Here is a 72,089-nt window from a genome sequence, read left to right as displayed (position 1 = left end):
GCTTGGTAGGCCAAAAAGGGCGTATGCGTTTTTTCCTGAATATATTCATGAAAAAACGCATACGCCCTTTTTGGCCAAGTGCATCATTGTGGACGTTCTGCCTCTTTTCCTATGCTTTACATGCAATTCCAGTCTACCTCCTGAAATTGGTTTCCTGCAATTCTGCCCCATTTTCAAGTCCTCTTGGCAGCCTTACTTCAATATATTTTTGGACGATAGCTGTCATTTATAACTCTGCAGGTTTGTGAATGATAGTGCCCCTGAGCTCCGTTCTTCAACTCGTTTTCTTGTGAGCTGGCCGCAACACCGCAGGATTGCTTCAGGCCCTAGTATGGTTCCGGCACGGCACGCTGAGGCTTTGTTTAATTCCTTTTCCTGGTGGGAAATGAGAGTTAAATTTGCCCGTCCAGACACCTCCAGCTAGTCTCTCATTGGTTCTCCCTATTCCTGTTCATCTTAAGCAGGAATTGCAAACTGGGCCAAAGGAGGTTAAAGGCACTGACTCTCCAATTGGGGAGAGTGTTAGTAAAGCGTCTGGAATGTTGCACCCGAGTACCAGGGGATGAAAACTGAGACACATTTGAACACGTTTCCCGATCACACGGTGGATCATACTCTGGGTTCCACATGCATGTTTTAGCTGAAGGAAGAATCCCTTAAACCTGAAGAGTTTAGACCCATGGAATGGGTACCATGCAATATGACTTCAAAGGGTCTGCATTTGCTCACCGAACCTCACCAATCCTATCACTGCTGCGCTTATGCCGCTGTACACACGCTTGATTCTCTTTCGGAGACATATAAATCCATAGGTTTTAAGATTCTTACTAGTCAGGTATATTCTTACGCATTTAATATGGGGTGTTGTGTCCTCTTCGTTGAGCAAGGAGTAGCTCTTGTCTATTACATACTTGGCTTATGGAACGGTATCTGTGCTAATTTCAATCTCTGGTTTTATGCAGCACCCCAACTCACCTTTCCCCTTAAGCAAGCATAAGTTGGTTTTCTACATTTGAGACCCTGTTCTGTTTTGTAATTCAGTTCCTGTGTAGCCAAGTTTACATTCCGTGTAGTAGTGATATCTTACGATGTTTCTTTTTCTGTGTGACTTATTTCACTTAGAATCATCGTACCTGAATCCACTCATTATTCTGCTATGGGCCTGATGACATAGATTTCATTGCTGAGTGATATTGCATTGTACGTAAGTACCACAACTTCTTTATCCATTTTTCACTTTCTGCGGTATTGAACTTGTACCGTAAACGAGGTTCTTGAAAACAGAGCCGTCCCAAACTTTGGGGTGGCTGTGTCTTTTTGATTTTAATTTCCCTAAGCTATAGGACCATAAGTGGAAGTGCCCTAGGCTCTGTTGCTTTGTTTTTTAGATGTTTCAGGAAACACCATACACTTCTCCAGAGTGGCTGTTGGCAATTTACATCCTGCCTATCAGCATAACAATGCTCCCTGTTCTCCATGGCCTGTCCTGCCTTTCTGGATTTTACACTTTTTTCAGATGGTCCTTTTGACCGGGGGGCAGTGAGACTTCATTATAGTGCAGATTTCTTTGCAAGCTTGCTTGGTAGGCCAAAAAGGGCGTATGCGTTTTTTCCTGAATATATTCATGAAAAAACGCATACGCCCTTTTTGGCCAAGTGCATCATTGTGGACGTTCTGCCTCTTTTCCTATGCTTTACATGCAATTCCAGTCTACCTCCTGAAATTGGTTTCCTGCAATTCTGCCCCATTTTCAAGTCCTCTTGGCAGCCTTACTTCAATATATTTTTGGACGATAGCTGTCATTTATAACTCTGCAGGTTTGTGAATGATAGTGCCCCTGAGCTCCGTTCTTCAACTCGTTTTCTTGTGAGCTGGCCGCAACACCGCAGGATTGCTTCAGGCCCTAGTATGGCTCCGGCACGGCACGCTGAGCCTTTGGTTAATTCCTTTTCCTGGTGGGAAATGAGAGTTAAATTTGCCTGTTCAGACACCTGCAGCTAGTCTCTCTTTGGTTCTCCCTATTTCTGTTCATTCTCCGCATAAATTGCAAACTGGGCCAAACAGGAGTTTAAAGGAACAGACTCTCCAAGTGGGGAGAGTGTTAGTAATGCGTCTGGAATGTTGTACCCGAGTACCAGGGGACAAAAGCTGAGACACATATGAACACATTTCCCGATCACACGGTGGATCATACTCTGGGTTCCACATGCATGTTTTAGCTGAAGAAAGAATCCCTTAAACCTGCGGAGTTGAGACCCATGGAATGGGTACCATGCAATATGACTTCAAAGGGTCTGCATTTGCTCACTGAACCTCACCAATCCTATCACTGCTGCGTTTATGCTGCTGTACACACGCTTGATTCTCTTTCGGAGACATATAAATCCATAGGTTTTAAGATTGTTACTACTCAGGTATATTCCTAGGCGTTTAATATGGGGTGTTGAGTCCACTTCGTTGAGCAAGGAGTAGCTCTTGTCTATTACATATTTGGCTTATGGAACGGTATCTGTGCTAATTTCAATCTCTGGTTTTATGCAGCACCCCAACTCACCTTCCCCCTTAAGCAAGCATAAGTTGGTTTTCTACATTTGAGACCCTGTTCTGATTTGTAATTCAGTTCCTTTGTAGCCAAGTTTACATTCCGTGTATTAGTGATATCTTATGATGTTTCTTTTTCTGAGTGACTTATTTCACTTAGAATCATCATACCTGAATCCACTCATTATGCTGCTATGGGCCTGATGACATAGATTTCATTGCTGAGTGATATTGCATTGTATGTAAGTACCACAACTTCTTTATCCATTTTTCGCTTTCTGTGATATTGAACTTGTACAGTAAACGAGGTTCTTGTAAACAGAGCCATCCCAAAATTTGGGGTGGCTGTGTCTTTTTGATTTTAATTTCCCTAAGCTATAGGACTATAAGTGGAAGTGCCCTAGGCTCTGTTGCTTTGTTTCTTAGATGTTTCAGGAAACACCATACACTTCTCCAGAGTGGCTGTTGGCACTTTACATCCCTCCCATCAGCATAACAAGGCTCCCAGTTCTCCATGGCCTGTCCTGCCTTTCTGGATTTTACACTTTTTTCAAATGACCCTTTTGACCGAGGAGCAGTGAGACTTCACTGTAGTGCAGATTTCCTTTGCAAGCTTGCTTGGTTGGCCAAAAAGTGTGTATGCGTTTTTTCCTGAATATATTCAGGAAGAAACACATACGCCCTTTTTGGCCAAGTGCATCATTGTGGACGTTCTGCCTCTTTTCCTATGCTTTACATGTAATTACAGTCTACCTCCAGAAATCGGTTTCCTGCAATTCTGCTCCACTTTAAAGTCCTCTTGGCAGCCTTACTTCAATATATTTTTGGACGATACCTGTCATTTATAACTCTGCAGGTTTGTGAATGACAGTGCCCCTGAGCTCCATTCTTCAACTCGCTTGCTTGTGAGCTGGCCGCAACACTGCAGGATTGCTTCAGGCCCTAGTGTGGTTACAGCACGGCACGCTGAGCCTTTGGTTAATTCCTCTTATTGGTGGGAAATGAGAGTTAAATTTGCCCGTCCAGGGCTTCCCTGGTGGCGCAGTGGTTTAGAGTCCGCCTGCCGATGCAGGGGACAGGGGTTCATGCCCCGGTCCGGGAGGATCCCACATGCCGCGGAGCGGCTGGGCCCGTGAGCCGTGGCCGCTGAGCCTGCGCGTCCGGAGCCTTTGCTCCGCAATGGGAGCGGCCACAACAGTGAGAGGCCCGCGTACCTCCAAAAAAAAAAAAAAAAAATTTGCCAGTCCTGACACCTCCAGCTAGTCTCTCATTGGTTCTCCCTATTCCTGTTCATTCTCCGCATAAATTGCAAACTGGGCCAAACAGGAGTTTAAAGGCACTGACTCTCCAAGTGGGGAGAGTGTTAGTAAAGCGTCTGGAATGTTGCACCCGAGTACCAGGGGACAAAAACTGAGACATATTTGCACACGTTTCCCGATGCAATTCCAGTCTACCTCCTGAAATCTGTTTCCTTCAATTCTGTCCCGCTTTCAAGTCCTCTTGGCAGCCTTACTTCAATATATTTTTGGACGATAGCTGTCATTTATAACTCTGCAGATTTGTGAATTACAGTGCCCCAGAGCTCCTTTCTTCAAATCACTTTCTGGTGAGCTGGCCGCAACACCGCAGGAATGCTTCAGGCCCTAGTGTGGTTCCGGCATGGCACACGGAACCTTTGGTTAATTACTCTTCCTGGTGGCAAATGAGAGTTAAATTTGCCCGTCCAGACACCTCCAGCTAGTCTCTCATGGGTTCTCTTTATTCCTGTTCATATTCCGCAGAAATTGCAAACTATGCCAAACAGGAGGTTAAAGGCACTGACTCTCCAAGTGGGGAGAGTGTTAGTAAAGCGTCTGGAATGTTGCACCCGAGTACCAGGGGACAAAAACTGAGACATATTTGAACACGTTTCCCGATCACACGGTTGGTCATACTCTGGGTTCCACATGCATGTTTTAGCTGAAGGAAGAATCCCTCAAACCTGGAGAGTTGAGACCCATGGAATGGGTACCATGCAATATGACTTCAAAGGGTCTGCATTTGCTCACCGAACCTCACCAGTCCCATCACTGCTGCGCTTATGCCGCTGTACACACGCTTGATTCTCTTTCGGAGACATATAAATCCATAGGTTTTAAGATTCTTACTAGTCAGGTATATTCTTAGGCGTTTAATATGGCCTGTTGAGTCCACTTCGTTGAGCAAGGAGTATCTCTTGTCTGTTACATATTTGGCTTATGGAACGGTATCTGTGCCAATTTCAATCTCTGGTTTCATGCAGCACCCAAACTCACCATTCCCCTTAAGCAAGCATAAGTTGGTTTTCTACATTTGAGACCCTGTTCAGTTTTGTAATTCAGTTCCTGTGTAGCCAAGTTTACATTCCGTGTAGTAGTGATATCTTATGATGTTTCTTTTTCTTTGTGACTTATTTCACTTAGAATCATCGTACCTGAATCCACTCATTATGCTGCTACGGGCCTGATGACATAGATTTCATTGCTGAGTGATATTGCATTGTACGTAAGTACCACAACTTCTTTATTCATTTTTCGCATTCTGCAATATTGAACTTGTACCGTAAACGAGGTTCTTGTAAACAGAGCCATCCCAAACTTTGGGGTGGCTGTGTCTTTTTGATTTTAATTTCCCTAAGCTATATGACCATAAGTGGAAGTGCCCTAGGCTCTGTTGCTTTGTTCTTTAGATATTTCAGGAAACACCATACACTTCTCCAGAGTGGCTGTTGGCAATTTACATCCCGCCCATCAGCATAACAATGCTCCCAGTTCTCCATGGCCTGTCCTGCCTTTCTGGATTTTACACTTTTTTCATATGGCCCTTTTGACCGGGGGGAAGTGAGACTTCATTGTAGTGCAGATTTCCTTTGCAAGCTTGCTTGGTTGACCAAAAAGGGCGTATGCGTTTTTTCCTGAATATATTCAGGAAAAAACGCATACGCCCTTGTTGGTCAAGTGCGTCATTGTGGACGTTCTGCCTCTTTTCCTATGCTTTACATGCAATTCCAGTCTACCTCCTGAAATCGGTTTCCTGCAATTCTGCCCCGCTTTCAAGTCCTCTTGGCAGCCTTACTTCAATATATTTTTGGATGATAGCTGTCATTTATAACTCTGCAGGTTTGTGAATGACAGTGCCCCTGAGCTCCTTTCTTCAACTCGCTTTCTTGTGAGCTTGCCGCAACACCGCAGGATTGCTTCAGGCCCTAGTGTGGTTCCGGCATGGCACGCTGAGCCTTTGGTTAATTCCTGTTCCTGGTGGGAAATGAGAGTTAAATTTGCCCGTCCAGACACCTCCAGCTAGTCTCTCATGGGTTCTCCCTATTCCTGTTCATTTTCCGCAGAAATTGCAAACTGGGCCAAACAGGAGGTTAAAGGCACTGACTCTCCAAGTGGGGAGAGTGTTAGTAAAGCGTCTGGAATGTTGCACCCGAGTACCAGGGGACAAAAACTGAGACATATTTGCACACGTTTCCCGATCACACGGTGGATCATACTCTGGGTTCCACATGCATGTTTTAGCTGAAGGAAGAATCCCTTAAATCTGAAGAGTTGAGACCCATGGAATGGGTAATATGCAATATGACTTCAAAGGGTCTGCATTTGCTCACCGAACCTCACCAGTTCTATCACTGCTGCGTTTATGCCGCTGTACACACGATTGATTCTCTTTCAGAGACATATAAATCGAAAGGTTTTAAGATTCTTACTAGTCAGGTATATTCTTAGGCGTTTAATATGGGGTTTTGAGTCCACTTCGTTGAGCAAGGAGTAGCTCTTGTCTATTACATATTTGGCTTATGGTACGGTATCTGTGCTACTTTCAGTCTCTGGTTTTATGCAGCACCCAAACTCACCTTTCCCCTTAAGCAAGCATAAGTTGGTTTTCTGCATTTGAGACCCTGTTCTGTTTTGTAATTCAGTTCCTGTGTAGCCAAGTTTACATTCCGTGTAGTAGTGATATCTTATGATGTTTCTTTTTCTGTGTGACTTATTTCACTTAGAATCATCGTACCTGAATCCACTCATTATGCTGCTACAGGTCTGATGATATAGATTTCATTGCTGAGTGATATTGCATTGTACGTAAGTACCACAACTTCTTTATCCATTTTTCGCTTTCTGTGATATTGAACTTGTACCGTAAATGAGGTTCTTGTAAACAGAGCCATCCCAAACTTTGGGGTGGCTGTGTCTTTTTTATTTTAATTTCCCTAACCTATAGGACCATAAGTGGAAGTGCCCTAGGCTCTGTTGCTTTGTTTTTTGGATGTTTCAGGAAACACCATACCCTTCTCCAGAGTGGCTGTTGGCAATTTACATCCCGCCCATCAGCATAACAAGGCTCTCAGTTCTCCATGACCTGTCCTACCTTTCTGGATTTTACACTTTTTTCAGATGTCCCTTTTGACCGGGGGGAAGTGAGACTTCATTGTAGTGCAGATTTCCTTTGCAAGCTTGCTTGCTTGGCCAAAAAGGGCGTATGCGTTTTTTCCTGAATATATTCAGGAAAAAACGCATACGCCCTTTTTGGCCAAGTGCATCATTGTGGACGTTCTGCCTCTTTTCCTATGCTGTACGTGCAATTCCAGTCTACCTCCTGAAATCGGTTTCCTGCAATTCTGCCCCGCTTTCAAGTCCTCTTGGCAGCCTTACTTCAATATATTTTTGGACGATAGCTGTCATTTATAACTCTGCATGTTTGTGAATGACAGTGCCCCTGAGCTCCTTTCTTCAACTCGCTTTCTTGTGAGCTGGCCGCAACACCGCAGGATTGCTTCAGGCCCTAGTGTGGTTCCGGCATGGCACGCTGAGCCTTTGGTTAATTCCTCTTCCTGGTGGGAAATGAGAGTTAAATTTGCCCGTCCAGACACCTCCAGCTAGTCTCTCATGGGTTCTCCCTATTCCTGTTCATTTTCCGCAGAAATTGCAAACTGGGCCAAACAGGAGGTTAAAGGCACTGACTCTCCAAGTGGGGAGAGTGTTAGTAAAGCATCTGGAATGTTGCACCCGAGTACCAGGGGACGAAAACTGAGACACATTTGAACACATTTCCCGATCACACGGTGGATCATACTCTGGGTTCCACATGCATGTCTTAGCTGAAGGAAGAATCCCTTAAACTTGGAGAGTTGAGACCCATGGAATGTGTACCATGCAATATTACTTCAAAGGGTCTGCATTTGCTCACCGATCCTCACCAATCCTATCACTGCTGCGTTTATGCCGCTGTACACACGCTTGATTCTCTTTCGGAGACATATAAATCCATAGGTTTTAAGATTCTTACTAGTCAGGTATATTATTAAGCGTTTAATATGTGGTGTTGAGTCTACTTCGTTGAGCAAGCAGTAGCCCTTGTTATTATATATTTGGCTTCTGGAACGGTATCTGTGCTAATTTCAATCTCTGGTTTTATGCAGCACCCCAACTCACCTTTCCCCTTAAGCAAGCATAAGTTGGTGTTCTACATTTGAGACCCTGTTCTGTTTTGTAATTCAGTTCCTGTGTAGCCAAGTTTACATTCCGTGTAGTAGTGATATCTTATGATATTTCTTTTTCTGTGTGACTTATTTCACTTAGAATCATCGTACCTAAATCCACTCATTATGCTGCTTTGGGCCTGATGACATAGATTTCTTTGCTGAGTGATATTGCTTTGTACGTAAGTACCACAACTTCTTTATCCATTTTTCGCTTTCTACGATATTGAACTTGTACCGTAAACGAGGTTCTTGTAAACAGAGCCGTCCCAAAATTTGGGGTGGCTGTGTCTTTTTGATTTTAATTTCCCTAAGCTATAGGACCATAAGTGGAAGTGCCCTAGGCTCTGTTGCTTTGTTTTTTGGATGTTTCAGGAAACACCATACACTTCTCCAGAGTGGCTTTTGGCAAGTTACATCCCGCCCATCAGCATAACAAGGCTCCTAGTTCTCCATGGCCTGTCTGCCTTTCTGGATTTTACACTTTATTCAGATGCCCCTTTTGACCGGGGGACAGTGAGACTTCATTGTAGTGCAGATTTCCTTTGCAAGCTTGCTTGGTTGGCCAAAAAGGGCGTATGCGTTTTTTCCTGAATATATTCAGGAAAAAATGCATACGCCCTTTTTGGCCAAGTGCATCATTGTGGACGTTCTGCCTCTTTTCCTATGCTTTACATGCAATTCCAGTCTACCTCCTTAAATCGGTTTCCTGCTATTCTGCCCCGCTTTCAAGTCCCTTGGCAGCCTTACTTCAATATATTTTTGGATGATAGCTGTCATTTATAACTCTGCATGTTTGTGAATTACAGTGCCCCTGAGGTCCTTTCTTCAACTCGCTTTCTTGTGAGCTGGCCGCAACACCGCAGGATTGCTTCAGGCCCTAGTGTCGTTCTGGCATGGCACGCAGAGCCTTTGGTTAATTCCTCTTTCTGGTGGGAAATGAGAGTTAAATTTACCCGTCCAGACACCTCCTGCTAGTCTCTCATTGGTTCTCCCTATTCCTGTTCATTTTCCGCAGAAATTGCAAACTGGGCCAAACAGGAGGTTAAAGGCACTGACTCTCCAAGTGGGGAGAGTGTTAGTAAAGCGTCTGGAATGTTGCACCCGAGTACCAGGGGACGAAAACTGAGACACATTTGAACACGTTTCCCGATCACACGGTGGATCATACTCTGTGTTCCACATGCATGTTTCAGCTGAAAGAAGAATCCCTTAAACCTGGAGAGTTGAGACCCATGGAATGGGTACCATGCAATATGACTTCAAAGGGTCTGCATTTGCTCACCGAACCTCACCAATCCTATCACTGCTGCATTTATGCCGCTGTACACACGCTTGATTCTCTTTCGGAGACATATAAATCCATAGGTTTTAAGATTCTTACTAGTCAGGTATATTCTTAGGCGTTTAATATGGGGTGTTGAATCCACTTCGTTGAGCAAGGAGTAGCTCTTGTCTATTACATATTTGGCTTATGGAACGGTATCTGTGCTAATTTCAAACTCTGGTTTTATGCAGCACCCCAACTCACCTTTCCCCTTAAGCAAGCATAAGTTGGTTTTCTAAACTTGAGACCCTGTTCTGTTTTGTAATTCAGTTCATGTGTAGCCAAGTTTACATTCCGTGTATTAGTGAAATCTTATGATGTTTCTTGTTCTTTGTGACTTATTTCACTTAGAATCATCGTACCTGAATCCACTCATTATGCTGCTACGGGCCTGATGACATAGATTTCATTGCTGAGTGATATTGCATTGTACGTAAGTACCACAACTTCTTTATCCATTTTTCGCTTTCTGTGATATTGAACTTGTACCGTAAACGAGGTTCTTGTAAACAGAGCCGTCCCAAACTTTGGGGTGGCTGTGTCTTTTTTATTTTAATTTCCCTAAGCTATAGGACCATAAGTGGAAGTGCCCTAGGCTCTGTTGCTTTGTTTTTTAGATGTTTCAGGAAACACCATACACTTCTCCAGAGTGGCTTTTGGCAATTTACATCCCGCCCATCAGCATAACAAGGCTCCCAGTTCTCCATGGCCTGTCCTGCCTTTCTGGATTTTACACTTTATTCAGATGGCCCTTTTGACCGGGGGGCAGTGAGACTTCATTGTAGTGCAGATTTCCTTTGCAAACTTGCTTGGTTGGCCAAAAAGGGCGTATGCGTTTTTTCCTGAATATATTCAGGAATAAACGCATACGCCCTTTTTGGCCAAGTGCATCATTGTGGACGTTCTGCCTCTTTTCCTATGCTTTACATGCAATTCCAGTCTACCTCCTGAAATCGGTTTCCTGCAATTCTGCCCTGCTTTCAAGTCCTCTTGGCAGCCTTACTTCAATATATTTTTGGACGATAGCTGTCATTTATAACTCTGCATGTTTGTGAATGACAGTGCCCCTGAGCTCCTTTCTTCAACTCGCTTTCTTGTGAGCTGGCCGCAACACCGCAGGATTGCTTCAGGCCCTAGTGTGGTTCCGGCATGGCACGCTGAGCCTTTGGTTAATTCCTCTTCCTGGTGGGAAATGAGAGTTAAATTTGCCCGTCCAGACACCTCCAGCTAGTCTCTCATTGGTTCTTCCTATTCCTGTTCATTTTCCGCAGAAATTGCAAACTGGGCCAAACAGGAGGTTAAAGGCACTGACTCTCCAAGTGGGGAGAGTGTTAGTAAAGCGTCTGTAATGTTGCATCCGAGTACCAGCGGATGAAAAGTGAGACACATTTGAACACGTTTCCCGATAACACGGTGGATCATACTCTGGGTTCCACATGCCTGTTTTATGTGAAGGAAGAATCCCTTAAACCTGGAGAGTTGAGACCCTATGAATGGGTTCCATGCAATATGACTTCAAAGGGTCTGCATTTGCTCACCAAACCTCACCAATCCTATCACTGCTGCGTTTATGCCGCTGTACACATGCTTGATTCTCTTTCGGAGACATATAAATCCATAGGTTTTAAGATTTTTACTAGTCAGGTATATTCTTAGGAGTTTAATATGGGGTGTTGAGTCCACTTCGTTGAGCAAGGAGTAGCTCTTGTCTATTACATATTTGGCTTATGGAACGGTATCTGTGCTACTTTCAATCTCTGGGTTTATGCAGCACCCCAACTCACCTTTCCCCTTAAGCAAGCATAAGTTGGTGTTCTACATTTGAGACCCTGTTCTGTTTTGTAATTCAGTTCCTGTGTAGCCAAGTTTACATTCCGTGTATTAGTGATATCCTATGATGTTTCTTTTTCTGTGTGACTTATTTCACTTAGAATCATCGTACCTGAATCCACTCATTATGCTGCTACGGGCCTGATGACATAGATTTCATTGCTGTGTGATATTGCGTTGTACGTAAGTACCACAACTTCTTTATCCATTTTTCGTTTTCTGCGATATTGAACTTGTACCGTAAATGAGGTTCTTGTAAACAGAGCCGTCCCAAAATTTGGGGTGGCTGTGTCTTTTTGATTTTAATTTCCCTAAGCTATAGGACCATAAGTGGAAGTGCCCTAGGCTCTGTTACTTTGATTTTTGGATGTTTCAGGAAACACCACACACTTCTGCAGAGTGGCTATTGGCAATTTACATCCCACCCATCAGCATAACAAGGCTCCCAGTTTTCCATGGCCTGTCCTGCCTTTCTGTATTTTACACTTTTTTCAGTTGGCCCTTTTGACCGGGGGGGAGTGAGACTTCATTGTAGTGCAGATTTCCTTTGCAAGCTTGCTTGGTTGGCCAAAAATGGCGTATGCGTTTTTTCCTGAATATATTCAGGAGAAAACCCATACGCACTTTTTGGCCAAGTGCATCTTTGTGGACGTTCTACCTCTTTTCCTATGCTTCACATGCAATTCCTGTCTACCTCCTGAAATCAGTTTCCGGCAATTCTGCCCCGTTTTCAAGTCCTCTTGGCAGCCTTACTTCAATATATTTTTGGACGATAGCTGTCATTTATAACTCTGCAGGTTTGTGAATGACAGTGCCCCTGAGCTCCTTTCTTCAACTCGCTTTCTTGTGAGCTGGCCGCAGCACTGCAGGATTGCTTCAGGCCCAAGTGTGGTTCCGGCACGGCACGCTGAGCCTTTGGTTAATTCCTCTTCCTGGTGGGAATTGAGAGTTAAATTTGCCAGTCCAGACACCTCCAGATAGTCTCTCATGGGTTCTCCCTATTCCTGTTCATTTTCCGCAGAAATTGCAAACTGGGCCAAACAGGAGGTTAAAGGCACTGACTCTCCAAGTGGGGAGAGTGTTAGTAAAGCGTCTGGAATGTTGCACCCGAGTACCAGGGGACGAAAACTGAGACACATTTGAACACGTTTCCCGATCACACGGTGGATCATACTCTGGGTTCCACATGCATGATTTAGCTGAAGGAAGAATCCCTTTAACCTGGAGAGTTGAGTCCCATGGAATGGGTACCCTGCAATATGACTTCAAAGGGTCTGCATTTGCTCACCGAACCTCACCAATCCTATCACTGCTGCGTTTATGCCACTGAACCCACGCTTGATTCTCTTTCGGAGAAATATAAATCCATAGGTTTTAAGATTCTTACTAGTCAGGTATATTCTTAGGCGTTTAATATGGGGTTTTGAGTCAACTTCGTTGAGCAAGGAGTAGCTCTTGTTTATTACATATTTGGCTTATGGAACGGTATCTGTGCTAATTTCAATCTCTGGTTTTATGCAGCACCCCAACTCACCTTTCCCCTTAAGCAAGCATAAGTTGGTTTTCTACATTTGAGACCCTGTTCTGTTTTGTAATTCAGTTCCTGTGTAGCCAAGTTTACATTCCGTGTACTAGTGATATCTTATGCTGTTTCTTTTTCTGTGTGACTTATTTCACTTAGAATCATCGTACCTGAATCCATTCATTATGCTGCTATGGGTCTGATGACATAGATTTCGTTGCTGAGTCATATTGCATTGTACGTAAGTACCACAACGTCTTTATCCACTTTTTGCTTTCTGTGATATTGAACTTGTACCGTAACCGAGGTTCTTGTAAACAGAGCCGTCACAAACTTTGGGGTGGCTGTGTCTTTTTGATTTTAATTTCCCTAAGCTATAGGACCATAAGTGGAAGTGCCTTAGGCTCTGTTGCTTTGTTTTTTAGATGTTTCAGGAAACACCATACACTTCTCCAGAGTGGCTGTTGGCAATTTACATCCCACCCATCAGCATAACAAGGCTCCCAGTTCTCCATGGCCTGTCCTGCCTTTCTGGATTTTACACTTTTTTCAGATTGCCCTTTTGACCGGGGGGCAGTGAGATTTCATTGTAGTGCAGATTTCTATTGCAAGTTTGTTTCGTTGGCCAAAAACGGCGTATGCGTTGTCTCCTGAATATATTCAGGAAAAAACGCATACGCCCTTTTTGGCCAAGTGCATCATTGTGGACATTCTGCCTCTTTTCCTATGCTTTATATGCAATTCCAGTCTTCCTCCTGAAATCGGTTTCCTGCAATTCTGCCCCGCTTTCAAGTCCTCTTGGCAGCCTTACTTCAATATATTTTTGGACTATAGCTGTCATGTATAACTCTGCAGGTTTGTGAATTACAGTGCCCCTGAGCTCCTTTCTTCAACTCGCTTTCTTGTGAGCTGGCCGCAAACCGCAGGGTTGCTTCAGGCCCTACTGTGGTTCCGGCACGGCACGCTGAGCATTTGTTTAAATCCTCTTCCAGGTGGGAAATGAGAGTTAAATTTGCCCGTCCAGACACCTCCAGCTAGTCTCTCATTGGTTCTCCCTATTCCTGTTCATTTTCCGCAGAAATTGCAAACTGGGCCAAACAGGAGTTTAAAGGCACTGACTCTCCAAGTGGGGAGAGTGTTAGTAAAGCGTCTGGAATGTTGCAACCAAGTACCAGGGGATGAAAACTGAGACACATTTGAACACGTTTCCCGGTCACACGGTGGATCACACTCTGGGTTCCACATGCATGTTTTAGCTGAAGAAAGATTCCCTTAAACCTGCAGAGTTGAGACCCATGGAATGGGTACCATGCAATATGACTTCAAAGGGTCTGCATTTGCTCACCGAACCTCACCAATCCTATCACTGCTGCATTTATGCCGATGTACACACACTTGATTCTCTTTCGGAGACATATAAATCCATAGGTTTTAAGATTCTTACTAGTCAGGTATATTCTTAGGCGTTTAATATGGGGTTTTGAGTCAACTTCGTTGAGCAAGGAGTAGCTCTTGTTTATTACATATTTGGCTTATGGAACGGTATCTGTGCTAATTTCAATCTCTGGTTTTATGCAGCACCCCAACTCACCTTTCCCCTTAAGCAAGCATAAGTTGGTTTTCTACATTTGAGACCCTGTTCTGTTTTGTAATTCAGTTCCTGTGTAGCCAAGTTTACATTCCGTGTATTAGTGATATCTTATGATGTTTCTTTTTCTGTGTGACTTATTTCACTTAGAATCATCGTACCTGAATCCACTCATTATGCTGCTACGGGCCTGATGACATAGATTTCATTGCTGAGTGATATTGCATTGTACGTAAGTACCACAACTTCTTTATCCATTTTTCTCTTTCTGTGATATTGAACTTGTACCGTAAACGAGGTTCTTGTAAACAGAGCCGTCCCAAACTTTGGGGTGGCTGTGTCTTTTTTATTTTAATTTGCCTAAGCTATAGGACCATAAGTGGAAGTGCCCTAGGCTCTGTTGCTTTGTTTTTTAGATGTTTCAGGAAACACCATACACTTCTCCAGAGTGGCTGTTGGCAATTTTCATCACGCCCATCAGCATGACAAGTTTCCCAGTTCTCCGAGGCCTGTCCTGCCTTTCTGGATTTTACACTTTTTTCAGATGGCCCTTTTGACCGGGGGGCAGTGACACTTCATTGTAGTGCAGATTTCCTTTGCAAGCTTGCTTGGTTGGCCAAAAAGGGCGTATGTGTTTTTTCTTGAATATATTCAAGAAAAAACGCATACGCCCTTTTTGGCCAAGTGCATCATTGTGGACGTTCTGACTCTTTTCCTATGCTTTACATGCAATTCCTGTCTACCTCCTGGAATCGGTTTCCTGCAATTCTGCCCCACTTTCAAGTCCTCTTGGCAGCCTTACTTCAATATATTTTTGGATGATAGCTGTCATTTATAACTCTGCAGGTATGTGAATTACAGTGCCCCTGAGCTCCTTTCTTCAACTCGCTTTCTTGTGAGCTGGTCGCAACACTGCAGGATTGCTTCAGGCCCTAGTGTGGTTCCAGCATGGCACGCTGATCCTTTGGTTAATTCCTCTTCCTGGTGGGAAATGAGAGTTAAATTTGCCCGTCCAGACACCTCCAGCTAGTCTCTCATTGGTTCTCCCTATTCCTGTTCATTTTCTGCAGAAATTGCAAACTGGGCCAAACAGGAGGTTAAGGCACTGACTCTCCAAGTGGGGAGAGTGTTAGTAAAGCGTCTGGAATGTTGCACCCGAGTACCAGGGGACGAAAACTGAGACACATTTGAACACGTTTCCAAATCACACGGTGGATCATACTCTGGGTTCCACATGCATGTTTTAGCTGAAGGAAGAATCCATTAAACCTGGAGAGTTGAGACCCATGGAATGTGTACCATGCAATATGACTTCAAAGGGTTTGCATTTGCTCACCGAACCTCACCAATCCTATCACTGCTGCGTTTTTGCTGCTGTACACACGCTTGATTCTCTTTCAGAGACATATAAATCCGTAGGTTTTAAGATTCTTACTAGTCAGGTATATTCTTAGGCGTTTAATATGGGGTGTTGAGTCCACTTCGTTGAGCAAGGAGTAGCTCTTGTCTATTACATATTTGGCTTACGGAACGGTATCTGTGCTAATTTCAATCTCTGGTTTTATGCAGCACCCCAACTCACCTTTCCCCTTAAGCAAGCATAAGTTGGATTTCTACATTTGAGACCCTATTCTGTTTTGTAATTCAGTTCCTGTGTAGCCAAGTTTACATTCCGTGTACTAGTGATATCTTATGCTGTTTCTTTTTCTGTGTGACTTATTTCACTTAGAATCATCGTACCTGAATCCATTCATTATGCTGCTATGGGTCTGATGACATAGATTTCGTTGCTGAGTGATATTGCATTGTACGTAAGTACCACAACGTCTTTATCCACTTTTCGCTTTCTGTGATATTGAACTTGTACCGTAACCGATGTTCTTGTAAACAGAGCCTTCACAAACTTTCGGGTGGCTGTGTCTTTTTTATTTTAATTTCCCTAAGCTATAGGACCATAAGTGGAAGTGCCCTAGGCTCTGTTGCTTTGTTTTTTAGATGTTTCAGGAAACACCATACACTTCTCCAGAGTGGCTGTTGGCAATTTACATCCCACCCATCAGCATAACAAGGCTCCCAGTTCTCCATGGCCTGTCCTGCCTTTCTGGATTTTACACTTTTTTCAGATTGCCCTTTTGACCAGGGGGCAGTGAGATTTCATTATAGTGCAGATTTCTATTGCAAGCTTCTTTCCTTAGGCAAAAAGGGCGTATGCGTTGTCTCCTGAATATATTCAGGAAAAAACGCATACGCCCTTTTTGGCCAAGTGCATCATTGTGGACATTCTGCCTCTTTTCCTATGCTTTATATGCAATTCCAGTCTTCCTCCTGAAATCGGTTTCCTGCAATTCTGCCCCGCTTTCAAGTCCTCTTGGCAGCCTTACTTCAATATATTTTTGGACTATAGCTGTCATGTATAACTCTGCATGTTTGTGAATTACAGTGCCCCTGAGCTCCTTTCTTCAACTCGCTTTCTTGTGAGCTGGCCGCAAACCGCAGGGTTGCTTCAGGCCCTAGTGTGGTTCCAGCACGGCACGCTGAGCATTTGTTTAAATCCTCTTCCAGGTGGGAAATGAGAGTTAAATTGGCCCGTCCAGACACCTCCAGCTAGTCTCTCATTGGTTCTCCCTATTCCTGTTCATTTTCCGCAGAAATTGCAAACTGGGCCAAACAGGAGGTTAAAGGCACTGACTCTCCAAGTGGGGAGAGTGTTAGTAAAGCATCTGGAATGTTGCACCCGAGTACCAGGGGATGAAAACTGAGACACATTTGAACACGTTTCCCGATCAAATGGTGGATCACACTCTGGGTTCCACATGCATGTTTTAGCTGAAGAAAGAATCCCTTAAACCTGCAGAGTTGAGACCCATGGAATGGGTACCATGCAATATGACTTCAAAGGGTCTGCATTTGCTCACCGAACCTCACCAATCCTATCACTGCTGCATTTATGCCGATGTACACACACTTGATTCTCTTTCGGAGACATATAAATCCATAGGTTTTAAGATTCTTACTAGTCAGGTATATTCTTAGGCGTTTAATATGGGGTTTTGAGTCAACTTCGTTGAGCAAGGAGTAGCTCTTGTTTATTACATATTTGGCTTATGGAACGGTATCTGTGCTAATTTCAATCTCTGGTTTTATGCAACACCCCAACTCACCTTTCCCCTTAAGCAAGCATAAGTTGGTTTTCTACATTTGAGACCCTGTTCTGTTTTGTAATTCAGTTCCTGTGTAGCCAAGTTTACATTCCGTGTATTAGTGATATCTTATGATGTTTCTTTTTCTGTGTGATTATTTCACTTAGAATCATCGTACCTGAATCCACTCATTATGCTGCTACGGGCCTGATGACATAGATTTCATTGCTGAGTGATATTGCATTGTACGTAAGTACCACAACTTCTTTATCCATTTTTCTCTTTCTGTGATATTGAACTTGTACCGTAAACGAGGTTCTTGTAAAAAGAGCCGTCCCAAACTTTGGGGTGGCTGTGTTTTTTTAATTTTAATTTCCCTAAGCTATAGGACCATAAGTGGAAGTGCCCTAGACTCTGTTGCTTTGTTTTTTAGATGTTTCAGGAAACACCATACACTTCTCCAGAGTGGCTGTTGACAATTTTCATCACGTCCATCAGCATGACAAGGTTCCCAGTTCTCCGAGGCCTGTCCTGCCTTTCTGGATTTTACACTTTTTTCAGATGGCCCTTTTGACCGGGAGGCAGTGAGACTTCATTGTAGTGCAGATTTCCTTTGCAAGCTTGCTTGGTTGGCCAAAAAGGGCGTATGTGTTTTTTCCTGAATATATTCAAGAAAAAACGCATACGCACTTTTTGGCCAAGGGCATCATTGTGGACGTTCTGCCTCTTTTCCTATGCTTTACATGCAATTCCTGTCTACCTCCTGGAATCGGTTTCCTGCAATTCTGCCCCGCTTTCAAGTCCTCTTGGCAGCCTTACTTCAATATATTTTTGGACGATAGCTGTCATTTATAACTCTGCAGGTATGTGTATTACAGTGCCCCTGAGCTCCTTTCTTCAACTCGCTTTCTTGTGAGCTGGTCGCAACACTGCAGGATTGCTTCAGGCCCTAGTGTGGTTCCAGCATGGCACGCTGATCCTTTGGTTAATTCCTCTTCCTGGTGGGAAATGAGAGTTAAATTTGCCCGTCCAGACACCTCCAGCTAGTCTCTCATTGGTTCTCCCTATTCCTGTTCATTTTCTGCAGAAATTGCAAACTGGGCCAAACAGGAGGTTAAGGGCACTGACTCTCCAAGTGGGGAGAGTGTTAGTAAAGCGTCTGGAATTTTGCACCCGAGTACCAGGGGACAAAAACTGAGACACATTTGCACACGTTTCCCGATCACATGGTGGATCATACTCTGGGTTCCACATGCATGTTTTAGCTGAAGGAAGAATCCCTTAAACCTGGAGAGTTGAGACCCATTTAATGGGTAATATGCAATATGACTTCAAAGTGTCTGCATTTGCTCACCGAACCTCACCAATCCTATCACTGCTGCGTTTATGCCACTGTACACACACTTGATTCTCTTTCGGAGACATATAAATCCATAGGTTTTAAGATTCCTACTAGTCAGGTATATTCTTAGGCGTTTAATATGGGGTGTTGAGTCCACTTCATTGAGCAAGGAGTAGTTCTTGTCTATTACATATTTGGCTTATGGAACGGTATCTGTGCTAATTTCAATCTCTCATTTTATGCAGCACACCAACTCACCTTTCCCCTTAAGCAAGCATAAGATGGTTTTCTACATTTGAGACCCTGTTCTGTTTTGTAATTCAGTTCCTGTTTAGCCAAGTTTACATTCCGTGTAGTAGTGATATCTTATAATGTTTCTTTTTCTGTGTGACTTATTTCACTTAGAACATCGTACCTGAATCCACTCATTATGCTGCGACGGGCCTGATGACATAGATTTCATTGCTGAGTGATATTGCATTGTACGTAAGTACCACAACTTCTTTATCCATTTTTCCCTTTCTGCGATATTGAACTTGTACCGTAAACGAGGTTCTTGGAAACAGAGCCGTCCCAAACTTTGGGGTGGCTGTGTCTTTTTGATTTTAATTTCCCTAAGCTATAGGACCATAAGTGGAAGTGCCCTAGGCTCTGTTGCTTTGTTTTTTGGATGATTCAGGAAACACCATACACTTCTCCAGAGTGGCTGTTGGCAATTTACATCCCGCCCATCAGCAAAACAAGGCTCCCAGTTCTCCATGGCCTGTCCTGCCTTTCTGGATTTCACACTTTTTTCAGATGGCCCTTTTGAGCGGGGGTCAGTGAGACTTCATTGTAGTGCAGATTTCCTTTGCAACTTGCTTGGTTGGCCAAAAAGGGCATATGCGTTTTCTCCTGAATATATTCGGAGAAAACGCATACGCCCTTTTTGGCCAAGTGCATCATTGTGAACCTTCTGCCTCTTTTCCTATGCTTTACATGCAATTCCAGTCTACCTCCTGAAATCTGTTTCCTTCAATTCTGTCCCGCTTTCAAGTCCTCTTGGCAGCCTTACTTCAATATATTTTTGGACGATACCTGTCATTTATAACTCTGCAGATTTGTGAATTACAGTGCCCCAGAGCTCCTTTCTTCAAATCACTTTCTGGTGAGCTGGCCGCAACACCGCAGGAATGCTTCAGGCCCTAGTGTGGTTCCGGCATGGCACACGGAACCTTTGGTTAATTACTCTTCCTGGTGGCAAATGAGAGTTAAATTTGCCCGTCCAGACACCTCCAGCTAGTCTCTCATGGGTTCTCTTTATTCCTGTTCATATTCCGCAGAAATTGCAAACTGTGCCAAACAGGAGGTTAAAGGCACTGACTCTCCAAGTGGGGAGAGTGTTAGTAAAGCGTCTGGAATGTTGCACCCGAGTACCAGGGGACAAAAACTGAGACATATTTGAACACGTTTCCCGATCACACAGTTGGTCATACTCTGGGTTCCACATGCATGTTTTAGCTGAAGGAAGAATCCCTCAAACCTGGAGAGTTGAGACCCATGGAATGGGTACCATGCAATATGACTTCAAAGGGTCTGCATTTGCTCACCGAACCTCACCAGTCCCATCACTGCTGCGCTTATGCCGCTGTACACACGCTTGATTCTCTTTCGGAGACATATAAATCCATAGGTTTTAAGATTCTTACTAGTCAGGTATATTCTTAGGCGTTTAATATGGCCTGTTGAGTCCACTTCGTTGAGCAAGGAGTATCTCTTGTCTGTTACATATTTGGCTTATGGAACGGTATCTGTGCCAATTTCAATCTCTGGTTTCATGCAGCACCCAAACTCACCATTCCCCTTAAGCAAGCATAAGTTGGTTTTCTACATTTGAGACCCTGTTCAGTTTTGTAATTCAGTTCCTGTGTAGCCAAGTTTACATTCCGTGTAGTAGTGATATCTTATGATGTTTCTTTTTCTTTGTGACTTATTTCACTTAGAATCATCGTACCTGAATCCACTCATTATGCTGCTACGGGCCTGATGACATAGATTTCATTGCTGAGTGATATTGCATTGTACGTAAGTACCACAACTTCTTTATTCATTTTTCGCATTCTGCAATATTGAACTTGTACCGTAAACGAGGTTCTTGTAAACAGAGCCATCCCAAACTTTGGGGTGGCTGTGTCTTTTTGATTTTAATTTCCCTAAGCTATATGACCATAAGTGGAAGTGCCCTAGGCTCTGTTGCTTTGTTCTTTAGATATTTCAGGAAACACCATACACTTCTCCAGAGTGGCTGTTGGCAATTTACATCCCGCCCATCAGCATAACAATGCTCCCAGTTCTCCATGGCCTGTCCTGCCTTTCTGGATTTTACACTTTTTTCATATGGCCCTTTTGACCGGGGGGAAGTGAGACTTCATTGTAGTGCAGATTTCCTTTGCAAGCTTGCTTGGTTGACCAAAAAGGGCGTATGAGTTTTTTCCTGAATATATTCAGGAAAAAACGCATACGCCCTTGTTGGTCAAGTGCGTCATTGTGGACGTTCTGCCTCTTTTCCTATGCTTTACATGCAATTCCAGTCTACCTCCTGAAATCGGTTTCCTGCAATTCTGCCCCGCTTTCAAGTCCTCTTGGCAGCCTTACTTCAATATATTTTTGGATGATAGCTGTCATTTATAACTCTGCAGGTTTGTGAATGACAGTGCCCCTGAGCTCCTTTCTTCAACTCGCTTTCTTGTGAGCTTGCCGCAACACCGCAGGATTGCTTCAGGCCCTAGTGTGGTTCCGGCATGGCACGCTGAGCCTTTGGTTAATTCCTGTTCCTGGTGGGAAATGAGAGTTAAATTTGCCCGTCCAGACACCTCCAGCTAGTCTCTCATGTGTTCTCCCTATTCCTGTTCATTTTCCGCAGAAATTGCAAACTGGGCCAAACAGGAGGTTAAAGGCACTGACTCTCCAAGTGGGGAGAGTGTTAGTAAAGCGTCTGGAATGTTGCACCCGAGTACCAGGGGACAAAAACTGAGACATATTTGCACACGTTTCCCGATCACACGGTGGATCATACTCTGGGTTCCACATGCATGTTTTAGCTGAAGGAAGAATCCCTTAAATCTGAAGAGTTGAGACCCATGGAATGGGTAATATGCAATATGACTTCAAAGGGTCTGCATTTGCTCACCGAACCTCACCAGTTCTATCACTGCTGCGTTTATGCCGCTGTACACACGATTGATTCTCTTTCAGAGACATATAAATCGAAAGGTTTTAAGATTCTTACTAGTCAGGTATATTCTTAGGCGTTTAATATGGGGTTTTGAGTCCACTTCGTTGAGCAAGGAGTAGCTCTTGTCTATTACATATTTGGCTTATGGTACGGTATGTGTGCTACTTTCAATCTCTGGTTTTATGCAGCACCCAAACTCACCTTTCCCCTTAAGCAAGCATAAGTTGGTTTTCTGCATTTGAGACCCTGTTCTGTTTTGTAATTCAGTTCCTGTGTAGCCAAGTTTACATTCCGTGTAGTAGTGATATCTTATGATGTTTCTTTTTCTGTGTGACTTATTTCACTTAGAATCATCGTACCTGAATCCACTCATTATGCTGCTACAGGTCTGATGATATAGATTTCATTGCTGAGTGATATTGCATTGTACGTAAGTACCACAACTTCTTTATCCATTTTTCGCTTTCTGTGATATTGAACTTGTACCGTAAATGAGGTTCTTGTAAACAGAGCCATCCCAAACTTTGGGGTGGCTGTGTCTTTTTTATTTTAATTTCCCTAACCTATAGGACCATAAGTGGAAGTGCCCTAGGCTCTGTTGCTTTGTTTTTTGGATGTTTCAGGAAACACCATACCCTTCTCCAGAGTGGCTGTTGGCAATTTACATCCCGCCCATCAGCATAACAAGGCTCTCAGTTCTCCATGATCTGTCCTACCTTTCTGGATTTTACACTTTTTTCAGATGTCCCTTTTGACCGGGGGGAAGTGAGACTTCATTGTAGTGCAGATTTCCTTTGCAAGCTTGCTTGCTTGGCCAAAAAGGGCGTATGCGTTTTTTCCTGAATATATTCAGGAAAAAACGCATACGCCCTTTTTGGCCAAGTGCATCATTGTGGACGTTCTGCCTCTTTTCCTATGCTTTACGTGCAATTCCAGTCTACCTCCTGAAATCGGTTTCCAGCAATTCTGCCCCGCTTTCAAGTCCTCTTGGCAGCCTTACTTCAATATATTTTTGGACGATAGCTGTCATTTATAACTCTGCAGGTTTGTGAATTACAGTGCCCCTGAGCTCCTTTCTTCAACTCGCTTTCTTGTGAGCTGGCCGCAACACCGCAGGATTGCTTCAGGCCCTAGTGTGGTTCCGGCATGGCACGCTGAGCCTTTGGTTAATTCCTCTTCCTGGTGGGAAATGAGAGTTAAATTTGCCCGTCCAGACACCTCCAGCTAGTCTCTCATGGGTTCTCCCTATTCCTGTTCATTTTCCGCAGAAATTGCAAACTGGGCCAAACAGGAGGTTAAAGGCACTGACTCTCCAAGTGGGGAGAGTGTTAGTAAAGCGTCTGGAATTTTGCACTCGAGTACCAGGGGACAAAAACTGAGACACATTAGCACACGTTTCCCGATCACACGGTGGATCATACTCTGGGTTCCACATGCATGTTTTAGCTGAAGGAAGAATCCCTTAAACCTGGAGAGTTGAGACCCATGGAATGGGTAATATGCAATATGACTTCAAAGGGTCTGCATTTGCTCACCGAACCTCACCAATCCCATCACTGGTGCGTTTATGCCGCTGTACACACGATTGATTCTCTTTCAGAGACATATAAATCGATAGGTTTTAAGATTCTTACTAGTCAGGTATATTCTTAGGCGTTTAATATGGGGTTTTGAGTCCACTTCGTTGAGCAAGGAGTAGCTCTTGTCTATTACATATTTGGCTTATGGTACGGTATCTGTGCTACTTTCAATCTCTGGTTTTATGCAGCACCCCAACTCACCTTTCCCCTTAAGCAAGCATAAGTTGGTGTTCTACATTTGAGACCCTGTTCTGTTTTGTAATTCAGTTCCTGTGTAGCCAAGTTTACATTCCGTGTAGTAGTGATATCTTATGATGTTTCTTTTTCTGTGTGACTTATTTCACTTAGAATCATCGTACCTGAATCCACTCATTATGCTGCTATGGGCCTGATGACATAGATTTCATTGCTGAGTGATATTGCATTGTACGTAAGTACCATAACGTCTTTATCCATTTTTCGCTTTCTGTGATATTGAACTTGTACCGTAAACGAGGTTCTTGTAAACAGAGCCGTCCCAAAATTTGGGGTGGCTGTGTCTTTTTGATTTTAATTTCCCTAAGCTATAGGACCATAAGTGGAAGTGCCCTAGGCTCTGTTGCTTTGTTTTTTGGATGTTTCAGGAAACACCATACACTTCTCCAGAGTGGCTTTTGGCAATTTACATCCCGCCCATCAGCATAACAAGGCTCCTAGTTCTCCATGGCCTGTCTGCCTTTCTGGATTTTACACTTTATTCAGATGCCCCTTTTGACCGGGGGACAGTGAGACTTCATTGTAGTGCAGATTTCCTTTGCAAGCTTGCTTGGTTGGCCAAAAAGGGCGTATGCGTTTTTTCCTGAATATATTCAGGAAAAAACGCATACGCCCTTTTTGGCCAAGTGCATCATTGTGGACGTTCTGCCTCTTTTCCTATGCTTTACATGCAATTCCAGTCTACCTCCTTAAATCGGTTTCCTGCAATTCTGCCCCGCTTTCAAGTCCCTTGGCAGCCTTACTTCATTATATTTTTGGATGATAGCTGTCATTTATAACTCTGCATGTTTGTGAATTACAGTGCCCCTGAGGTCCTTTCTTCAACTCGCTTTCTTGTGAGCTGGCCGCAACACCGCAGGATTGCTTCAGGTCCTAGTGTCGTTCTGGCATGGCACGCAGAGCCTTTGGTTAATTCCTCTTTCTGGTGGGAAATGAGAGTTAAATTTACCCGTCCAGACACCTCCTGCTAGTCTCTCATTGGTTCTCCCTATTCCTGTTCATTTTCCGCAGAAATTGCAAACTGGGCCAAACAGGAGGTTAAAGGCACTGACTCTCCAAGTGGGGAGAGTGTTAGTAAAGCGTCTGGAATGTTGCACCCGAGTACCAGGGGACGAAAACTGAGACACATTTGAACACGTTTCCCGATCACACGGTGGATCATACTCTGGGTTCCACATGCATGTTTCAGCTGAAAGAAGAATCCCTTAAACCTGGAGAGTTGAGACCCATGGAATGGGTACCATGCAATATGACTTCAAAGGGTCTGCATTTGCTCACCGAACCTCACCAATCCTATCACTGCTGCGTTTATGCCGCTGTACACACGCTTGATTCTCTTTCGGAGACATATAAATCCATAGGTTTTAAGATTCTTACTAGTCAGGTATATTCTTAGGCGTTTAATATGGGGTGTTGAATCCACTTCGTTGAGCAAGGAGTAGCTCTTGTCTGTTACATATTTGGCTTATGCAACGGTATCTGTGCTAATTTCAATCTCTGGTTTTATGCAGCACCCCAACTCACCTTTCCCCTTAAGCAAGCATAAGTTGGTTTTCTACATTTGAGACCCTGTTCTGTTTTGTAATTCAGTTCCTGTGTAGCCAAGTTTACATTCCGTGTATTAGTGAAATCTTATGATGTTTCTTGTTCTTTGTGACTTATTTCACTTAGAATCATCGTACCTGAATCCACTCATTATGCTGCTACGGGCCTGATGACATAGATTTCATTGCTGAGTGATATTGCATTGTACGTAAGTACCACAACTTCTTTATCCATTTTTCGCTTTCTGTGATATTGAACTTGTACCGTAAACGAGGTTCTTGTAAACAGAGCCCGTCCCAAACTTTGGGTGGCTGTGTCTTTTTTATTTTAATTTCCCTAAGCTATAGGACCATAAGTGGAAGTGCCCTAGGCTCTGTTGCTTTGTTTTTTAGATGTTTCAGGAAACACCATACACTTCTCCAGAGTGGCTTTTGGCAATTTACATCCCGCCCATCAGCATAACAAGGCTCCCAGTTCTCCATGGCCTGTCCTGCCTTTCTGGATTTTACACTTTATTCAGATGGCCCTTTTGACAGGGGGGCAGTGAGACTTCTATTGTAGTGCAGATTTCCTTTGCAAACTTGCTTGGTTGGCCAAAAAGGGCGTATGCGTTTTTTCCTGAATATATTCAGGAATAAACGCATACGCCCTTTTTGGCCAAGTGCATCATTGTGGACGTTCTGCCTCTTTTCCTATGCTTTACATGCAATTCCAGTCTACCTCCTGAAATCGGTTTCCTGCAATTCTGCCCTGCTTTCAAGTCCTCTTGGCAGCCTTACTTCAATATATTTTTGGACGATAGCTGTCATTTATAACTCCTGCATGTTTGTGAATGACAGTGCCCCTGAGCTCCTTTCTTCAACTCGCTTTCTTGTGAGCTGGCCGCAACACCGCAGGATTGCTTCAGGCCCTAGTGTGGTTCCGGCATGGCACGCTGAGCCTTTGGATAATTCCCTCTTCCTGGTGGGAAATGAGAGTTAAATTTGCCCGTCCAGACACCTCCAGCTAGTCTCTCATGGTTCTTCCTATTCCTGTTCATTTTCCCGCAGAAATTGCAAACTGGGCCAAACAGGAGGTTAAAGGCACTGACTCTCCAAGTGGGGAGAGTGTTAGTAAAGCGTCTGTAATGTTGCATCCGAGTACCAGCGGATGAAAAGTGAGACACATTTGAACACGTTTCCCGATAACACGGTGGATCATACTCTGGGTTCCACATGCCTGTTTTATGTGAAGGAAGAATCCCTTAAACCTGGAGAGTTGAGACCCTATGAATGGGTACCATGCAATATGACTTCAAAGGGTCTGCATTTGGTCACCAAACCTCACCAATCCTATCACTGCTGCGTTTATGCCGCTGTACACATGCTTGATTCTCTTTCGGAGACATATAAATCCATAGGTTTTAAGATTTTTACTAGTCAGGTATATTCTTAGGAGTTTAATATGGGGTGTTGAGTCCACTTCGTTGAGCAAGGAGTAAGCTCTTGTCTATTACATATTTGGCTTATGGAACGGTATCTGTGCTACTTTCAATCTCTGGGTTTATGCAGCACCCCAACTCACCTTTCCCCTTAAGCAAGCATAAGTTGGTGTTCTACATTTGAGACCCTGTTTCTGTTTTGTAATTCAGTTCCTGTGTAGCCAAGTTTACATTCCGTGTATTAGTGATATCCTATGATGTTTCTTTTTCTGTGTGACTTATTTCACTTAGAATCATCGTACCTGAATCCACTCATTATTGCTGCTACGGGCCTGATGACATAGATTTCATTGCTGTGTGATATTGCGTTGTACGTAAGTACCACAACTTCTTTATCCATTTTTCGTTTTCTGCGATATTGAACTTGTACCGTAAATGAGGTTCTTGTAAACAGAGCCGTCCCAAAATTTGGGGTGGCTGTGTCTTTTTGATTTTAATTTCCCTAAGCTATAGGACCATAAGTGGAAGTGCCCTAGGCTCTGTTACTTTGATTTTTGGATGTTTCAGGAAACACCACACACTTCTGCAGAGTGGCTATTGGCAATTTACATCCCACCCATCAGCATAACAAGGCTCCCAGTTTTCCATGGCCTGTCCTGCCTTTCTGTATTTTACACTTTTTTCAGTTGGCCCTTTTGACCGGGGGGGAGTGAGACTTCATTGTAGTGCAGATTTCCTTTGCAAGCTTGCTTGGTTGGCCAAAAATGGCGTATGCGTTTTTTCCTGAATATATTCAGGAGAAAACCCATACGCACTTTTTGGCCAAGTGCATCTTTGTGGACGTTCTACCTCTTTTCCTATGCTTCACATGCAATTCTAGTCTACCTCCTGAAATCAGTTTCCGGCAATTCTGCCCCGTTTTCAAGTCCTCTTGGCAGCCTTACTTCAATATATTTTTGGACGATAGCTGTCATTTATAACTCTGCAGGTTTGTGAATGACAGTGCCCCTGAGCTCCTTTCTTCAACTCGCTTTCTTGTGAGCTGGCCGCAGCACTGCAGGATTGCTTCAGGCCCAAGTGTGGTTCCGGCACGGCACGCTGAGCCTTTGGTTAATTCCTCTTCCTGGTGGGAATTGAGAGTTAAATTTGCCAGTCCAGACACCTCCAGATAGTCTCTCATGGGTTCTCCCTATTCCTGTTCATTTTCCGCAGAAATTGCAAACTGGGCCAAACAGGAGGTTAAAGGCACTGACTCTCCAAGTGGGGAGAGTGTTAGTAAAGCGTCTGGAATGTTGCACCCGAGTACCAGGGGACGAAAACTGAGACACATTTGAACACGTTTCCCGATCACATGGTGGATCATACTCTGCGTTCCACATGCATGATTTAGCTGAAGGAAGAATCCCTTAAACCTGGAGAGTTGAGTCCCATGGAATGGGTACCCTGCAATATGACTTCAAAGGGTCTGCATTTGCTCACCGAACCTCACCAATCCTATCACTGCTGCGTTTATGCCACTGAACCCACGCTTGATTCTCTTTCGGAGAAATATAAATCCATAGGTTTTAAGATTCTTACTAGTCAGGTATATTCTTAGGCGTTTAATATGGGGTTTTGAGTCAACTTCGTTGAGCAAGGAGTAGCTCTTGTTTATTACATATTTGGCTTATGGAACGGTATCTGTGCTAATTTCAATCTCTGGTTTTATGCAGCACCCCAACTCACCTTTCCCCTTAAGCAAGCATAAGTTGGTTTTCTACATTTGAGACCCTGTTCTGTTTTGTAATTCAGTTCCTGTGTAGCCAAGTTTACATTCCGTGTACTAGTGATATCTTATGCTGTTTCTTTTTCTGTGTGACTTATTTCACTTAGAATCATCGTACCTGAATCCATTCATTATGCTGCTATGGGTCTGATGACATAGATTTCGTTGCTGAGTGATATTGCATTGTACGTAAGTACCACAACGTCTTTATCCACTTTTTGCTTTCTGTGATATTGAACTTGTACCGTAACCGAGGTTCTTGTAAACAGAGCCGTCACAAACTTTGGGGTGGCTGTGTCTTTTTGATTTTAATTTCCCTAAGCTATAGGACCATAAGTGGAAGTGCCCTAGGCTCTGTTGCTTTGTTTTTTAGATGTTTCAGGAAACACCATACCCTTCTCCAGAGTGGCTGTTGGCAATTTACATCCCACCCATCAGCATAACAAGGCTCCCAGTTCTCCATGGCCTGTCCTGCCTTTCTGGATTTTACACTTTTTTCAGATTGCCCTTTTGACCGGGGGGCAGTGAGATTTCATTGTAGTGCAGATTTCTATTGCAAGCTTGTTTCGTTGGCCAAAAACGGCGTATGCGTTGTCTCCTGAATATATTCAGGAAAAAACGCATACGCCCTTTTTGGCCAAGTGCATCATTGTGGACATTCTGCCTCTTTTCCTATGCTTTATATGCAATTCCAGTCTTCCTCCTGAAATCGGTTTCCTGCAATTCTGCCCCGCTTTCAAGTCCTCTTGGCAGCCTTACTTCAATATATTTTTGGACTATAGCTGTCATGTATAACTCTGCAGGTTTGTGAATTACAGTGCCCCTGAGCTCCTTTCTTCAACTCGCTTTCTTGTGAGCTGGCCGCAAACCGCAGGGTTGCTTCAGGCCCTACTGTGGTTCCGGCACGGCACGCTGAGCATTTGTTTAAATCCTCTTCCAGGTGGGAAATGAGAGTTAAATTTGCCCGTCCAGACACCTCCAGCTAGTCTCTCATTGGTTCTCCCTATTCCTGTTCATTTTCCGCAGAAATTGCAAACTGGGCCAAACAGGAGTTTAAAGGCACTGACTCTCCAAGTGGGGAGAGTGTTAGTAAAGCGTCTGGAATGTTGCAACCAAGTACCAGGGGATGAAAACTGAGACACATTTGAACACGTTTCCCGGTCACACGGTGGATCACACTCTGGGTTCCACATGCATGTTTTAGCTGAAGAAAGATTCCCTTAAACCTGCACAGTTGAGACCCATGGAATGGGTACCATGCAATATGACTTCAAAGGGTCTGCATTTGCTCACCGAACCTCACCAATCCTATCACTGCTGCATTTATGCCGATGTACACACACTTGATTCTCTTTCGGAGACATATAAATCCATAGGTTTTAAGATTCTTACTAGTCAGGTATATTCTTAGGCGTTTAATATGGGGTTTTGAGTCAACTTCGTTGAGCAAGGAGTAGCTCTTGTTTATTACATATTTGGCTTATGGAACGGTATCTGTGCTAATTTCAATCTCTGGTTTTATGCAGCACCCCAACTCACCTTTCCCCTTAAGCAAGCATAAGTTGGTTTTCTACATTTGAGACCCTGTTCTGTTTTGTAATTCAGTTCCTGTGTAGCCAAGTTTACATTCCGTGTATTAGTGATATCTTATGATGTTTCTTTTTCTGTGTGACTTATTTCACTTAGAATCATCGTACCTGAATCCACTCATTATGCTGCTACGGGCCTGATGACATAGATTTCGTTGCTGAGTGATATTGCATTGTACGTAAGTACCACAACGTCTTTATCCACTTTTTGCTTTCTGTGATATTGAACTTGTACCGTAACCGAGGTTCTTGTAAACAGAGCCGTCACAAACTTTGGGGTGGCTGTGTCTTTTTGATTTTAATTTCCCTAAGCTATAGGACCATAAGTGGAAGTGCCCTAGGCTCTGTTGCTTTGTTTTTTAGATGTTTCAGGAAACACCATACCCTTCTCCAGAGTGGCTGTTGGCAATTTACATCCCACCCATCAGCATAACAAGGCTCCCAGTTCTCCATGGCCTGTCCTGCCTTTCTGGATTTTACACTTTTTTCAGATTGCCCTTTTGACCGGGGGGCAGTGAGATTTCATTGTAGTGCAGATTTCTATTGCAAGCTTGTTTCGTTGGCCAAAAACGGCGTATGCGTTGTCTCCTGAATATATTCAGGAAAAAACGCATACGCCCTTTTTGGCCAAGTGCATCATTGTGGACATTCTGCCTCTTTTCCTATGCTTTATATGCAATTCCAGTCTTCCTCCTGAAATCGGTTTCCTGCAATTCTGCCCCGCTTTCAAGTCCTCTTGGCAGCCTTACTTCAATATATTTTTGGACTATAGCTGTCATGTATAACTCTGCAGGTTTGTGAATTACAGTGCCCCTGAGCTCCTTTCTTCAACTCGCTTTCTTGTGAGCTGGCCGCAAACCGCAGGGTTGCTTCAGGCCCTACTGTGGTTCCGGCACGGCACGCTGAGCATTTGTTTAAATCCTCTTCCAGGTGGGAAATGAGAGTTAAATTTGCCCGTCCAGACACCTCCAGCTAGTCTCTCATTGGTTCTCCCTATTCCTGTTCATTTTCCGCAGAAATTGCAAACTGGGCCAAACAGGAGTTTAAAGGCACTGACTCTCCAAGTGGGGAGAGTGTTAGTAAAGCGTCTGGAATGTTGCAACCAAGTACCAGGGGATGAAAACTGAGACACATTTGCACACGTTTCCCGGTCACACGGTGGATCACACTCTGGGTTGCACATGCATGTTTTAGCTGAAGAAAGATTCCCTTAAACCTGCAGAGTTGAGACCCATGGAATGGGTACCATGCAATATGACTTCAAAGGGTCTGCATTTGCTCACCGAACCTCACCAATCCTATCACTGCTGCATTTATGCCGATGTACACACACTTGATTCTCTTTCGGAGACATATAAATCCATAGGTTTTAAGATTCTTACTAGTCAGGTATATTCTTAGGCGTTTAATATGGGGTTTTGAGTCAACTTCGTTGAGCAAGGAGTAGCTCTTGTTTATTACATATTTGGCTTATGGAACGGTATCTGTGCTAATTTCAATCTCTGGTTTTATGCAGCACCCCAACTCACCTTTCCCCTTAAGCAAGCATAAGTTGGTTTTCTACATTTGAGACCCTGTTCTGTTTTGTAATTCAGTTCCTGTGTAGCCAAGTTTACATTCCGTGTATTAGTGATATCTTATGATGTTTCTTTTTCTGTGTGACTTATTTCACTTAGAATCATCGTACCTGAATCCACTCATTATGCTGCTACGGGCCTGATGACATAGATTTCATTGCTGAGTGATATTGCATTGTACGTAAGTACCACAACTTCTTTATCCATTTTTCTCTTTCTGTGATATTGAACTTGTACCGTAAACGAGGTTCTTGTAAACAGAGCCGTCCCAAACTTTGGGGTGGCTGTGTCTTTTTTATTTTAATTTGCCTAAGCTATAGGACCATAAGTGGAAGTGCCCTAGGCTCTGTTGCTTTGTTTTTTAGATGTTTCAGGAAACACCATACACTTCTCCAGAGTGGCTGTTGGCAATTTTCATCACGCCCATCAGCATGACAAGGTTCCCAGTTCTCCGAGGCCTGTCCTGCCTTTCTGGATTTTACACTTTTTTCAGATGGCCCTTTTGACCGGGGGGCAGTGACACTTCATTGTAGTGCAGATTTCCTTTGCAAGCTTGCTTGGTTGGCCAAAAAGGGCGTATGTGTTTTTTCTTGAATATATTCAAGAAAAAACGCATACGCCCTTTTTGGCCAAGTGCATCATTGTGGACGTTCTGACTCTTTTCCTATGCTTTACATGCAATTCCTGTCTACCTCCTGGAATCGGTTTCCTGCAATTCTGCCCCACTTTCAAGTCCTCTTGGCAGCCTTACTTCAATATATTTTTGGATGATAGCTGTCATTTATAACTCTGCAGGTATGTGAATTACAGTGCCCCTGAGCTCCTTTCTTCAACTCGCTTTCTTGTGAGCTGGTCGCAACACTGCAGGATTGCTTCAGGCCCTAGTGTGGTTCCAGCATGGCACGCTGATCCTTTGGTTAATTCCTCTTCCTGGTGGGAAATGAGAGTTAAATTTGCCCGTCCAGACACCTCCAGCTAGTCTCTCATTGCTTCTCCCTATTCCTGTTCATTTTCTGCAGAAATTGCAAACTGGGCCAAACAGGAGGTTAAAGGTACTGACTCTCCAAGTGGGGAGAGTGTTAGTAAAGCGTCTGGAATGTTGCACCCGAGTACCAGGGGACGAAAACTGAGACACATTTGAACACGTTTCCAAATCACACGGTGGATCATACTCTGGGTTCCACATGCATGTTTTAGCTGAAGGAAGAATCCATTAAACCTGGAGAGTTGAGACCCATGGAATGTGTACCATGCAATATGACTTCAAAGGGTTTGCATTTGCTCACCGAACCTCACCAATCCTATCACTGCTGCGTTTATTCTGCTGTACACATGCTTGACTCTCTTTCAGAGACATATAAATCCGTAGGTTTTAAGATTCTTACTAGTCAGGTATATTCTTAGGCGTTTAATATGGGGTGTTGAGTCCACTTCGTTGAGCAAGGAGTAGCTCTTGTCTATTACATATTTGGCTTATGGAACGGTATCTGTGCTAACTTCAATCTCTGGTTTTATGCAGCACCCCAACTCACCTTTCCCCTTAAGCAAGCATAAGTTGGTTTTCTACATTTGAGACCCTGTTCTGTTTTGTAATTCAGTTCCTGTGTAGCCAAGTTTACATTCCGTGTACTAGTGATATCTTATGCTGTTTCTTTTTCTGTGTGACTTATTTCACTTAGAATCATCGTACCTGAATCCATTCATTATGCTGCTATGGGTCTGATGACATAGATTTCGTTGCTGAGTGATATTGTATTGTACGTAAGTACCACAACGTCTTTATCCACTTTTCGCTTTCTGTGATATTGAACTTGTACCGTAACCGAGGTTCGTGTAAACAGAGCCGTCAGAAACTTTGGGGTGGCTGTGTCTTTTTGATTCTAATTTCCCTAAGCTATAGGACCATAAGTGGAAGTGCCCTAGACTCTGTTGCTTTGTTTTTTGGATGTTTCAGGAAACACCATACACTTCTCCAGAGTGACTGTTGGCAATTTACATCCCGCCCATCAGCATAACAAGGCTCCCAGTTCTCCATGGCCTGTCCTGCCTTTTGGATTTTACACTTTTTTCAGTTGGCCCTTTTGACCGGGGGGGAGTGAGACTTCATTGTAGTGCAGATTTCCTTTGCAAGCTTGCTTGGTTGGCCAAAAAGGGCATATGCGTTTTTTCCTGAATATATTCAGGAGAAAACCCATACGCCCTTTTTGGCCAAGTGCATCTTTGTGGACGTTCTGCCTCTTTTCCTATGCTTCACATGCAATTCCAGTCTACCTCTTGAAATCGGTTTCCAGCAATTCTGCCCCGTTTTCAAGTCCTCTTGGCAGCCTTACTTCAATATATTTTTGGATGATAGCTGTCATTTATAACTCTGCAGGTTTGTGAATGACAGTGCCCCTGAGCTCCTTTCTTCAACTCGCTTTCTCGTGAGCTGGCCGCAACACTGCAGGATTGCTTCAGGCCCTAGTGTGGTTCCGGCACAGCACGCTGAGCCTTTGGTTAATTCCTCTTCCTGGTGGGAATTGAGAGTTAAATTTGCCCGTCCAGACACCTCCAGCTAGTCTCTCATTGGTTCTCCCTATTCCTGTTCATTTTCTGCAGAAATTGCAAACTGGGCCAAACAGGAGGTTAAAGGCACGGACTCTCCAAGTGGGTAGAGTGTTAATAAAGCGTCTGGAATGTTGCACCCAAGTACCAGGGGACTAAAACTGAGACACATTTGAACACGTTTCCCGATCACACGGTGGATCATACTCTGGGTTCCACATGCATGTTTTAGCTGAAGGAAGAATCCCTTAAACCTGGAGAGTTGAGACCCATGGAATGGGTACCATGAAATATGACTTCAAAGGGTCTGCATTTTCTCACCGAACCTCACCAATCCTATCACTGCTGCGTTTATGCCGCTGTACATACGCTTGATTCTCTTTAGGTGACATATAAATCCATAGGTTTTAAGATTCTTACTAGTCAGGTATATTCTTAGGCGTTTAATATGGGGTGTTGAGTCCACTTCATTGAGCAAGGAGTAGCTCTTGTCTATTACATATTTGGCTTACGGAACGGTATCTGTGCTAATTTCAATGTCTGGTTTTATGCAGCACCCCAACTCACCTTTCCCCTTAAGCAAGCATAAGTTGGATTTCTACATTTGAGACCCTGTTCTGTTTTGTAATTCAGTTCCTGTGTAGCCAATTTTACATTCCATGTATTAGTGATATCTTATGATGTTTCTTTTTCTGTGTGACTTATTTCACTTAGAATCATCATACCTGAATCCACTCATTATGCTACTACGGGACAGAAAACATAGATTTCATTGCTGAGTGATATTGCATTGTACGTAAGTACCACAACATCTTTATCCATTTTTCGCTTTCTGTGATATTGAACTTGTACCGTAAACGAGGTTCTTGTAAACAGAGCCATTCCAAAGTTTGGGGTGGCTGCGTCTTTTTGATTTTAATTTCCCTAAGCTATAGGACCATAAGTGGAAGTGCCCTAGGCTCTGTTGCTTGTTTTTTAGATGTTTCAGGAAAAACCATACAGTTCTCCAGAGTGGCTGTTGGCAATTAAATCCCACCCATCAGCATAACAAGGCTCCCAATTCTCCATGGCCTGTCCTTCCTTTCTGGATTTTACACTTTTTTCAGATGGGCCCTTTGAATGGGGGGCAGTGAGACTTCATTGTAGTGCAGATTTCCTTTGCAAGCTTGCTTGGTTGGCCAAAAAGTGCGTATGCGTTTTTTCCTGAATATATTCAGGAAAAAACTCGTACGCCCTTTTTGACCAAGTGCATCATTGTGGACGTTCTTCCTGTTTTTGTATGCTTTACATGCAATTCCAGTCTACCTCCTCAAATCGGTTTCCTGCAATTCTGCCCCGCTTTCAAGTCCTCTTGGCAACCTTACTTCAATATATTTTTGGACGATAGCTGTCATTTATAACTCTGCAGGTTTGTGAATTACAGTGTCACTGAGCTCCTTTCTTCAACTCGCTTTCTTGTGAGCTGGCCGCAACACCGCAGGATTGCTTCAGGCCCTAGTGTGGTTCCGGCATGGCACGCTGAGCCTTTGGTTAATTCCTCTTCCTGGTGGGAAATGAGAGTTAAATTTGCCCGTCCAGACACGTCCAGCTAGTCTCTCATTGGTTTTCCCTATTCCTGTTCATTTTCTGCAGAAATTGCAAACTGGGCCAAACAGGAGGTTAAAGGCACTGACTCTCCAAGTGGGAAGAGTGTTAGTAAAGCATCTGGAATGTTGCACCCGAGTACCAGGGGACGAAAACTGAGACACATTTGAACATGTTTCCCGATCACACGGTGGATCATACTCTGGGTTCCACATGCATGTTTTAGCTGAAGGAAGAATCCCTTAAACCAGGAGAGTTGAGACCCGTGGAATGGGTACTATGCAATATGACTTCAAAGGGTCTGCAATTGCTCACCGAACCTCACCAATCCTATCACTGCTGCGCTTATGCCGCTGTACACACGCTTGATTCTCTTTTGTAGACATATAAATCCATAGGTGTTAAGATTCTTACTAGTCAGGTATATTCTTAGGCGTTTAATATGGGGTGTTGAGTCCACTTCGTTGAGCAAGGAGTAGCTCTTGTCTATTACATATTTGGCATATGGAACGGTATCTGTGCTAATTTCAATCTCTGGTTTTATGCAGCACCCCAACTCACCTTTCCCCTTAAGCAAGCATAAGCTGGTTTTCTACATTTGAGACCCTGTTCTGTTTTGTATTTCAGTTCCTGTCTAGCCAAGTTTACATTCCGTTTATTAGTGATATCTTATGATGTTTCTTTTTCTGTGTGACTCATTTCACTTAGAATCATCATACCTGAATCCACTCATTATGCTTCCACGGGCCTGATGACATAGATTTCATTGCTGAGTGATATTGCATTGTACGTAAGTACCACAACTTCTTTATCCATTTTTCGCTTTCTGTGATATTGAACTTGTCCCGTAAATGAGTTTCTTGTAAACAGAGCCATCCCAAACTTTGGGGTGGCTGTGTCTTTTTGATTTTAATTTCCCTAAGCTATAGGATCATGAGTGGAAGTGCCCTAGGCTCTGTTGCTTTGTTTTTTAGATGTTTCAGGAAACACCATACACTTCTCCAGAGTGGCTGTTGGCAATTTACATCCCGCCCATCAGCATAACAACGCCCCCAGTTCTCCATGGCCTGTCCTGCCTTTCTGGATTTTATACTTTTTTCAGATGGCCCTTTTGACCGTGGGGCAGTGAGACTTCATTGTAGTGCAGATTTCCTTTGTAAGCTTGCTTGGTTGGCCAAAAAGGGCGTATGCATTTTCTCCTGAATATATTCAGGAAAAAACGCATACGCCCTTTTTGGCCAAGTGCATCATTGTGGACGTTCTGCCTCTTTTCCTCTGCTTTACATGCAATTCCAGTCTACCTCCTGAAATCGGTTTCTTGAAATTCTGCCCCACATTCAAGTCCTCTTGGCAGCCTTACTTCAATATATTTTTGGACGATAGCTGTCATTTATAACTCTGCAGGTTTGTGAATGACAGTGCCCCTGAGCTCCTTTCTTCAACTCGCTTTCTTGTGAGCTGGCCGCAAACCGCAGGGTTGCTTCAGGCCCTAGTGTGGTTCCGGCACGGCACGCTGAGCATTTGTTTAAATCCTCCTCCAGGTGGGAAATGAGAGTTAAATTGGCCCGTCCAGACACCTCCAGCTAGTCTCTCATTGGTTCTCCCTATTCCTGTTCATTTTCCGCAGAAATTGCAAACTGGGCCAAACAGGAGGTTAAAGGCACTGACTCTCCAAGTGGGGAGAGTGTTAGTAAAGCGTCTGGAATTTTGCACTCGAGTACCAGGGGACAAAAACTGAGACACATTTGCACACGTTTCCCGATCACACGGTGGATCATACTCTGGGTTCCACATGCATGTTTTAGCTGAAGGAAGAATCCCTTAAACCTGGAGAGTTGAGACCCATGGAATGCGTAATATGCAATATGACTTCAAAGGGTCTGCATTTGCTCACCGAACCTCACCAATCCCATGACTGGTGCGTTTATGCCGCTGTAAACACGATTGATTCTCTTTCAGAGACATATAAATCGATAGGTGTTAAGATTCTTACAAGTCAGGTATATTCTTAGGCGTTTAATATGGGGTTTTGAGTCCACTTCGTTGAGCAGGAGTAGCTCTTGTCTATTACATATTTGGCTTATGGTACGGTATCTGTGCTACTTTCAATCTCTGGTTTTATGCAGCACCCCAACTCACCTTTCCCCTTAAGCAAGCATAAGTTGGTTTTCTACATTTGAGACACTGTTCTGTTTTGTAATTCAGTTCCTGTGTAGCCAAGTTTACATTCCGTGTATTAGTGATATCTTATGATGTTTCTTTTTCTGTGTGATTATTTCACTTAGAATCATTGTACCTGAATCCACTCATTATGCTGCTACGGGCCTGATGACATAGATTTCATTGCTGAGTGATATTGCATTGTACGTAAGTACCACAACTTCTTTATCCATTTTTCTCTTTTTGTGATATTGAACTTGTACCGTAAACGAGGTTCTTGTAAACAGAGCCGTCCCAAACTTTCGGGTGGCTGTGTCTTTTTGATTCTAATTTCCCTAAGCTATAGGACCATAAGTGGAAGTGCCCTAGGCTCTGTTGCTTTGTTTTTTAGATGTTTCAGGAAACACCATACACTTCTCCAGAGTGGCTGTTGGCAATTTTCATCACGCCCAACAGCATGACAAGGTTCCCAGTTCTCCGAGGCCTGTCCTGCCTTTCTGGATTTTACACTTTTTTCAGATGGCCCTTTTGACCTGGGGGCAGTGAGACTTCATTGTAGTGCAGATTTCCTTTGCAAGCTTGCTTGTTTGGCCAAAAAGGGCGTATGTGTTTTTTCCTGAATATATTCAAGAAAAAACGCATACGCCCTTTTTGGCCAAGTGCATCATTGTGGACGTTCTGCCACTTTTTCTATGCTTTACATGCAATTCCTGTTTACCTCCTGGAATCGGTTTCCTGCAATTCTGCCCCACTTTCAAGTCCTCTTGGCAGCCTTACTTCAATATATTTTTGGACGATAGCTGTCATTTATAACTCTGCAGGTATGTGAATTACAGTGCCCCTGAGCTCCTTTCTTCAACTCGCTTTCTTGTGAGCTGGTCGCAACACTGCAGGATTGCTTCAGGCCCTAGTGTGGTTCCAGCATGGCACGCTGATCCTTTGGTTAATTCCTCTTCCTGGTGGGAAATGAGAGTTAAATTTGCCCGTCCAGACACCTCCAGCTAGTCTCTCATTGGTTCTCCCTATTCCTGTTCATTTTCCGCAGAAATTGCAAACTGGGCCAAACAGGAGGTTAAAGGCACTGACTCTCCAAGTGGGGAGAGTGTTAGTAAAGCGTCTGGAATGTTGCACCCGAGTACCAGGGGACGAAAACTGAGACACATTTGAACACGTTTCCCGATCACACGGTGGATCATACTCTGGGTTCCACATGCATGTTTTAGCTGAAGGAAGAATCCCTTAAACCTGGAGAGTTGAGACCCATGGAATGTGTACCATGCAATATGACTTCAAAGGGTCTGCATTTGCTCACCGAAGCTCACAAATCCTATCACTGCTGCGTTTATTCTGCTGTACACATGCTTGACTCTCTTTCGGAGACATATAAATCCATAGGTTTTAAGATTCTTACTAGTCAGGTATATTCTTAGGCGTTTAATATGGGGTGTTGAGTCCACTTCGTTGAGCAAGGAGTAGCTCTTGTCTGTTACATATTTGGCTTATGGAACGGTATCTGTGCTAATTTTAATCTCTGGTTTTATGTAGCACCCCAAATCACCTTTCCCCTTAAGCAAGCATAAGTTGGTTTTCTACATTTGTGACCCTGTTCTGTTTTGTAATTCAGTTCCTGTGTAGCCAAGTTTACATACCGTGTACTAGTGATATCTTATGCTGTTTCTTTTTCTGTGTGACTTATTTCACTTAGAATCATCGTACCTGAATCCATTCATTATGCTGCTATGGGTCTGATGACATAGATTTCGTTGCTGAGTGATATTGCATTGTACGTAAGTACCACAACGTCTTTATCCACTTTTCGCTTTCTGTGATATTGAACTTGTACCGTAACCGAGGTTCTTGTAAACAGAGCCGTCACAAACTTTCGGGTGGCTGTGTCTTTTTTATTTTAATTTCCCTAAGCTATAGGACCATAAGTGGAAGTGCCCTAGGCTCTGTTGCTTTGTTTTTTAGATGTTTCAGGAAACACCATACACTTCTCCAGAGTGACTGTTGGCAATTTACATCCCGCCCATCAGCATAACAAGGCTCCCAGTTCTCCATGGCCTGTCCTGCCTTTCTGGATTTTACACTTCTTTCAGACTGCCCTTTTGACCGGGGGGCAGTGAGATTTCATTGTAGTGCAGATTTCTATTGCAAGCTTGTTTCGTTGGGCAAAAAGGGCGTATGCGTTGTCTCCTGAATATATTCAGGGAAAAACGCATACGCCCTTTTTGGCCAAGTGCATCATTGTGGACATTCTGCCACTTTTCCTATGCTTTATATGCAATTCCAGTCTTCCTTCTTCAATCGGTTTCCTGCAATTCTGCCCCGCTTTCAAGTCCTCTTGGCAGCCTTACTTCAATATATTTTTGGACTATAGCTGTCATGTATAACTCTGCAGGTTTGTGAATTACAGTGCCCCTGAGCTCCTTTCTTCATCTCGCTTTCTTGTGAGCTGGCCGCAAACCGCAGGGTTGCTTCAGGCCCTAGTGTGGTTCCGGCACGGCACGCTGAGCATTTGTTTAAATCCTCTTCCAGGTGGGAAATGAGAGTTAAATTTGCCCGTCCAGACACGTCCAGCTAGTCTCTCATTGGTTCTCCCTATTGCTGTTCATTTTCCGCAGAAATTGCAAACTGGGCCAAACAGGAGGTTAAAGGCACTGACTCTCCAAGTGGGGAGAGTGTTAGTAAAGCGTGTGGAATGTTGCACCCGAGTACCAGGACACGAAAACTGAGACACATTTGAACACGTTTCCCGATCACACGGTGGATCACACTCTGGGTTCCACATGCATGATTTAGCTGAAGAAAGAATCCCTTAAACCTGCAGAGTTGAGACCCATGGAATGGGTACCATGCAATATGACTTCAAAGGGTCTGCATTTGCTCACCGAACCTCACCAATCCTAACACTGCTGCATTTATGCCGATGTACACACACTTGATTCTCTTTCGGAGACATATAAATCCATAGGTTTTAAGATTCTTACTAGTCAGGTATATTCTTAGGCGTTTAATATGGGGTTTTGAGTCAACATCGTTGAGCAAGGAGTAGCTCTTGTTTATTATATATTTGGCTTATGGAACGGTATCTGTGCTAATTTCAATCTCTGGTTTTATGCAGCACCCCAACTCACCTTTCCCCTTAAGCAAGCATAAGTTGGTTTTCTACATTTGTGACCCTGTTCTGTTTTGTAATTCAGTTCCTGTGTAGCCAAGTTTACATTCCGTGTATTAGTGATATCTTATGATGTTTCTTTTTCTGTGTGATTATTTCACTTAGAATCATCGTACCTGAATCCACTCATTATGCTGCTACGGGCCTGATGACATAGATTTCATTGCTGAGTGATATTGCATTGTACGTAAGTTCCACAACTTCTTTATCCATTTTTCGCTTTCTGTGATATTGAACTTGTACAGTAAACGAGGTTCTTGTAAACAGAGCCGTCCCAAACTTTGGGGTGGCTGTGTCTTTTTGATTCTAATTTCCCTAAGCTATAGGACCATAAGTGGAAGTGCCCTAGACTCTGTTGCTTTGTTTTTTGGATGTTTCAGGAAACACCATACACTTCTCCAGAGTGACTGTTGGCAATTTACATCCCGCCCATCAGCATAACAAGGCTCCCAGTTCTCCATGGCCTGTCCTGCCTTTTGGATTTTACACTTTTTTCAGTTGGCCCTTTTGACCGGGGGGGAGTGAGACTTCATTGTAGTGCAGATTTCCTTTGCAAGCTTGCTTGGTTGGCCAAAAAGGGTGTATGCGTTTTTTCCTGAATATATTCAGGAGAAAACCCATACGCCCTTTTTGGCCAAGTGCATCATTGTGGACGTTCTGCCTCTTTTCGTATGCTTCACATGCAATTCCAGTCTACCTCTTGAAATCGGTTTCCAGCAATTCTGCCCCGTTTTCAAGTCCTCTTAGCAGCCTTACTTCAATATATTTTTGGATGATAGCTGTCATTTATAACTCTGCAGGTTTGTGAATGACAGTGCCCCTGAGCTCCTTTCTTCAACTCGCTTTCTCGTGAGCTGGCCGCAACACTGCAGGATTGCTTCAGGCCCTAGTGTGGTTCCGGCACAGCACGCTGAGCCTTTGGTTAATTCCTCTTCCTGGTGGGAATTGAGAGTTAAATTTGCCCGTCCAGACACCTCCAGCTAGTCTCTCATTGGTTCTCCCTATTCCTGTTCATTTTCTGCAGAAATTGCAAACTGGGCCAAACAGGAGGTTAAAGGCACGGACTCTCCAAGTGGGGAGAGTGTTAGTAAAGCGTCTGGAATGTTGCACCCGAGTACCAGGGGATGAACACTGAGACACATTTGAACACGTTTCCCGATCACATGGTGGATCATACTCTGGGTTCCACATGCATGTTTTAGCTGAAGGAAGAATCCCTTAAACCTGGAGAGTTGAGACCCATGGAATGGGTACAATGCAATATGACTTCAAAGGGTCTGCATTTGCTCACCGAACCTCACCAATCCTATCACTGCTGCGTTTATGCCGCTGTACACACGCTTGATTCTCTTTCGGAGACATATAAATCCATAGGTTTTAAGATTCTTACAAGTCATGTATATACTTAGGCGTTTAATATGGGGTGTTGAGTCCAATTCGTTGAGCAAGTAGTAGCTCTTGTCTATTACATATTTGGCTTATGGAACGGTATCTGTGCTAATTTCAATCTCTGGTTTTATGCAGCACCCCAACTCACCTTTCCCCTTAAGAAAGCATAAGTTGGTTTTCTACATTTGAGACCCTGTTCTGTTTTGTAATTCAGATCCTGTGTAGCCAAGTTTACATTCCATGTATTAGTGATATCTTATGATGTTTCATTTTCTGTGTGACTTATTTCACATAGAATCATCGTACCTGAATCCACTCATTATGCTGCTATGCGCCTGATGACATAGATTTCATTGGTGAGTGATATGGCATTATACGTAAGTACCACAACATCTTTATCCATTTTTCGCTTTCTGTGATATTGAACTTGTACCGTAAACGAGGTTCTTGTAAACAGAGCCATTCCAAAGTTTGGGGTTGCTGCGTCGTTTTGATTTTAATTTCCCTAAGCTATAGGACCATAAGTGGAAGTGCCCTAGGCTCTGTTGCTTTGTTTTTTAGATGTTTCAGGAAAAACCATACACTTCTCCAGAGTGGCTGTTGGCAATTTACATCCCACCCATCAGCATAACAAGGCTCCCAATTCTCCATGGCCTGTCCTTCCTTTCTGGATTTTACACTTTTTTCAGATGCCCCCTTTGAATGGGGGGCAGTGAGACTTCATTATAGTGCAGATTTCCTTTGCAAGCTTGCTTGGTTGGCCAAAAAGTGCGTATGCGTTTTTTCCTGAATATATTCAGGAAAAAACTCGTACGCCCTTTTTGGCCAAGTGCATCATTGTGGACGTTCTTCCTGTTTTTGTATGCTTTACATGCAATTCCAGTCTACCTCCTCAAATCGGTTTCCTGCAATTCTGCCCCGCTTTCAAGTCCTCTTGGCAGCCTTACTTCAATATATTTTTGGACGATAGCTGTCATTTATAACTCTGCAGGTTTGTGAATTACAGTATCACTGAGCTCCTTTCTTCAACTCGCTTTCTTGTGAGCTGGCCGCAACACCGCAGGATTGCTTCAGGCCCTAGTGTGGTTCCGGCATGGCACGCTGAGCCTTTGGTTAATTCCTGTTCCTGGTGGGAAATGAGAGTTAAATTTGCCCGTCCAGACACCTCCAGCTAGTCTCTCATTGGTTCTCCCTATTCCTGTTCATTTTCTGCAGAAATTGCAAACTGGGCCAAAGAGGAGGTTAAAGGCACTGACTCTCCAAGTGGGGAGAGTGTTAGTAAAGCATCTGGAATGTTGCACCCGAGTACCAGGGGACGAAAACTGAGACACATTTGAACATGTTTCCCGATCACACGGTGGATCATACTCTGGGTTCCACATGCATGTTTTAGCTGAAGGAAGAATCCCTTAAACCTGGAGAGTTGAGACCCGTGGAATGGGTACTATGCAATATGACTTCAAAGGGTCTGCATTTGCTCACCGAACCTCACCAATCCTATCACTGCTGCACTTATGCCGCTGTACACACGCTTGATTCTCTTTTGGAGACATATAAATCCATAGGTTTTAAGATTCTTACTACTCAGATATATTCTTAGGCGTTTAATATGGGGTGTTGAGTCCACTTCGTTGAGCAAGGAGTAGCTCTTGTCTATTACATATTTGGCTTATGGAACGGTATCTGTGCTAATTTCAATGTCTGGTTTTATGCAGCACCCCAACTCACCTTTCCCCTTAAGCAAGCATAAGCTGGTTTTCTACATTTGAGACCCTGTTCTGTTTTGTATTTCAGTTCCTGTCTAGCCAAGTTTACATTCCGTTTATTAGTGATATCTTATGATGTTTCTTTTTCTGTGTGACTCATTTCACTTAGAATCATCATACCTGAATCCACTCATTATGCTTCCACGGGCCTGATGACATAGATTTCATTGCTGAGTGATATTGCATTGTACGTAAGTACCACAACTTCTTTATCCATTTTTCACTTTCTGTGATATTGAACTTGTCCCGTAAACGATTTTCTTGTAAACAGAGCCATCCCAAACCTTGGGGTGGCTCTGTCTTTTTGATTTTAATTTCCCTAAGCTATAGGACCATAAGTGGAAGTGCCCTAGGCTCTGTTGCTTCGTTTTTTAGATGTTTCTGGAAACACCATACACTTCTCCCGAGTTTCTGTTGGCAATTTACATCCCGCCCATCAGCATAACAAGGCTTCCAGTTATCCATGGCCTGTCCTGCCTTTGTGGATTTTACACTTTTTTCAGATGGCCCTTTTGACCGGGGGGCAGTGAGACTTCATTGTAGTGCAGATTTCCTTTGCAAGCTTGCTTGGTTGGCCAAAAAGTTCGTATGCGTTTTTTCCTGAATATATTCAGGAAAAAACGAATACGCCCTTTTTGGCCAAGTGCTTCATTGTGGACGTTCTGCCTCTTTTCCTATGCTTTACATGCAATTCCAGTCTACCTCCTGAAATCGGTTTCCTGCAATTCTGCCCCGATTTCAAGTCCTCTTGGCAGCCTTACTTCAATATATTTTCGGACGATAGCTGTCATTTATAACTCTGCAGGTTTGTGAATTACAGTGCCCCTGAGCTCCTTTCTTCAACTCGCTTTCTCGTGAGCTGGCCGCAACCCCGCAGGATTGCTTCAGGCCCTAGTGTAGTTCCGGCATGGCACGCTGAGCCTCTGGTTAATTCCTCTTCCTGGTGGGAATTGAGAGTTAAATTTGCCCGTCCAGACACCTCCAGCTAGTCTCTCATTGGTTCTCCCTATTCCTGTTCATTTTCCGCAGAAATTGCAAACTGGGCCAAACAGGAGGTTAAAGGCACTGACTCTCCAAGTGGGGAGAGTTAGTAAAGGGTCTGGAATGTTGCACCCGAGTACCAGGGGATGAAAACTGAGACACATTTGAACACGTTTCCCGATCACACGGTGGATCATACTCTGGGTTCCACATGCATGTTTTAGCTGAAGGAAGAATCCCTTAAACCTGGAGAGTTGAGACCCATGGAATGGGTACCATGCAATATGACTTCAAAGGGTCTTCATTTGAGCACCGAACCTCACCAATCCTATCACTGCTGCGTTTATGCCGCTGTACACACGCTTGATTCTCTTTCGGAGACATATAAATCCATAGGTTTTAAGATTCTTACTAGTCAGGTATATTCTTAGGTGTTTAATATGGGGTGTTGAGACCACTTTGTTGAGCAAGGAGTAGCTCTTGTCTATTACATATTTGGCTAATGGAACGGTATCTGTGCTAATTTCAATCTGTGGTTTTATGCAGCACCCCAACTCACCTTTCCCCTTAAGCAAGCATAAGTTGGTTTTCTACATTTGAGACCCTGTTCTGTTTTGTAATTCAGTTCCTGTGTAGCCAAGTTTACATTCCGTGTAGTAGTGATATCTTATGATGTTTCTTTTTCTATGTGACTTATTTCACTTAGAATCATCATACCTGAATCCACTCATTATGCTTCCATGGGCCTGATAACATAGATTTTATTGCTGAGTGATATTGCATTGTACGTAAGTACCACAACTTCTTTATCCATTTCTCGCTTTCTGTTTTATTGAACTTGTACCATAAACGAGGTTCTTGTAAACAGAGCCGTCCCAAACTTTGGGGTGGCTGTGTCTTTTTGATTTTAATTTCCCTAAGCTATAGGACCATAAGTGGAAGTGCCCTAGGCTCTGTTGCTTTGTTTTTTAGATGTTTCATGAAACACCATACACTTTTCCAGAGTGGCTGTTGGCAATTTACATCCCGCCCATCAGCATAACAAGGCTTCCAGTTATCCATGGCCTGTCCTGCCTTTCTGGATTTTACACTTTTTTCAGATGGCCCTTTTGACAGGGGGGCAGTGAGACTTCATTGTAGTGCAGATTTCCTTTGCAAGCTTGCTTGGTTGGCCAAAAAGGGCGTATGCGTTTTTTCCTGAATATATTCAGGAAAAAACGCATACGCCCTTTTTGGCCAAGTGCATCATTGTGGACGTTCTGCCTCTTTTCCTATGCTTTAAATGCAATTCCAGTCTACCTCCTGAAATCGGTTTCCTGCAATTTTGAGCCGCTTTCAAGTCCTCTTGGCAGCCTTACTTCAATATGTTTTTGGATGATAGCTGTCATTTATAACTCTGCAGGTTTGTGAATTACAGTGCCCCTGAGCTCCTTTCTTCAACTCGCTTTCTTGTGAGCTGGCCGCAACACCGCAGGATTGCTTCAGGCCCTAGTGTGGTTCCGGCACAGCACGCTGATCTTTTGGTTAATTCCTCTTCCTGGTGGGAAATGAGAGTTAAATTTGGCCGTCCAGACACCTCCAGCTAGTCTCTCATTGGTTATCCCTATTCCTGTTCATTTTCCTCAGAAATGGTAAACTGGGCCAAACAGGAGGTTAAAGACACTGACTCTCCAAGTGTGGAGAGTGTTAGTAAAGCGTCTGGAATGTTGCACCCGAGTCCCAAGGGACGAAAACTGAGACACATTTGAACACATTTCCCGATCACATGGTGGTTCATACTCTGGGTTCCACATGCATGTTTTAGCTGAAGGAAGAATCCCTTAAACCTGGAGAGTTCAGACCCATGGAATGGGTACCATGAAATATGACTTCAAAGGCTGTGCATTTGCTCACCGAACCTCACCAATCCTATCACTGCTGCATTTATGCCGCTCTACACACGCTTGATTCTCTTTCGGAGACATATAAATCCATAGGTTTTAAGATTCTTACTAGTCAGGTATATTCTTAGGCGTTTAATATGGGGTGTTGAGTCCACTTCGTTGAGCAAGGAGTAGTTGTTGTCTATTATGTATTTGGCTAATGGAACGGTATCTGTGCTAATTTCAATCTCTGGTTTTATGCAGCACGCCAACTCACCTTTCCCCTTAAGCAAGCATAAGTTGGTGTTCTACATTTTAGACCCTGTTCTGTTTTGTAATTCAGATCCTGTGTAGCCAAGTTTACATTCCATGTATTAGTGATATCTTATGATATTTCTTTTTCTGTGTGACTTATTTCACTTAGAATCATCGTACCTGAATCCACTCATTATGCTGCTACGGGCCTGATGACATAGATTTCATTGCTGAGTGATATTGCATTGTACATAAGTACCACAACTTCGTTATCCATTTTTCGCTTTCTGTGATATTGAACTTGTACCGTAAATGAGGTTCTTATAAACAGAGCCGTCCCAAACTTTGGGGTGGCTGTGTCTTTTTGATTTTAATTTCCTTAAGCTATAGGACCATAAGTGGAAGTGCCCTAGGCTCTGTTGCTTTGTTTTTTGGATGTTTCAGGAAACACCATACACTTCCCCAGAGTGGCTGTTGGCAATTTTCATCCCACTCTTCAGCATAACAAGGCTCCCAGTTCTCCACGGCCTGTCCTGCCTTTCTGGATTTTACACTTTTTTCAGATGGCCCTTTTGACCGGGAGGCAGTGAGACTTCATTGTAGTGCAGATTTCCTTTGCAAGCTTGCTTGGTTGACCAAAAAGCGCGTATGCGTTTTTTCCTATTCAGGAAAAAACGCATACGCCCTTTTTGGCCAAGTGCATCATTGTGGACGTTCTGCCTCTTTTCCTATGCTTTACATGCAATTCCAGTCTACCTCCTGAAATCGGTTTCCTGCAATTCTGCCCCACTTTCAAGTCCTCTTGGCAGCCTTACTTCAATATATTTTTGGACGATAGCTGTCATTTATAACTCTGCAGGTTTGTGAATTACAGTGCCCCTGAGCTCCTTTCTTCAACTCGCTTTTTTCTGAGCTGGCCGCAACACCGCAGGATTGCTTCAGGCCCCAGTGTGGTTCCGGCATGGCATGCTCAGCATTTGGTTAATTCCTCTTCCTGGTGGGAAATGAGAGTTAAATTTGCCTGTCCAGACACCTCCAGCTAGTCTCTCATTGGTTCTCCCTATTCCTGTTCATTTTCCGCAGAAATTGCAAACTGGGCCAAACAGGAGGTTAAAGGCACTGACTCTCCAAGTGGGGAGAGTGTTACTAAAGCGTCTGGAATGTTGCACCCGAGTACCAGGGGACGAAAACTGAGACACATTTGAACACGTTTCCCAATCACACGGTGAACCATACTCTGGGTTCCACATGCATGTTTTAGCTGAAGGAAGAATCCCTTAAACCTGGAGAGTTGAGACCCATGGAATGGGTACAATTCAATATGACTTCAAAGGGTCTGCATTTGCTCACCGAACCTCACCAATCCTATCACTGCTGCGTTTATGCCACTGTACACATGCTTGATTCTCTTTCAGAGACATATCAATCAATAGGTTTTAAGATTCTTACTAGTCAGGTATATTCTTAGGCGTTTAATATGGGGTGTTGAGTCCACTTTGTTGAGCAAGGAGTAGCTCTTGTCTATTACATATTTGGCTAATGGAACGGTATCTGTGCTAATTTCAATCTCTGGTTTTATGCAGCACCCCAACTCACCTTTCCCCTTAAACAAGCATAAGTTGCTTTTCTACATTTCAGACCCTATTCTGTTTTGTAATTCAGTTCCTGTGTAGCCAAGTTTACATTCCGTGTAGTAGTGATATCTTATGATGTTTCTTTTTCTATGTGACTTATTTCACTTAGAATCATCGTACCTGAATCCACTCATTATGATTCCACGGGCCTGATGACATAGATTTTATTGCTGAGTGATATTGCATTGTACGTAAGTACCACAACTTCTTTATCCATTTCTCACTTTCTGTGTTATTGAACTTGTACCATAAACGAGGTTCTTGTAAACAGAGCCGTCCCAAACTTTGGGGTGGCTGTGTCTTTTTGATTTTAATTTCCCTAAGCTATAGGACCATAACTGGAAGTGCCCTAGGCTCTGTTGCTTCGTTTATTAGATGTTTCAGGAAACACCATACACTTTTCCAGAGTGGCTGTTGGCAATTTACATCCCGCCCATCAGCATAACAAGGCTTCCAGTTATCCATGGCCTGTCCTGCCTTTCTGGATTTTACACTTTTTTCAGATGGCCCTTTTGACAGGGGGGCAGTGAGACTTCATTGTAGTGCAGATTTCCTTTGCAAGCTTGCTTGGTTGGCCAAAAAGGGCGTATGCGTTTTTTCCTGAATATATTCAGGAAAAAACGCATACGCCCTTTTTGGCCAAGTGCATCATTGTGGACGTTCTGCCTCTTTTCCTATGCTTTAAATGCAATTCCAGTCTACCTCCTGAAATCGGTTTCCTGCAATTTTGAGCCGCTTTCAAGTCCTCTTGGCAGCCTTACTTCAATATGTTTTTGGATGATAGCTGTCATTTATAACTCTGCAGGTTTGTGAATTACAGTGCCCCTGAGCTCCTTTCTTCAACTCGCTTTCTTGTGAGCTGGCCGCAACACCGCAGGATTGCTTCAGGCCCTAGTGTGGTTCCGGCATGGCAAGCTCAGCATTTGGTTAATTCCTCTTCCTGGTGGGAAATGAGAGTTAAATTTGGCCGTCCAGACACCTCCAGCTAGTCTCTCATTGGTTATCCCTATTCCTGTTCATTTTCCTCAGAAATGGTAAACTGGGCCAAACAGGAGGTTAAAGGCACTGACTCTCCAAGTGTGGAGAGTGTTAGTAAAGCGTCTGGAATGTTGCACCCGAGTCCCAAGGGACGAAAACTGAGACACATTTGAACACATTTCCCGATCACATGGTGGTTCATACTCTGGGTTCCACATGCATGTTTTAGCTGAAGGAAGAATCCCTTAAACCTGGAGAGTTCAGACCCATGGAATGGGTACCATGAAATATGACTTCAAAGGCTGTGCATTTGCTCACCGAACCTCACCAATCCTATCACTGCTGCATTTATGCCGCTCTACACACGCTTGATTCTCTTTCGGAGACATATAAATCCATAGGTTTTAAGATTCTTACTAGTCAGGTATATTCTTAGGCGTTTAATATGGGGTGTTGAGTCCACTTCGTTGAGCAAGGAGTAGTTGTTGTCTATTATGTATTTGGCTAATGGAACGGTATCTGTGCTAATTTCAATCTCTGGTTTTATGCAGCACGCCAACTCACCTTTCCCCTTAAGCAAGCATAAGTTGGTGTTCTACATTTTAGACCCTGTTCTGTTTTGTAATTCAGATCCTGTGTAGCCAAGTTTACATTCCATGTATTAGTGATATCTTATGATATTTCTTTTTCTGTGTGACTTATTTCACTTAGAATCATCGTACCTGAATCCACTCATTATGCTGCTACGGGCCTGATGACATAGATTTCATTGCTGAGTGATATTGCATTGTACATAAGTACCACAACTTCGTTATCCATTTTTCGCTTTCTGTGATATTGAACTTGTACCGTAAATGAGGTTCTTATAAACAGAGCCGTCCCAAACTTTGGGGTGGCTGTGTCTTTTTGATTTTAATTTCCTTAAGCTATAGGACCATAAGTGGAAGTGCCCTAGGCTCTGTTGCTTTGTTTTTTGGATGTTTCAGGAAACACCATACACTTCCCCAGAGTGGCTGTTGGCAATTTTCATCCCACTCTTCAGCATAACAAGGCTCCCAGTTCTCCACGGCCTGTCCTGCCTTTCTGGATTTTACAATTTTTTCAGATGGCCCTTTTGACCGGGAGGCAGTGAGACTTCATTGTAGTGCAGATTTCCTTTGCAAGCTTGCTTGGTTGACCAAAAAGCGCGTATGCGTTTTTTCCTATTCAGGAAAAAACGCATACGCCCTTTTTGGCCAAGTGCATCATTGTGGACGTTCTGCCTCTTTTCCTATGCTTTACATGCAATTCCAGTCTACCTCCTGAAATCGGTTTCCTGCAATTCTGCCCCACTTTCAAGTCCTCTTGGCAGCCTTACTTCAATATATTTTTGGACGATAGCTGTCATTTATAACTCTGCAGGTTTGTGAATTACAGTGCCCCTGAGCTCCTTTCTTCAACTCGCTTTTTTCTGAGCTGGCCGCAACACCGCAGGATTGCTTCAGGCCCCAGTGTGGTTCCGGCATGGCATGCTCAGCATTTGGTTAATTCCTCTTCCTGGTGGGAAATGAGAGTTAAATTTGCCTGTCCAGACACCTCCAGCTAGTCTCTCATTGGTTCTCCCTATTCCTGTTCATTTTCCGCAGAAATTGCAAACTGGGCCAAACAGGAGGTTAAAGGCACTGACTCTCCAAGTGGGGAGAGTGTTACTAAAGCGTCTGGAATGTTGCACCCGAGTACCAGGGGACGAAAACTGAGACACATTTGAACACGTTTCCCAATCACACGGTGAACCATACTCTGGGTTCCACATGCATGTTTTAGCTGAAGGAAGAATCCCTTAAACCTGGAGAGTTGAGACCCATGGAATGGGTACAATTCAATATGACTTCAAAGGGTCTGCATTTGCTCACCGAACCTCACCAATCCTATCACTGCTGCGTTTATGCCACTGTACACATGCTTGATTCTCTTTCAGAGACATATCAATCAATAGGTTTTAAGATTCTTACTAGTCAGGTATATTCTTAGGCGTTTAATATGGGGTGTTGAGTCCACTTTGTTGAGCAAGGAGTAGCTCTTGTCTATTACATATTTGGCTAATGGAACGGTATCTGTGCTAATTTCAATCTCTGGTTTTATGCAGCACCCCAACTCACCTTTCCCCTTAAACAAGCATAGGTTGCTTTTCTACATTTCAGACCCTATTCTGTTTTGTAATTCAGTTCCTGTGTAGCCAAGTTTACATTCCGTGTAGTAGTGATATCTTATGATGTTTCTTTTTCTATGTGACTTATTTCACTTAGAATCATCGTACCTGAATCCACTCATTATGATTCCACGGGCCTGATGACATAGATTTTATTGCTGAGTGATATTGCATTGTACGTAAGTACCACAACTTCTTTATCCATTTCTCACTTTCTGTGTTATTGAACTTGTACCATAAACGAGGTTCTTGTAAACAGAGCCGTCCCAAACTTTGGGGTGGCTGTGTCTTTTTGATTTTAATTTCCCTAAGCTATAGGACCATAAGTGGAAGTGCCCTAGGCTCTGTTGCTTCGTTTTTTAGATGTTTCAGGAAACACCATACACTTTTCCAGAGTGGCTGTTGGCAATTTACATCCCGACCATCAGCATAACAAAGCTCCCAGTTCTCCATGGCCTGTCCTGCCTTTCTAGATTTTACACTTTTTTCAGATGGCCCTTTTGACAGGGGGGCAGTGAGACTTCCTTGTAGTGCAGATTTCCTTTGCAAGCTTGCTTGCTTGGCCAAAAAGGGCGTATGCGTTTTTTCCTGAATATATTCAGGAAAAAACGCATACACACTTTTTGGCCAAGTGCATCATTGTGGACGTTCTGCCTCTTTTCCTATGCTTTAAATGCAATTCCAGTCTACCTCCTGAAATCGGTTTCCTGCAATTTTGAGCCGCTTTCAAGTCCTCTTGGCAGCCTTACTTCAATATGTTTTTGGATGATAGCTGTCATTTATAACTCTGCAGGTTTGTGAATAACAGTGCCCCTGAGCTCCTTTCTTCAACTCGCTTTCTTGTGAGCTGGCCGCAACACCGCAGGATTGCTTCAGGCCCTAGTGTGGTTCCGGCACAGCACGCTGATCTTTTGGTTAATTCCTCTTCCTGGTGGGAAATGAGAGGTAAATTTGCCCGTCCAGACACCTCCAGCTAGTCTCTCATTGGTTATCCCTATTCCAGTTCATCTTACGCAGAAATTGCAAACTGGGCCAAACAGGAGGTTAAAGGCACTGACTCTCCAAGTGGGGAGAGTGTTAGTAAAGCGTCTGGAATGTTGCACCCGAGTACCAGGGGATGAAAACTGAGACACATTTGAACACGTTTCCCGATCACACGGTGGATCACTCTGGGTTCCACATGCATGTTTTAGCTGAAGGAAGAATCCCTTAAACCTGGAGAGTTGAGACCCATGGAATGGGTACCATGCAATATGACTTCAAAGGTTCTGCATTTTCTCACCGAACTTCACCAATCCTATCACTGCTGCGTTTATGTCGCTCTACACATGCTAGATTCTCTTTCGGAGACAAATAAATCCATAGGTTTTAAGTTTCTTACTAGTCAGGTGTATTCTTAGGCGTTTAATATGGGGTGTTGGGTTCACTTCGTTGTACAAGGAGTAGCTCTTGTCTATTACATATTTGGCTAATGGAACGGTATCTGTGCTAATTTCAATCTCTGGTTTTATGCAGCACCCCAACTCACCTTTTCCCTTAAGCAAGCATAAGTTGATTTTCTACATTTGAGACCCTGTTCTGTTTTGTAATTCAGTTCCTGTGTAACCAAGTTTACATTCCGTGTAGTAGTGATATCTTATGATGTTTCTTTTTCTGTGTGACTTATTTCACTTAGAATCATCATACCTGAATCCAGTCATTATGCTGCTACGGGCCTGATGACATAGATTTCATTGCTGAGTGATATTGCATTGTACATAAGTACAACAACTTCTTTATCCATTTTTTCCTTTCATGATATTGAACTTGTACCATAAACGAGGTTCTTGTAAACAGAGCCATCCCAAACTTTGGGGTGGCTGTGTCTTTTTGATTTTAATTTCCCTAAGCTATAGGACCATAAGTGGAAGTGCCCTAGGCTCCGTTGCTTTGTTTTTTAGATGTTTCAGGAAACACCATACACTTCTCCAGAGTGGCTGTTGGCAATTTACATCCCTCCCATCAGCATAACAAGGCTCCCAGTTCTCCATGGCCTGTCCTGCCTTTCTGGATTTTACACTTTTTTCAGATGGCCCTTTTGACCAGGGGGCAGTGAGACTTCATTGTAGTGCAGATTACCTTTGCAAGCTTGCTTGGTTGGCCAAAAAGTGCATATGCGTTTTTTCCTGAATATATTCAGGAAAAAATGCATATGCACTTTTTGACCAAGTGCATCATTGTGGATGTTCTGCCTCTTTTCCTATGCTTTAAAGGAAATTCCAGTCTACCTCCTGAAATCGGTTTCCTGCAATTCTGCCCTGCTTTCAAGTCCTCTTGGCAACCTTACTTCAATATATTTTTGGATGATACCTGTCATTTATAACTCTGCAGGTTTGTGAATGATAGTGCCCCTGAGCTGCTTTCTTCAACTCGCTTTCTTTAAGCTGGCTGCAACTCCGCAGTATTGCTTCAGGCCCTAGTGTGGTTCCGGCACGGCACGCTGAGCCTTTGTTTAATTCCTCTTCCTGGTGGGAAATCAGAGTTAAATTTTCCCGTCCAGACACCTCCAGCTAGACTTTCATTGGTTCTCCCTATTCCTGTTCATCTTCCGCAGAAATTGCAAACTGGGCCAAACAGGTGGTTAAAGGCACTGACTCTCCAAGTGAGGAGAGTGATAGTAAAGCGTCTGGAATGTTGCACCTGAGTACCAGGGGACGAAAACTGAGACACATTTGAACACGTTTCCTGAACGCACGGCGTATCATACTCTGGGTTCCACATGCATGTTTTAGCTGAAGGAAGAATCCCTTAAACCTGTAGAGTTGAGACCCATGGAATGGGTACCATGCAATATGACTTCAAAGGGTCTGCATTTGCTCACCGAACCTCACCAATCCTACCACTGCTGCATTTATGCCGCTGTACACACGCTTGATTCTCTTTCGGAGAGATATAAATCCATAGGTTTTAAGATTCTTACTAGTCAGATATATTCTTAGGCGTTTAATAGGCGGTGTTGAGTCCATTACGTTTAGCAAGGAGTAGCTCTTGTCTGTTACATATTTGGCTTATGGAACGGTATCTGTGCTAATTTCAATCTCTGGTTTCATGCAGCACCCCAACTCACCATTCCCCTTAAGCAAGCATAAGTTGGTTTTCTACATTTGAGACCCTGTTCTGTTTTGTAATTCAGTTCCTGTGTAGCCAAGTTCACATTCCGTGTAGTAGTGATATCTTATGATGTTTCTTTTTATGTGTGACTTATTTCACTTAGAATCATCGTACCTGAATCCATTCATTATGCTGCTATGGGTCTGATGACATAGATTTCGTTGCTGAGTGATATTGTATTGTACGTAAGTACCACAACGTCTTTATCCACTTTTCGCTTTCTGTGATATTGAACTTGTACCGTAACCGAGGTTCGTGTAAACAGAGCCGTCAGAAACTTTGGGGTGGCTGTGTCTTTTTGATTCTAATTTCCCTAAGCTATAGGACCATAAGTGGAAGTGCCCTAGACTCTGTTGCTTTGTTTTTTGGATGTTTCAGGAAACACCATACACTTCTCCAGAGTGACTGTTGGCAATTTACATCCCGCCCATCAGCATAACAAGGCTCCCAGTTCTCCATGGCCTGTCCTGCCTTTTGGATTTTACACTTTTTTCAGTTGGCCCTTTTGACCGGGGGGGAGTGAGACTTCATTGTAGTGCAGATTTCCTTTGCAAGCTTGCTTGGTTGGCCAAAAAGGGCATATGCGTTTTTTCCTGAATATATTCAGGAGAAAACCCATACGCCCTTTTTGGCCAAGTGCATCTTTGTGGACGTTCTGCCTCTTTTCCTATGCTTCACATGCAATTCCAGTCTACCTCTTGAAATCGGTTTCCAGCAATTCTGCCCCGTTTTCAAGTCCTCTTGGCAGCCTTACTTCAATATATTTTTGGATGATAGCTGTCATTTATAACTCTGCAGGTTTGTGAATGACAGTGCCCCTGAGCTCCTTTCTTCAACTCGCTTTCTCGTGAGCTGGCCGCAACACTGCAGGATTGCTTCAGGCCCTAGTGTGGTTCCGGCACAGCACGCTGAGCCTTTGGTTAATTCCTCTTCCTGGTGGGAATTGAGAGTTAAATTTGCCCGTCCAGACACCTCCAGCTAGTCTCTCATTGGTTCTCCCTATTCCTGTTCATTTTCTGCAGAAATTGCAAACTGGGCCAAACAGGAGGTTAAAGGCACGGACTCTCCAAGTGGGTAGAGTGTTAATAAAGCGTCTGGAATGTTGCACCCAAGTACCAGGGGACTAAAACTGAGACACATTTGAACACGTTTCCCGATCACACGGTGGATCATACTCTGGGTTCCACATGCATGTTTTAGCTGAAGGAAGAATCCCTTAAACCTGGAGAGTTGAGACCCATGGAATGGGTACCATGAAATATGACTTCAAAGGGTCTGCATTTTCTCACCGAACCTCACCAATCCTATCACTGCTGCGTTTATGCCGCTGTACATACGCTTGATTCTCTTTAGGTGACATATAAATCCATAGGTTTTAAGATTCTTACTAGTCAGGTATATTCTTAGGCGTTTAATATGGGGTGTTGAGTCCACTTCATTGAGCAAGGAGTAGCTCTTGTCTATTACATATTTGGCTTACGGAACGGTATCTGTGCTAATTTCAATGTCTGGTTTTATGCAGCACCCCAACTCACCTTTCCCCTTAAGCAAGCATAAGTTGGATTTCTACATTTGAGACCCTGTTCTGTTTTGTAATTCAGTTCCTGTGTAGCCAATTTTACATTCCATGTATTAGTGATATCTTATGATGTTTCTTTTTCTGTGTGACTTATTTCACTTAGAATCATCATACCTGAATCCACTCATTATGCTACTACGGGACAGAAAACATAGATTTCATTGCTGAGTGATATTGCATTGTACGTAAGTACCACAACATCTTTATCCATTTTTCGCTTTCTGTGATATTGAACTTGTACCGTAAACGAGGTTCTTGTAAACAGAGCCATTCCAAAGTTTGGGGTGGCTGCGTCTTTTTGATTTTAATTTCCCTAAGCTATAGGACCATAAGTGGAAGTGCCCTAGGCTCTGTTGCTTGTTTTTTAGATGTTTCAGGAAAAACCATACAGTTCTCCAGAGTGGCTGTTGGCAATTAAATCCCACCCATCAGCATAACAAGGCTCCCAATTCTCCATGGCCTGTCCTTCCTTTCTGGATTTTACACTTTTTTCAGATGGCCCCTTTGAATGGGGGGCAGTGAGACTTCATTGTAGTGCAGATTTCCTTTGCAAGCTTGCTTGGTTGGCCAAAAAGTGCGTATGCGTTTTTTCCTGAATATATTCAGGAAAAAACTCGTACGCCCTTTTTGACCAAGTGCATCATTGTGGACGTTCTTCCTGTTTTTGTATGCTTTACATGCAATTCCAGTCTACCTCCTCAAATCGGTTTCCTGCAATTCTGCCCCGCTTTCAAGTCCTCTTGGCAACCTTACTTCAATATATTTTTGGACGATAGCTGTCATTTATAACTCTGCAGGTTTGTGAATTACAGTGTCACTGAGCTCCTTTCTTCAACTCGCTTTCTTGTGAGCTGGCCGCAACACCGCAGGATTGCTTCAGGCCCTAGTGTGGTTCCGGCATGGCACGCTGAGCCTTTGGTTAATTCCTCTTCCTGGTGGGAAATGAGAGTTAAATTTGCCCGTCCAGACACGTCCAGCTAGTCTCTCATTGGTTTTCCCTATTCCTGTTCATTTTCTGCAGAAATTGCAAACTGGGCCAAACAGGAGGTTAAAGGCACTGACTCTCCAAGTGGGAAGAGTGTTAGTAAAGCATCTGGAATGTTGCACCCGAGTACCAGGGGACGAAAACTGAGACACATTTGAACATGTTTCCCGATCACACGGTGGATCATACTCTGGGTTCCACATGCATGTTTTAGCTGAAGGAAGAATCCCTTAAACCAGGAGAGTTGAGACCCGTGGAATGGGTACTATGCAATATGACTTCAAAGGGTCTGCAATTGCTCACCGAACCTCACCAATCCTATCACTGCTGCGCTTATGCCGCTGTACACACGCTTGATTCTCTTTTGTAGACATATAAATCCATAGGTGTTAAGATTCTTACTAGTCAGGTATATTCTTAGGCGTTTAATATGGGGTGTTGAGTCCACTTCGTTGAGCAAGGAGTAGCTCTTGTCTATTACATATTTGGCATATGGAACGGTATCTGTGCTAATTTCAATCTCTGGTTTTATGCAGCACCCCAACTCACCTTTCCCCTTAAGCAAGCATAAGCTGGTTTTCTACATTTGAGACCCTGTTCTGTTTTGTATTTCAGTTCCTGTCTAGCCAAGTTTACATTCCGTTTATTAGTGATATCTTATGATGTTTCTTTTTCTGTGTGACTCATTTCACTTAGAATCATCATACCTGAATCCACTCATTATGCTTCCACGGGCCTGATGACATAGATTTCATTGCTGAGTGATATTGCATTGTACGTAAGTACCACAACTTCTTTATCCATTTTTCGCTTTCTGTGATATTGAACTTGTCCCGTAAATGAGTTTCTTGTAAACAGAGCCATCCCAAACTTTGGGGTGGCTGTGTCTTTTTGATTTTAATTTCCCTAAGCTATAGGATCATGAGTGGAAGTGCCCTAGGCTCTGTTGCTTTGTTTTTTAGATGTTTCAGGAAACACCATACACTTCTCCAGAGTGGCTGTTGGCAATTTACATCCCGCCCATCAGCATAACAACGCTCCCAGTTCTCCATGGCCTGTCCTGCCTTTCTGGATTTTATACTTTTTTCAGATGGCCCTTTTGACCGTGGGGCAGTGAGACTTCATTGTAGTGCAGATTTCCTTTGTAAGCTTGCTTGGTTGGCCAAAAAGGGCGTATGCATTTTCTCCTGAATATATTCAGGAAAAAACGCATACGCCCTTTTTGGCCAAGTGCATCATTGTGGACGTTCTGCCTCTTTTCCTCTGCTTTACATGCAATTCCAGTCTACCTCCTGAAATCGGTTTCTTGAAATTCTGCCCCACATTCAAGTCCTCTTGGCAGCCTTACTTCAATATATTTTTGGACGATAGCTGTCATTTATAACTCTGCAGGTTTGTGAATGACAGTGCCCCTGAGCTCCTTTCTTCAACTCGCTTTCTTGTGAGCTGGCCGCAAACCGCAGGGTTGCTTCAGGCCCTAGTGTGGTTCCGGCACGGCACGCTGAGCATTTGTTTAAATCCTCCTCCAGGTGGGAAATGAGAGTTAAATTGGCCCGTCCAGACACCTCCAGCTAGTCTCTCATTGGTTCTCCCTATTCCTGTTCATTTTCCGCAGAAATTGCAAACTGGGCCAAACAGGAGGTTAAAGGCACTGACTCTCCAAGTGGGGAGAGTGTTAGTAAAGCGTCTGGAATTTTGCACTCGAGTACCAGGGGACAAAAACTGAGACACATTTGCACACGTTTCCCGATCACACGGTGGATCATACTCTGGGTTCCACATGCATGTTTTAGCTGAAGGAAGAATCCCTTAAACCTGGAGAGTTGAGACCCATGGAATGGGTAATATGCAATATGACTTCAAAGGGTCTGCATTTGCTCACCGAACCTCACCAATCCCATGACTGGTGCGTTTATGCCGCTGTAAACACGATTGATTCTCTTTCAGAGACATATAAATCGATAGGTGTTAAGATTCTTACAAGTCAGGTATATTCTTAGGCGTTTAATATGGGGTTTTGAGTCCACTTCGTTGAGCAGGAGTAGCTCTTGTCTATTACATATTTGGCTTATGGTACGGTATCTGTGCTACTTTCAATCTCTGGTTTTATGCAGCACCCCAACTCACCTTTCCCCTTAAGCAAGCATAAGTTGGTTTTCTACATTTGAGACACTGTTCTGTTTTGTAATTCAGTTCCTGTGTAGCCAAGTTTACATTCCGTGTATTAGTGATATCTTATGATGTTTCTTTTTCTGTGTGATTATTTCACTTAGAATCATTGTACCTGAATCCACTCATTATGCTGCTACGGGCCTGATGACATAGATTTCATTGCTGAGTGATATTGCATTGTACGTAAGTACCACAACTTCTTTATCCATTTTTCTCTTTTTGTGATATTGAACTTGTACCGTAAACGAGGTTCTTGTAAACAGAGCCGTCCCAAACTTTCGGGTGGCTGTGTCTTTTTGATTCTAATTTCCCTAAGCTATAGGACCATAAGTGGAAGTGCCCTAGGCTCTGTTGCTTTGTTTTTTAGATGTTTCAGGAAACACCATACACTTCTCCAGAGTGGCTGTTGGCAATTTTCATCACGCCCAACAGCATGACAAGGTTCCCAGTTCTCCGAGGCCTGTCCTGCCTTTCTGGATTTTACACTTTTTTCAGATGGCCCTTTTGACCTGGGGGCAGTGAGACTTCATTGTAGTGCAGATTTCCTTTGCAAGCTTGCTTGTTTGGCCAAAAAGGGCGTATGTGTTTTTTCCTGAATATATTCAAGAAAAAACGCATACGCCCTTTTTGGCCAAGTGCATCATTGTGGACGTTCTGCCACTTTTTCTATGCTTTACATGCAATTCCTGTTTACCTCCTGGAATCGGTTTCCTGCAATTCTGCCCCACTTTCAAGTCCTCTTGGCAGCCTTACTTCAATATATTTTTGGACGATAGCTGTCATTTATAACTCTGCAGGTATGTGAATTACAGTGCCCCTGAGCTCCTTTCTTCAACTCGCTTTCTTGTGAGCTGGTCGCAACACTGCAGGATTGCTTCAGGCCCTAGTGTGGTTCCAGCATGGCACGCTGATCCTTTGGTTAATTCCTCTTCCTGGTGGGAAATGAGAGTTAAATTTGCCCGTCCAGACACCTCCAGCTAGTCTCTCATTGGTTCTCCCTATTCCTGTTCATTTTCCGCAGAAATTGCAAACTGGGCCAAACAGGAGGTTAAAGGCACTGACTCTCCAAGTGGGGAGAGTGTTAGTAAAGCGTCTGGAATGTTGCACCCGAGTACCAGGGGACGAAAACTGAGACACATTTGAACACGTTTCCCGATCACACGGTGGATCATACTCTGGGTTCCACATGCATGTTTTAGCTGAAGGAAGAATCCCTTAAACCTGGAGAGTTGAGACCCATGGAATGTGTACCATGCAATATGACTTCAAAGGGTCTGCATTTGCTCACCGAAGCTCACAAATCCTATCACTGCTGCGTTTATTCTGCTGTACACATGCTTGACTCTCTTTCGGAGACATATAAATCCATAGGTTTTAAGATTCTTACTAGTCAGGTATATTCTTAGGCGTTTAATATGGGGTGTTGAGTCCACTTCGTTGAGCAAGGAGTAGCTCTTGTCTGTTACATATTTGGCTTATGGAACGGTATCTGTGCTAATTTTAATCTCTGGTTTTATGTAGCACCCCAAATCACCTTTCCCCTTAAGCAAGCATAAGTTGGTTTTCTACATTTGTGACCCTGTTCTGTTTTGTAATTCAGTTCCTGTGTAGCCAAGTTTACATACCGTGTACTAGTGATATCTTATGCTGTTTCTTTTTCTGTGTGACTTATTTCACTTAGAATCATCGTACCTGAATCCATTCATTATGCTGCTATGGGTCTGATGACATAGATTTCGTTGCTGAGTGATATTGCATTGTACGTAAGTACCACAACGTCTTTATCCACTTTTCGCTTTCTGTGATATTGAACTTGTACCGTAACCGAGGTTCTTGTAAACAGAGCCGTCACAAACTTTCGGGTGGCTGTGTCTTTTTTATTTTAATTTCCCTAAGCTATAGGACCATAAGTGGAAGTGCCCTAGGCTCTGTTGCTTTGTTTTTTAGATGTTTCAGGAAACACCATACACTTCTCCAGAGTGACTGTTGGCAATTTACATCCCGCCCATCAGCATAACAAGGCTCCCAGTTCTCCATGGCCTGTCCTGCCTTTCTGGATTTTACACTTCTTTCAGACTGCCCTTTTGACCGGGGGGCAGTGAGATTTCATTGTAGTGCAGATTTCTATTGCAAGCTTGTTTCGTTGGGCAAAAAGGGCGTATGCGTTGTCTCCTGAATATATTCAGGGAAAAACGCATACGCCCTTTTTGGCCAAGTGCATCATTGTGGACATTCTGCCACTTTTCCTATGCTTTATATGCAATTCCAGTCTTCCTTCTTCAATCGGTTTCCTGCAATTCTGCCCCGCTTTCAAGTCCTCTTGGCAGCCTTACTTCAATATATTTTTGGACTATAGCTGTCATGTATAACTCTGCAGGTTTGTGAATTACAGTGCCCCTGAGCTCCTTTCTTCATCTCGCTTTCTTGTGAGCTGGCCGCAAACCGCAGGGTTGCTTCAGGCCCTAGTGTGGTTCCGGCACGGCACGCTGAGCATTTGTTTAAATCCTCTTCCAGGTGGGAAATGAGAGTTAAATTTGCCCGTCCAGACACCTCCAGCTAGTCTCTCATTGGTTCTCCCTATTGCTGTTCATTTTCCGCAGAAATTGCAAACTGGGCCAAACAGGAGGTTAAAGGCACTGACTCTCCAAGTGGGGAGAGTGTTAGTAAAGCGTGTGGAATGTTGCACCCGAGTACCAGGACACGAAAACTGAGACACATTTGAACACGTTTCCCGATCACACGGTGGATCACACTCTGGGTTCCACATGCATGATTTAGCTGAAGAAAGAATCCCTTAAACCTGCAGAGTTGAGACCCATGGAATGGGTACCATGCAATATGACTTCAAAGGGTCTGCATTTGCTCACCGAACCTCACCAATCCTAACACTGCTGCATTTATGCCGATGTACACACACTTGATTCTCTTTTGGAGACATATAAATCCATAGGTTTTAAGATTCTTACTAGTCAGGTATATTCTTAGGCGTTTAATATGGGGTTTTGAGTCAACATCGTTGAGCAAGGAGTAGCTCTTGTTTATTATATATTTGGCTTATGGAACGGTATCTGTGCTAATTTCAATCTCTGGTTTTATGCAGCACCCCAACTCACCTTTCCCCTTAAGCAAGCATAAGTTGGTTTTCTACATTTGTGACCCTGTTCTGTTTTGTAATTCAGTTCCTGTGTAGCCAAGTTTACATTCCGTGTATTAGTGATATCTTATGATGTTTCTTTTTCTGTGTGATTATTTCACTTAGAATCATCGTACCTGAATCCACTCATTATGCTGCTACGGGCCTGATGACATAGATTTCATTGCTGAGTGATATTGCATTGTACGTAAGTTCCACAACTTCTTTATCCATTTTTCGCTTTCTGTGATATTGAACTTGTACAGTAAACGAGGTTCTTGTAAACAGAGCCGTCCCAAACTTTGGGGTGGCTGTGTCTTTTTGATTCTAATTTCCCTAAGCTATAGGACCATAAGTGGAAGTGCCCTAGACTCTGTTGCTTTGTTTTTTGGATGTTTCAGGAAACACCATACACTTCTCCAGAGTGACTGTTGGCAATTTACATCCCGCCCATCAGCATAACAAGGCTCCCAGTTCTCCATGGCCTGTCCTGCCTTTTGGATTTTACACTTTTTTCAGTTGGCCCTTTTGACCGGGGGGGAGTGAGACTTCATTGTAGTGCAGATTTCCTTTGCAAGCTTGCTTGGTTGGCCAAAAAGGGTGTATGCGTTTTTTCCTGAATATATTCAGGAGAAAACCCATACGCCCTTTTTGGCCAAGTGCATCATTGTGGACGTTCTGCCTCTTTTCGTATGCTTCACATGCAATTCCAGTCTACCTCTTGAAATCGGTTTCCAGCAATTCTGCCCCGTTTTCAAGTCCTCTTAGCAGCCTTACTTCAATATATTTTTGGATGATAGCTGTCATTTATAACTCTGCAGGTTTGTGAATGACAGTGCCCCTGAGCTCCTTTCTTCAACTCGCTTTCTCGTGAGCTGGCCGCAACACTGCAGGATTGCTTCAGGCCCTAGTGTGGTTCCGGCACAGCACGCTGAGCCTTTGGTTAATTCCTCTTCCTGGTGGGAATTGAGAGTTAAATTTGCCCGTCCAGACACCTCCAGCTAGTCTCTCATTGGTTCTCCCTATTCCTGTTCATTTTCTGCAGAAATTGCAAACTGGGCCAAACAGGAGGTTAAAGGCACGGACTCTCCAAGTGGGGAGAGTGTTAGTAAAGCGTCTGGAATGTTGCACCCGAGTACCAGGGGATGAACACTGAGACACATTTGAACACGTTTCCCGATCACACGGTGGATCATACTCTGGGTTCCACATGCATGTTTTAGCTGAAGGAAGAATCCCTTAAACCTGGAGAGTTGAGACCCATGGAATGGGTACAATGCAATATGACTTCAAAGGGTCTGCATTTGCTCACCGAACCTCACCAATCCTATCACTGCTGCGTTTATGCCGCTGTACACACGCTTGATTCTCTTTCGGAGACATATAAATCCATAGGTTTTAAGATTCTTACAAGTCATGTATATACTTAGGCGTTTAATATGGGGTGTTGAGTCCAATTCGTTGAGCAAGTAGTAGCTCTTGTCTATTACATATTTGGCTTATGGAACGGTATCTGTGCTAATTTCAATCTCTGGTTTTATGCAGCACCCCAACTCACCTTTCCCCTTAAGAAAGCATAAGTTGGTTTTCTACATTTGAGACCCTGTTCTGTTTTGTAATTCAGATCCTGTGTAGCCAAGTTTACATTCCATGTATTAGTGATATCTTATGATGTTTCATTTTCTGTGTGACTTATTTCACATAGAATCATCGTACCTGAATCCACTCATTATGCTGCTATGCGCCTGATGACATAGATTTCATTGGTGAGTGATATGGCATTATACGTAAGTACCACAACATCTTTATCCATTTTTCGCTTTCTGTGATATTGAACTTGTACCGTAAACGAGGTTCTTGTAAACAGAGCCATTCCAAAGTTTGGGGTTGCTGCGTCGTTTTGATTTTAATTTCCCTAAGCTATAGGACCATAAGTGGAAGTGCCCTAGGCTCTGTTGCTTTGTTTTTTAGATGTTTCAGGAAAAACCATACACTTCTCCAGAGTGGCTGTTGGCAATTTACATCCCACCCATCAGCATAACAAGGCTCCCAATTCTCCATGGCCTGTCCTTCCTTTCTGGATTTTACACTTTTTTCAGATGCCCCCTTTGAATGGGGGGCAGTGAGACTTCATTATAGTGCAGATTTCCTTTGCAAGCTTGCTTGGTTGGCCAAAAAGTGCGTATGCGTTTTTTCCTGAATATATTCAGGAAAAAACTCGTACGCCCTTTTTGGCCAAGTGCATCATTGTGGACGTTCTTCCTGTTTTTGTATGCTTTACATGCAATTCCAGTCTACCTCCTCAAATCGGTTTCCTGCAATTCTGCCCCGCTTTCAAGTCCTCTTGGCAGCCTTACTTCAATATATTTTTGGACGATAGCTGTCATTTATAACTCTGCAGGTTTGTGAATTACAGTATCACTGAGCTCCTTTCTTCAACTCGCTTTCTTGTGAGCTGGCCGCAACACCGCAGGATTGCTTCAGGCCCTAGTGTGGTTCCGGCATGGCACGCTGAGCCTTTGGTTAATTCCTGTTCCTGGTGGGAAATGAGAGTTAAATTTGCCCGTCCAGACACCTCCAGCTAGTCTCTCATTGGTTCTCCCTATTCCTGTTCATTTTCTGCAGAAATTGCAAACTGGGCCAAAGAGGAGGTTAAAGGCACTGACTCTCCAAGTGGGGAGAGTGTTAGTAAAGCATCTGGAATGTTGCACCCGAGTACCAGGGGACGAAAACTGAGACACATTTGAACATGTTTCCCGATCACACGGTGGATCATACTCTGGGTTCCACATGCATGTTTTAGCTGAAGGAAGAATCCCTTAAACCTGGAGAGTTGAGACCCGTGGAATGGGTACTATGCAATATGACTTCAAAGGGTCTGCATTTGCTCACCGAACCTCACCAATCCTATCACTGCTGCACTTATGCCGCTGTACACACGCTTGATTCTCTTTTGGAGACATATAAATCCATAGGTTTTAAGATTCTTACTACTCAGATATATTCTTAGGCGTTTAATATGGGGTGTTGAGTCCACTTCGTTGAGCAAGGAGTAGCTCTTGTCTATTACATATTTGGCTTATGGAACGGTATCTGTGCTAATTTCAATGTCTGGTTTTATGCAGCACCCCAACTCACCTTTCCCCTTAAGCAAGCATAAGCTGGTTTTCTACATTTGAGACCCTGTTCTGTTTTGTATTTCAGTTCCTGTCTAGCCAAGTTTACATTCCGTTTATTAGTGATATCTTATGATGTTTCTTTTTCTGTGTGACTCATTTCACTTAGAATCATCATACCTGAATCCACTCATTATGCTTCCACGGGCCTGATGACATAGATTTCATTGCTGAGTGATATTGCATTGTACGTAAGTACCACAACTTCTTTATCCATTTTTCGCTTTCTGTGATATTGAACTTGTCCCGTAAACGATTTTCTTGTAAACAGAGCCATCCCAAACCTTGGGGTGGCTCTGTCTTTTTGATTTTAATTTCCCTAAGCTATAGGACCATAAGTGGAAGTGCCCTAGGCTCTGTTGCTTCGTTTTTTAGATGTTTCTGGAAACACCATACACTTCTCCCGAGTTTCTGTTGGCAATTTACATCCCGCCCATCAGCATAACAAGGCTTCCAGTTATCCATGGCCTGTCCTGCCTTTGTGGATTTTACACTTTTTTCAGATGGCCCTTTTGACCGGGGGGCAGTGAGACTTCATTGTAGTGCAGATTTCCTTTGCAAGCTTGCTTGGTTGGCCAAAAAGTTCGTATGCGTTTTTTCCTGAATATATTCAGGAAAAAACGAATACGCCCTTTTTGGCCAAGTGCTTCATTGTGGACGTTCTGCCTCTTTTCCTATGCTTTACATGCAATTCCAGTCTACCTCCTGAAATCGGTTTCCTGCAATTCTGCCCCGATTTCAAGTCCTCTTGGCAGCCTTACTTCAATATATTTTCGGACGATAGCTGTCATTTATAACTCTGCAGGTTTGTGAATTACAGTGCCCCTGAGCTCCTTTCTTCAACTCGCTTTCTCGTGAGCTGGCCGCAACCCCGCAGGATTGCTTCAGGCCCTAGTGTAGTTCCGGCATGGCACGCTGAGCCTCTGGTTAATTCCTCTTCCTGGTGGGAATTGAGAGTTAAATTTGCCCGTCCAGACACCTCCAGCTAGTCTCTCATTGGTTCTCCCTATTCCTGTTCATTTTCCGCAGAAATTGCAAACTGGGCCAAACAGGAGGTTAAAGGCACTGACTCTCCAAGTGGGGAGAGTTAGTAAAGGGTCTGGAATGTTGCACCCGAGTACCAGGGGATGAAAACTGAGACACATTTGAACACGTTTCCCGATCACACGGTGGATCATACTCTGGGTTCCACATGCATGTTTTAGCTGAAGGAAGAATCCCTTAAACCTGGAGAGTTGAGACCCATGGAATGGGTACCATGCAATATGACTTCAAAGGGTCTTCATTTGAGCACCAAACCTCACCAATCCTATCACTGCTGCGTTTATGCCGCTGTACACACGCTTGATTCTCTTTCGGAGACATATAAATCCATAGGTTTTAAGATTCTTACTAGTCAGGTATATTCTTAGGTGTTTAATATGGGGTGTTGAGACCACTTTGTTGAGCAAGGAGTAGCTCTTGTCTATTACATATTTGGCTAATGGAACGGTATCTGTGCTAATTTCAATCTGTGGTTTTATGCAGCACCCCAACTCACCTTTCCCCTTAAGCAAGCATAAGTTGGTTTTCTACATTTGAGACCCTGTTCTGTTTTGTAATTCAGTTCCTGTGTAGCCAAGTTTACATTCCGTGTAGTAGTGATATCTTATGATGTTTCTTTTTCTATGTGACTTATTTCACTTAGAATCATCATACCTGAATCCACTCATTATGCTTCCATGGGCCTGATAACATAGATTTTATTGCTGAGTGATATTGCATTGTACGTAAGTACCACAACTTCTTTATCCATTTCTCGCTTTCTGTTTTATTGAACTTGTACCATAAACGAGGTTCTTGTAAACAGAGCCGTCCCAAACTTTGGGGTGGCTGTGTCTTTTTGATTTTAATTTCCCTAAGCTATAGGACCATAAGTGGAAGTGCCCTAGGCTCTGTTGCTTTGTTTTTTAGATGTTTCATGAAACACCATACACTTTTCCAGAGTGGCTGTTGGCAATTTACATCCCGCCCATCAGCATAACAAGGCTTCCAGTTATCCATGGCCTGTCCTGCCTTTCTGGATTTTACACTTTTTTCAGATGGCCCTTTTGACAGGGGGGCAGTGAGACTTCATTGTAGTGCAGATTTCCTTTGCAAGCTTGCTTGGTTGGCCAAAAAGGGCGTATGCGTTTTTTCCTGAATATATTCAGGAAAAAACGCATACGCCCTTTTTGGCCAAGTGCATCATTGTGGTCGTTCTGCCTCTTTTCCTATGCTTTAAATGCAATTCCAGTCTACCTCCTGAAATCGGTTTCCTGCAATTTTGAGCCGCTTTCAAGTCCTCTTGGCAGCCTTACTTCAATATGTTTTTGGATGATAGCTGTCATTTATAACTCTGCAGGTTTGTGAATTACAGTGCCCCTGAGCTCCTTTCTTCAACTCGCTTTCTTGTGAGCTGGCCGCAACACCGCAGGATTGCTTCAGGCCCTAGTGTGGTTCCGGCACAGCACGCTGATCTTTTGGTTAATTCCTCTTCCTGGTGGGAAATGAGAGTTAAATTTGGCCGTCCAGACACCTCCAGCTAGTCTCTCATTGGTTATCCCTATTCCTGTTCATTTTCCTCAGAAATGGTAAACTGGGCCAAACAGGAGGTTAAAGACACTGACTCTCCAAGTGTGGAGAGTGTTAGTAAAGCGTCTGGAATGTTGCACCCGAGTCCCAAGGGACGAAAACTGAGACACATTTGAACACATTTCCCGATCACATGGTGGTTCATACTCTGGGTTCCACATGCATGTTTTAGCTGAAGGAAGAATCCCTTAAACCTGGAGAGTTCAGACCCATGGAATGGGTACCATGAAATATGACTTCAAAGGCTGTGCATTTGCTCACCGAACCTCACCAATCCTATCACTGCTGCATTTATGCCGCTCTACACACGCTTGATTCTCTTTCGGAGACATATAAATCCATAGGTTTTAAGATTCTTACTAGTCAGGTATATTCTTAGGCGTTTAATATGGGGTGTTGAGTCCACTTCGTTGAGCAAGGAGTAGTTGTTGTCTATTATGTATTTGGCTAATGGAACGGTATCTGTGCTAATTTCAATCTCTGGTTTTATGCAGCACGCCAACTCACCTTTCCCCTTAAGCAAGCATAAGTTGGTGTTCTACATTTTAGACCCTGTTCTGTTTTGTAATTCAGATCCTGTGTAGCCAAGTTTACATTCCATGTATTAGTGATATCTTATGATATTTCTTTTTCTGTGTGACTTATTTCACTTAGAATCATCGTACCTGAATCCACTCATTATGCTGCTACGGGCCTGATGACATAGATTTCATTGCTGAGTGATATTGCATTGTACATAAGTACCACAACTTCGTTATCCATTTTTCGCTTTCTGTGATATTGAACTTGTACCGTAAATGAGGTTCTTATAAACAGAGCCGTCCCAAACTTTGGGGTGGCTGTGTCTTTTTGATTTTAATTTCCTTAAGCTATAGGACCATAAGTGGAAGTGCCCTAGGCTCTGTTGCTTTGTTTTTTGGATGTTTCAGGAAACACCATACACTTCCCCAGAGTGGCTGTTGGCAATTTTCATCCCACTCTTCAGCATAACAAGGCTCCCAGTTCTCCACGGCCTGTCCTGCCTTTCTGGATTTTACAATTTTTTCAGATGGCCCTTTTGACCGGGAGGCAGTGAGACTTCATTGTAGTGCAGATTTCCTTTGCAAGCTTGCTTGGTTGACCAAAAAGCGCGTATGCGTTTTTTCCTATTCAGGAAAAAACGCATACGCCCTTTTTGGCCAAGTGCATCATTGTGGACGTTCTGCCTCTTTTCCTATGCTTTACATGCAATTCCAGTCTACCTCCTGAAATCGGTTTCCTGCAATTCTGCCCCACTTTCAAGTCCTCTTGGCAGCCTTACTTCAATATATTTTTGGACGATAGCTGTCATTTATAACTCTGCAGGTTTGTGAATTACAGTGCCCCTGAGCTCCTTTCTTCAACTCGCTTTTTTCTGAGCTGGCCGCAACACCGCAGGATTGCTTCAGGCCCCAGTGTGGTTCCGGCATGGCATGCTCAGCATTTGGTTAATTCCTCTTCCTGGTGGGAAATGAGAGTTAAATTTGCCTGTCCAGACACCTCCAGCTAGTCTCTCATTGGTTCTCCCTATTCCTGTTCATTTTCCGCAGAAATTGCAAACTGGGCCAAACAGGAGGTTAAAGGCACTGACTCTCCAAGTGGGGAGAGTGTTACTAAAGCGTCTGGAATGTTGCACCCGAGTACCAGGGGACGAAAACTGAGACACATTTGAACACGTTTCCCAATCACACGGTGAACCATACTCTGGGTTCCACATGCATGTTTTAGCTGAAGGAAGAATCCCTTAAACCTGGAGAGTTGAGACCCATGGAATGGGTACAATTCAATATGACTTCAAAGGGTCTGCATTTGCTCACCGAACCTCACCAATCCTATCACTGCTGCGTTTATGCCACTGTACACATGCTTGATTCTCTTTCAGAGACATATCAATCAATAGGTTTTAAGATTCTTACTAGTCAGGTATATTCTTAGGCGTTTAATATGGGGTGTTGAGTCCACTTTGTTGAGCAAGGAGTAGCTCTTGTCTATTACATATTTGGCTAATGGAACGGTATCTGTGCTAATTTCAATCTCTGGTTTTATGCAGCACCCCAACTCACCTTTCCCCTTAAACAAGCATAAGTTGCTTTTCTACATTTCAGACCCTATTCTGTTTTGTAATTCAGTTCCTGTGTAGCCAAGTTTACATTCCGTGTAGTAGTGATATCTTATGATGTTTCTTTTTCTATGTGACTTATTTCACTTAGAATCATCGTACCTGAATCCACTCATTATGATTCCACGGGCCTGATGACATAGATTTTATTGCTGAGTGATATTGCATTGTACGTAAGTACCACAACTTCTTTATCCATTTCTCACTTTCTGTGTTATTGAACTTGTACCATAAACGAGGTTCTTGTAAACAGAGCCGTCCCAAACTTTGGGGTGGCTGTGTCTTTTTGATTTTAATTTCCCTAAGCTATAGGACCATAACTGGAAGTGCCCTAGGCTCTGTTGCTTCGTTTATTAGATGTTTCAGGAAACACCATACACTTTTCCAGAGTGGCTGTTGGCAATTTACATCCCGCCCATCAGCATAACAAGGCTTCCAGTTATCCATGGCCTGTCCTGCCTTTCTGGATTTTACACTTTTTTCAGATGGCCCTTTTGACAGGGGGGCAGTGAGACTTCATTGTAGTGCAGATTTCCTTTGCAAGCTTGCTTGGTTGGCCAAAAAGGGCGTATGCGTTTTTTCCTGAATATATTCAGGAAAAAACGCATACGCCCTTTTTGGCCAAGTGCATCATTGTGGACGTTCTGCCTCTTTTCCTATGCTTTAAATGCAATTCCAGTCTACCTCCTGAAATCGGTTTCCTGCAATTTTGAGCCGCTTTCAAGTCCTCTTGGCAGCCTTACTTCAATATGTTTTTGGATGATAGCTGTCATTTATAACTCTGCAGGTTTGTGAATTACAGTGCCCCTGAGCTCCTTTCTTCAACTCGCTTTCTTGTGAGCTGGCCGCAACACCGCAGGATTGCTTCAGGCCCTAGTGTGGTTCCGGCA

The sequence above is a fragment of the Orcinus orca genome, chromosome 4 (genome assembly GCF_937001465.1).
Source record: "Orcinus orca chromosome 4, mOrcOrc1.1, whole genome shotgun sequence".
Classification (NCBI taxonomy): domain Eukaryota; kingdom Metazoa; phylum Chordata; class Mammalia; order Artiodactyla; family Delphinidae; genus Orcinus; species Orcinus orca.
The sequence above is the reverse complement of the archived record's forward strand: the minus strand, read 5'-3'. Positions refer to the sequence as shown.